The sequence below is a fragment of the Gossypium hirsutum genome, chromosome A10, assembly GCF_007990345.1.
Source record: "Gossypium hirsutum isolate 1008001.06 chromosome A10, Gossypium_hirsutum_v2.1, whole genome shotgun sequence".
Lineage (NCBI taxonomy): Eukaryota > Viridiplantae > Streptophyta > Magnoliopsida > Malvales > Malvaceae > Gossypium > Gossypium hirsutum.
The window spans coordinates 115,083,018-115,135,308 of NC_053433.1; the positions used below are offsets into that span (position 1 = coordinate 115,083,018).

At 32.8% G+C, this 52,291-nt stretch overlaps 8 protein-coding genes across 10 annotated transcripts; 3 read left to right on the forward strand and 5 right to left on the reverse strand.

The window, feature by feature from the left end:
* The first annotated feature begins 1,381 nt into the window (after positions 1-1,381).
* LOC107936662 (disease resistance protein RPP8) lies at positions 1,382-6,349 on the forward strand. 2 transcript variants are annotated; one of them, XM_016869409.2, is made up of 3 exons: positions 1,382-4,433; positions 5,050-5,175; positions 5,267-5,683. In XM_016869409.2, the coding sequence occupies exon 1, from the start codon at positions 1,643-1,645 to the stop codon at positions 4,400-4,402; it is 2,760 nt and encodes a 919-aa protein (XP_016724898.1). In that variant the 5' UTR covers positions 1,382-1,642; the 3' UTR covers positions 4,403-4,433; positions 5,050-5,175; positions 5,267-5,683. The 2 variants fall into 2 exon arrangements, with proteins under 2 accessions (XP_016724898.1, XP_040934132.1); XM_041078198.1 differs by lacking the exon at positions 5,267-5,683 and adding an exon at positions 6,011-6,349 and having other exon boundaries at positions 1,426-4,433.
* Positions 6,350-7,457: 1,108 nt separating this feature from the next.
* LOC107936663 (probable disease resistance RPP8-like protein 2) lies at positions 7,458-10,814 on the forward strand. Its single transcript, XM_016869410.2, has 2 exons — positions 7,458-10,413; positions 10,688-10,814. The coding sequence occupies exon 1, from the start codon at positions 7,627-7,629 to the stop codon at positions 10,375-10,377; it is 2,751 nt and encodes a 916-aa protein (XP_016724899.1). The 5' UTR covers positions 7,458-7,626; the 3' UTR covers positions 10,378-10,413; positions 10,688-10,814.
* A 745-nt stretch (positions 10,815-11,559) lies between these two features.
* LOC107936668 (protein NEDD1) lies at positions 11,560-17,042 on the reverse strand. The gene is made up of 10 exons (XM_016869417.2): positions 16,643-17,042; positions 16,199-16,311; positions 15,084-15,344; positions 14,892-14,996; positions 14,755-14,820; positions 14,373-14,594; positions 13,509-14,078; positions 12,404-13,000; positions 12,052-12,228; positions 11,560-11,965 (listed from the first exon to the last, which is right to left on the reverse strand). Exons 1-10 carry the CDS (start codon positions 16,797-16,799, stop codon positions 11,858-11,860), a joined length of 2,376 nt encoding a protein of 791 aa, XP_016724906.1. The 5' UTR covers positions 16,800-17,042; the 3' UTR covers positions 11,560-11,857.
* A 2,078-nt stretch (positions 17,043-19,120) lies between these two features.
* Positions 19,121-22,717, reverse strand: LOC107936665 (serine/threonine-protein phosphatase PP1 isozyme 4). Its single transcript, XM_016869412.2, has 4 exons — positions 22,243-22,717; positions 21,171-21,730; positions 20,860-21,090; positions 19,121-19,568 (listed from the first exon to the last, which is right to left on the reverse strand). The coding sequence occupies exons 1-3, from the start codon at positions 22,442-22,444 to the stop codon at positions 20,905-20,907; spliced, it is 948 nt and encodes a 315-aa protein (XP_016724901.1). The 5' UTR covers positions 22,445-22,717; the 3' UTR covers positions 19,121-19,568; positions 20,860-20,904.
* Positions 22,718-34,858: 12,141 nt separating this feature from the next.
* Positions 34,859-38,495, forward strand: LOC107936666 (protein DA1-related 2). 2 transcript variants are annotated; one of them, XM_016869414.2, is made up of 12 exons: positions 34,859-35,321; positions 35,424-35,590; positions 36,089-36,176; positions 36,294-36,420; positions 36,596-36,716; positions 36,812-36,895; positions 36,977-37,096; positions 37,206-37,418; positions 37,505-37,567; positions 37,650-37,765; positions 37,842-37,900; positions 37,988-38,495. In XM_016869414.2, the coding sequence occupies exons 1-12, from the start codon at positions 35,246-35,248 to the stop codon at positions 38,311-38,313; spliced, it is 1,560 nt and encodes a 519-aa protein (XP_016724903.1). In that variant the 5' UTR covers positions 34,859-35,245; the 3' UTR covers positions 38,314-38,495. The 2 variants fall into 2 exon arrangements, with proteins under 2 accessions (XP_016724903.1, XP_016724902.1); XM_016869413.2 differs by having other exon boundaries at positions 34,864-35,321; positions 35,421-35,590.
* Positions 38,496-39,106: 611 nt separating this feature from the next.
* LOC107936667 (mitochondrial substrate carrier family protein B) lies at positions 39,107-43,281 on the reverse strand. Its single transcript, XM_016869416.2, has 6 exons — positions 42,871-43,281; positions 42,058-42,234; positions 41,812-41,961; positions 41,400-41,572; positions 41,218-41,285; positions 39,107-39,706 (listed from the first exon to the last, which is right to left on the reverse strand). The coding sequence occupies exons 1-6, from the start codon at positions 43,096-43,098 to the stop codon at positions 39,465-39,467; spliced, it is 1,038 nt and encodes a 345-aa protein (XP_016724905.1). The 5' UTR covers positions 43,099-43,281; the 3' UTR covers positions 39,107-39,464.
* Positions 43,282-45,315: 2,034 nt separating this feature from the next.
* LOC107936661 (putative disease resistance protein At1g50180) lies at positions 45,316-48,731 on the reverse strand. Its single transcript, XM_041078200.1, has 3 exons — positions 48,585-48,731; positions 45,582-48,370; positions 45,316-45,471 (listed from the first exon to the last, which is right to left on the reverse strand). Exon 2 carries the CDS (start codon positions 48,333-48,335, stop codon positions 47,031-47,033), a length of 1,305 nt encoding a protein of 434 aa, XP_040934134.1. The 5' UTR covers positions 48,336-48,370; positions 48,585-48,731; the 3' UTR covers positions 45,316-45,471; positions 45,582-47,030.
* Positions 45,578-46,824, reverse strand: LOC121208124 (probable disease resistance RPP8-like protein 2). The gene is made up of 2 exons (XM_041078622.1): positions 46,539-46,824; positions 45,578-46,101 (listed from the first exon to the last, which is right to left on the reverse strand). Exons 1-2 carry the CDS (start codon positions 46,822-46,824, stop codon positions 45,578-45,580), a joined length of 810 nt encoding a protein of 269 aa, XP_040934556.1.
* Positions 48,732-52,291: the final 3,560 nt, after the last annotated feature.

Here is a 52,291-nt window from a genome sequence, read left to right on the forward strand (position 1 = left end):
AGTATTCTTAGCTTACAGGATGAAGCGGACTAAAATGACTTGTTTTGCCAATGAATTTCCTCAATTTGATTTTCTTCATATATGCAATCTAAAAGAGGTAGAGGAGTGAAAGATAGAAGAAGGTGCAATGCCACGTTTCTAAGTTTATATTTGAGTTTCATTTCGAGATGATTCAAGAAAGGTTGAGATACATCACTACTCTTTAAAAATTGAAATTAAAATTAATGAGAAAATCACTGGTAGAAAGAATTAAAGAGATAAATGAAAGAGAAGGAGAGGATTTCTATAAAATATGTCGCATTCCTTCATTAAAATATGGTAATTTGTTTATATCTAAATAAGTGTATTAGGTTTAAATAACACGGTAAAAATAATAATAAATAATTGAAGTAAATTACACCCAAATTCACTAAACTATGAGTAAGTTAACGTTTTGGTCAATTAACTTCAAAAAGTTACAAAATTGTCACTAAACTATTCGAAAGTTTTATTTAAGTCATCGGGCTATATGGTCTTCATTGTTTGCATCCCCTGCACTAATAAAAAAACTCTTCTGCCTCTGCTTTTCTATAGTTTGGGTTTTTTTTTTCATGAAATAAATTTAAACGTCATGTATCTACGAACCAAAATTCAAATAGCTTTCTTCTCTGCTCTTTGACACAGACCATTAGATTTTCTTGATCTAATATATGTTTTTCTATTCATCTATAAGTATTGATCCATCATACCATTCATCGAATTGTTGCTTGAACCTCAGACTTTAACAAAAAGAATTTAATAGTCCAATGGCTTAAACAAAAACTTTTGAATAGTTCCATGATTCAAATAAAGGCCATTGAATAGTTCAATGACTATTTTGTAATTTTTTAAAGTAAAATGACAAAAATATAAATTTATTAATAGTTTAGTAATCTTGAATGCAATTTATCCAAATAATTATTATTATTTTCTTTTGATCTTATCCTGTGAATTATGAGCAATGACTGTTGGGTGTTCAGGTAGTTGTCATTAGGAAGAAATGAAATTGAGGGTTGGCCTACTAATGTCACTCATCATAACTTTTCTTCACATGCCATTTTACTTTATTGATTTTGAATCCCAAAGTTTTCTTTATTTGATTTTGGAAAACCATAAAATAAAAGAATAGATGAATGCAGTTATTTAATGTCACTTTCCTACAAATTTATTGCATGCCGTCCAATTTGGAAAATCTCTTGTGCTTTTGGAATTTTGTCACCCATCACTTTTTGTGTCCACCAAACGTTTTTTAAAAATAAAAATTTATGACTTTATTATTTATTTTATAACAATAATTTGTTTTTATAAAAAAATTTAAAATTAATTATAAGTTGGATTTATTAAACTTTCTATTTTGAATTTCTTGTTATTATTCTGCATTTCATAAATAACCCCCCCAAAAAAAAAACTTTCCCCTTAGTTAAACTGCAGGTAGCTTCCTACAAATTTCCTATTTCCGTTCACTTTGAACATATGCTATTTTATTTTAAAAATTTAAGTCCCAACGAAAAATAATCAGCAACCTCACCCCCAAAAACAGCTCTTCAAAACTTCTGACAAAGAGAAATACTTCCTCCACTAATACATCAAATATTCTACAATTATTTGCCGACCAGCAGGAGAAATGGCAGGGGCTATTGTGTCCTTAGTTGTTGAAAGAATTTCTGATCTACTCATCCATGAAGCACTTTTCCTCAAAGATGTGAAAGATCAAGTTGAGAGCCTAAAGTATGAACTGAAGCGAATGCAGTGTTTCTTGGAAAACGTTGACCGGAAGCCAGAACAAGACGAGCGTCTCCATAATCTGGTATCGCAAATCCGTGATCTTTCTTGCGATGCTGAAGATGCCATCGACTCTTTTATTCTAGAAGCAGCACATCAACGAGATTCTCATGGGATTGTCAAGAGATTCACCTCCATTTTCACTAAACTTGATCATCTGCACAAAATCAGGGTGCAGGTCAAAGCAATCCAGACCAAGCTCCAAGACATTTCCAAGAATCTTCCAGCTTATGAGATACCCGGTGATGGAGAAGACTCTAGCTCAATTTTGAAGTTGCAGCAACGGTTAAGAAGGACATACTCGCATGTCGAGGAAGAGGACGTTGTTAGCTTGGAGGTTAGCACCAAGGAAGTCATGACCAAGTTGATGACTGAAGAAGACAGAGCCCACGCCGTCGTTTCCATAGTCGGCATGGGGGGCATTGGTAAGACTACTCTTGCCAGAAAAGTATATAATCATGTTGATGTGAGACGCCATTTTGATTTCTTGGCTTGGGTTTATATATCTCAACAATGTAAGCAGAGAGAAGTTTTGCTTAGTGTCTTAATGAAAGTTCTCTCCCCTTCTAAAGATGAAAAAGAGCTAATTGAGAAACTGGACGAGAGTAAGCTGATGAAAAGGCTTTTTGATGCTTTGAAAGAAAAGCGGTATTTGGTAGTCCTCGATGATATTTGGAGAAGCGAGGATTGGGATATTCTTAAACTTGCTTTTCCACGAGGAAGAATGGGAAGCAAAATACTATTCACAACACGCAATAGGAATGTGGCTTTTGATGCCGATCCTTGCAACACTCCCATTGAGCTCTCAGTTCTTACTGATGATGAAAGCTGGAATCTTTTGTGTAGGAAAGCATTCCCACGAAGCAAAATGGGTTCTCAATGCTGCTCAGAAGAATTTGAGGAGCTTGGAAAAGAGATGGTGAAAAATTGTGGAGGTCTGCCTTTAGCTATTGTTGTGTTGGGAGGCTTGCTAGCAAGAAAACAGTCATTGGCTCAATGGGAGATGTTTTACGAAAACATCCATGGACACTTAAAAGGGCTCCCACACCAAGATAAAAATGGTGCAGTGAACAGAATTTTGGTTTCAAGCTACAATGATTTGCCTTATCCTTTAAAACCATGCTTTCTGTATCTTGGTCATTATCCAAAAGATTGGGAGATATCAAAAAACGAACTCATAAGATTATGGATAGCTGAAGGTTTCATTTCACCATCACTGGAAAGCAAAGAAATCTCGATGGAGGATGTAGGCGAACACTTCCTAGAACAGCTTATAGATAGGAGCTTGGTTCAAGTTAGCAGGCAAGGCTATACAGGAACAAATGTTAAGACATGTCGAGTGAATGATCTCTTGAGGGACTTGTGCATTAAGAAAGCAAAAGAGGAGAAGTTATTGGAAATTATTCAACAATCATCGGCTCAATTTGATGTGACTTTGGTCGAACCTATGCTACGAATAATTTCTATTCATCCTAGCGAAGGGAAAGTTCATTTGAAGGGAGAGCATCCAAAATTACGTTCTTTATTGTTGCCTCAAAATGAGACATTGGTAGAATTTTGCATTTCAAATTGCAAAAGCTTCAAATTTTTAAGGGTGTTGACTCTTTTAAAAAGGAACGTCGAAAAGTGGCATGCGTCAAATGAAATCGGTGATCTCCTACATTTGAGATACTTGAAGTTAGAATGCTGGAACGAAATGATTTTGCCGCAATCTATTGGCAGATTGAAGAGTTTATACACTTTATACATCAAGTATCATACTGACATTGTAATTCCAGATGTTGTGTTCAAGTTGGAACGTTTAAGGCATATTGTAATAAGAAGGATTGCGTTGTTCGGAAGAGGATTTCGTTTGCGGCTAGGGTTCACTTCAAAAAATATTGAAACTTTGAAGTACATAATGGTGGATGAGAAGTCGATTGAAAATAATGTGGTGCTTAGGTGGACTAATATTCAGAGTTTAGGAATAGTATTTACAAGAGCAGAATATGTGAAGCCTATCCTAATCTTGCTAACCAAATTGCAACGCCTTGGGTCAGTGTCTTTGGAGGTTTTAGACGATTCAAACCTATCATATCTAGACTTAGAACCTCTTTCTTGGTGCCACCACCTCTCCAAACTGAGATTAGCTGGGGGGATAAAAGATGATCCACATTCGAGCTGTCATATTTTGAAATTTCTTCCACCAAATATCGTCAAATTAACTCTGTTTTGGTGTAGGATGAGCCAGGATCCAATGGGTGTATTGGAAAAGCTATGTCATTTGAGGATTCTCTATTTGGAAGGAGTATATAACGGGAGTAAAATGATGTGCTCTGCCAATGGGTTTCGTCAACTTGATTCTCTTCAAATGATTGGTCTAGAAGAGTTGGAGGAGTGGGAAATAGAAAAGGGTGCAATGCCATGCCTTCGAAGATTGGAGTTGGCCGATGTTGATAGTTTAGGGATGCTTCCAGAAGGATTGAGGTTTATTACTACTCTTCAAGAAATGATATTAACAAATATAAGTTCGTCATTGAAAGAAAGAATTAAAGTGATAGATGGAAGAGAAGGAGAGGATTTCTATAAAGTGTGTCACATTCTCTCTATCCACATTTTCTGATCTCAAGTAATTGGAGCCAACATCACGCGAGGTTTTTTTCTTTTTTTTCTGTAAAATAATATATTTTTTACTTTCCTTTCACTCATATAGTTGGAGATTGATATAAAATTAATAAAATAACCAAAATTCATAAATTCCATGTCATATTTTTAATTGATATACATAAAAGATGATGAGATGTGTATACCATTTTTTTTCTTGACGTAGGTAATCTAATTAGCATTGAAATGCACTTCGTCGGGATATTCAACTCCGTCAAGTGTGTTTTTTTAAGAATTGGATTGGTGAATGAAGTGATTGTTTATATGAATAATTTGATGAGAGTACAAATTTTAGTTATCCAATGTTTTCCTTTTTTCTAAATTCTATATATCTCTATGTTCTTTTTTCTTATATTTCGAAACTTTAGTTCTCTTGCTTATGATATTAGTTTTGAGATCAATTCAATATTTTCTTCAATTGTCTTTATTAAATAATATATAAAATAGATTCGTACATGCGTTGGCTTATATGGTCCAATGATTGAATTTCTTACCAAATCACCTGTTTGACACGAGTTAAAACCTTATAACGCCTATCTCCACTCAATATTGTATAAAAATTAGATTCATACATTAATTATTGTGGAACTTTTAATCGTTTAATAGATGATATTTCAAGGAGGGAACGCACGTACAAACCTATACATTACAAGTGGAGTACTTCATTTGGGACTAGTAGCCACCAATCTCGACTATGGATCATAGAACGAACATGGAGAACAAAAAAAAATGGTATGAGAATTACTCATTTTATATTTTTTAATTATTATTAACATAGATAAGGTTACATGTGGAGATATGTCTCGCATTTTGACCAAAACAGTATGTGATGTTGAAACAAGAAGAAGCTCTTTGTCCTGATGAGGAGCTGAAGTCATGACAAGAAGAAAGTCCTCATCCAAACGACGCAATCCTCCTTCGTCCCGACAACCAAACGCCACATCACAATGTGGCAACATGTCACTTAAGTTTTCCGGCTTTCTTTTCTCAGTTAAATTCTGTTTTAGTTTCCCACTTAAATTCTGATTAACCTAATGATATTCTAGTCATATATGCTATGAATTTCAGCCTATAAATAGTCTTAGTTACTCTAGGTTTTAGACAATAGAAATATTAAGATCGAGATAATTCTATTCTTTGAGTTTGAAAGGTTTTTATTTTGTGGTTTTGGGTTTTTTTTATTCTCCCTCTTTTGCACTCTCTTTTTATATAATGAAATCTCCTTTTATCCATGGGTTTTTATCCTCTTTTAAGGAGCTTTTCCACGTAAATTTGTGTGTTCAATCTTTTCAATTTCTACTTTATTTACTTGTTCATTGTATACACCGGGGTTAAATCCTAATAAACTGATATCAAAGCTAGTTCGATTTTCGCATTTAACTCATTCGAAGATTGCTGCATCAAGGTTTGATATTAATAAGTTTGATGACATCGCAAATTTTCAATATAAAAATAAAAATCTTAGCCTCACATTTATAAGCAATTTTACTCTAAAATGAGACAAAAATTACCGCAAGGTGATTAGAAGAGGCATTCACTAACCTCACACGATAATGTTGTTTAATAGGCGCTCAAAGTAACTGATGAAGCTGCTGATTTTCTTTCCGGAAAGACTCAACCTCTTCCGTTAGTTCAGCTTTGTTCTGTAATATGGAGCTCATCACACGAGACATCTCCATCTGTTCCAATGATTTTCGTGAATTAAAGAGCAATTGACATGTCGTTCTCGTGCCTCGTCAATGAACATGTTGCCGAATTTGCCGGTGGATCAAGGTGTACGAAATTACTTGCTTCAATGTATGACGCTGATTTCATTACGGTTTTCTATTACAGTTTTAGAACATTGTTTTTTTATGCTTAATAAAATGGACTTTCGCTGAGAAAATAAAAGAAAACATTTAAACAATGCTATGGAATTTTGATTAGTTTAATTACTACATCATTTTTGTCTTAAATGTTTAAATTTACCAAAAAATAAAAAATAATTATTTTAAATACTTTAATTAATAAAATATTAATTAAAATAATTTAATATTAGCATCTAAGGTGTTTTTTATTTTATTTTATACATGATGCTTTAACCTTTGAGCTAAGTGGGCTCAAATGATAAGAAATTTTGTATTCATTGGAATTCAACAAATTATTACCGTATTATGTATTAGGGATAAATATTAAAATTATACATAAATTTTGATTTAATATATAATTGTTAATGAATTTTAATTTGATGCAGTTACACACTCGAAACTCTAATTGTAGTTCAAATGTATACTTGAAACTTTAATTTTATTTTAATTATATACATTTAAAAAAATAAATTTATTAATTTATTTTTTATTAGATAAATATAATTATCTATGTATGCAATTTATAAATAAAAAATGATATTATATCAGTAATTATTTTAATACTTAACAAGAATTAGATCAAATCAAAATTTTACATATAATTACACATTAACACATAGTTCATGTATAGTTTTAATATTTATCAAATCTATTAACTATCTATTAGTTATTCATAATTTTAAAATTATTAATTATTCATAATTACTATGAATTATAGACTCGAATTTAGAAAAACTAAAATTATTTCTAATTTTAATGCTATACTTAATAAGGTTGAAACCATTAGATCTAGATTTGGAACCTTTTTTCAGCGTCACGGTTTTTTTAAACTAAAAGTTTTCGGGGAATATAAAAGAAGATTAACATTTGAGCCTAAGAAAGGAAATACAGATAAATTAAAGTATTCGAATGGTTAACGAAATACAAATTTTAAAAAATGGGAATTTTATTTTTAATTTAATTTATAGTTATTTCTAATAATTATAATATCATAGGTTTGTAAGATATTTGAAGGGGTATGAGGGTTGCTTCAGTTTCAGAAATAGTAAAGCTTTGGGAATTCATTTGGGGGTATTTCATTGCTAAGCAAGGAATCAAGGAGTAGGGAAAGCTAGAAAAAGAATCCCCATTTTCTTAAGCAAAGAATTTAATTAAAAGAGGAAAGAAGAATCTGCTTTTGCTTTCTTCTTGTTCAATTTTAATTATCATTTACTTTTGATAGAACAATAACAAAAAAAAGGAATCAGAAAATACACACAGGCTGATTATCAATCTGTTTTACATCCAAAAAAAAAAAAACAAGAAATTCAGACTTTTTTTTTAATCAGCTAGAGAAATGGCAGAGGCTATTGTGTCCTTAGCTGTTGAAAGAATTTCAGAATTACTCATCCGTGAAGCAGTTTTCCTCAAAGATGTCAAGGAAGAAGTTGAGAGCCTAAACACTGAACTAAAACGAATGCAGTGTTTCTTGGAGGACGTTGATGGGAAGGCGGAACAAGACACGCGTCTCCGTAATCGGGTATCCGAAATCAGAGATCTTGCTTACGATGCTGAAGATGTTATCGACTCCTTCATCCTTGAACGTGCACATCAAGGAGGCTTTCAAGGAATCGTCAAGAGATTCACCTCCATTTGCACCAAACCTTGGCATTTGCACAAAATCGGGGTGCAGGTCAAAGCAATCCAGACCAAGCTCCAAAACATTTCCAAGAATCTTCCAGCTTATGAGATATCCCGTGCTGGAGAAGGTTCTAGCTCAGTTTTCAACGTGCAGCGACAGTTAAGAAGGACATACTCACATGTCGAGGAAGAGGACGTTGTTAGCTTGGAGGTTAGCACGAAAGATGTCATTACCAAGTTGATGACTGAAGAAGATAGACCCCACGCCGTGGTTTCCATAGTCGGCATGGGGGGCCTCGGTAAGACTACTCTTGCCAGAAAAGTATATAATCATGTTGATGTGAGACGCCATTTTGATTTCTTGGCTTGGTTTTCTATCTCTCAACAATGTAAGCCGAGAGAAGTTTTGCTTAGTGTCTTGAAGAAAGTTCTCTCTCCTTCTAACGATGAAAGAGAGAAAATTGAGAAAATGGACGAGATTGAGCTGAGGAGAACGCTTTTTGATGCTTTGAAAGAAAAGCGATATTTGGTGGTCCTCGATGATATTTGGAGAAGCGAGGATTGGGATATTCTTAAACCTGCTTTTCCACGAGGAAGAAAGGGAAGCAAAATATTGTTCACAACACGAAACAGGAATGTGGCTTCACGTGCCGATCCTTGGAGCACTCCCATGGAGCTCCCACTTCTTACAGATGATGAACGTTGGAATCTTTTGTGTAAGAAAGCATTCCCACGGAGCAAAATGGGTTCTCAATGCTGCTCAGAAGAATTTGTGAATCTTGGAAAAGAGATGGTGAAAAAATGTGGAGGTCTGCCTTTAGCAATTGTTGTGTTGGGAGGCTTGCTAGCAACAGAACAGTCATTGGCTCAATGGGAGAGGGTTCACAAAAACATCCATGGACACTTAAATGAGCTCTCGCACCAAGATCGTAAATATGGTGCAGTGAACAGAATTTTGGTTTCAAGCTACAATGCCTTGCCTTATCCTTTAAAACCATGCTTTTTGTATCTTAGTCATTATCCAGAAGATTGGGAGATACCGAAAAAAGAACTCATTCGTTTATGGATCGCTGAAGGTTTCATTCCGGAAAACAAAGAATTCTTGATGGAGGATTTAGGCGAAAAATTCCTAGAAGAGCTTATAGATAGGAGCTTGGTTCAAGTTAGCAGGCGAGACTATACAGGAACAAATGTGGAGACATGTCGAATGCATGATCTCTTGAGAGACTTCTGCATGAAGAAAGCAAGAGAGGAGAAGTTCGTGGAAATTATTCAACAACCGCTGCATGAACTTGAAGTGACATTGGCAGAATCTATGCTACGAAGAATTTCTATTCATCCTAGTAAATCGAAAGTTTATTTGAAGGGAGAGCATCCAAAATTACGTTCTTTGTTGTTTTCTCAGAATGAGAAATTGATAGAATTATGCATTTCAAAATACAAAAGCTTCAAATTTTTAAGGGTGTTTACTCTTGCAAAAAGGGGCAACTACAATAAGTGGTGGCATGTGTCGACTGAAATTGGTAATCTCCAACATTTGAGATACTTGAAGTTATACTACAATAACAAAATGATTTTGCCGCGATCTATTGGCAGGTTAAAGAGTCTGTACACTTTATACATCAAGTTTTGTTATGACATTGTAATTCCAGATGGAGTATTTAAGTTGGAACGTTTAAGGCATATTGTAATAAAAGTGGATGAGATAAACCCCGAATGTGGATTTCGTTTGCGGCAAGGGTTCACTTCAAAAAATATTGAAACTTTGAAGTTCATAGTGGTGGATGACAAGCCGGTTGAAAATAATGCAGTGCTTAGGTGCACTAATATTCAGAGTTTAGAAATAGTATTTACCAGAGCAAAATATGTGAAGCCTACCCTAATCTTGCTAACCAAATTGCAACGCCTTGGGTCAGTGTCCTTAAGATTTTTTGATGTCTCACACCCAGACTTGGAACCCCTTTCTCAATATTATCACCTCTCCAAACTGAAATTATGGGGGCAGATAGAAGATGAGCCAAATCCGAGCGGTCATGTTTTGAAATTTCTTTCATCAAATATTGTCAAATTAACTTTAGTTGACTGTAAGCTGAGCCAAGATCCAATGGCCGTATTAGAAAAGCTATGTCATTTGAGGATTCTCCATTTGAAAGAAGCATATATTGGGAGTAAAATGGTGTGCTCTGCAAATGGATTTCCTAAACTTGATTATCTTAGAATGTTTCTTTTACCTGAGTTGAAGGAGTGGAAAATAGAAGAAAGTGCAATGCCATGCCTTCGAGAATTGGAGTTAGCCTATGTTTATAGTTTAAAGATGTTTCCAGAAGGATTGAGGTATATTACTACTTTCCAAGAATTGAATTTAACGAGAATGCCTTCGTCATTGAAAGAAAGAATTAAAGTGATAAATAGAAGAGATGGAGAGGATTTCTATAAAGTGCGCCACATTTCCTCCATCCACATTTAATTGATCCCAAAATAATCGGAGCCAACATCACTTGAGGTATTTATTTCTATAAAATAATAATTTTTGCATTCTTTTTCTTTTCTTTTCACTCATAGAGTTAGAGATTGATATAATATTGATAAAATAACATGATAGAAGAATATACCTTTAATTACCATAAAAATTGTAATTAAAATATTAAAAAAAAAAAGAATTTCTAATCATTTTTCTAGAAAAACTAAAATTTTAATATCATTTTATTATTTCATATTTTTAATTATTATACATAAGAGATGATGACATATACATACCATTTTTCTTCTTGATGTAGGTTATCTAACCAGCATTGGAATGCACTTTGCCAAGATATCCAATTTCATTAAGTGTGTTTATTTACTTTTTTTTAAGAATTGGATTGTTATATAGTATGAGCTTTGAATGAAGTGATCGTTTGCTATATATCTAATGCTCGCCTCAGGCCTCCCAATTTGCTTACTTTCCTAAAAAAATTATCTTCTTATTAATTGGTTCTTCATTTGCATCTATTTGATTGAAATTAATCTAATTTAAACCGGGAAAAAAAATTCTAAATAACTCATTCGATGTTAAATTGTTAAATTCATTATTTAAATAGTTAAACAACCCCTTTAAATTTACAACTCACTATTTCAATTAAAAATTAGATGATACAATGTTAATCAAAACATATATCATGTATACTTTTATACGACATAACAAAAATATGTACAATTTCTTCTAACAAAATGTATAAAACAGATTTATACAAAACTTGACTTATGTGGAATGATGATTTTTTTTTTTTAAGTACCCGTTTAACACAAGTTCAAACTATATGACGCCCATCCCCACCCTAATATTATATAAAAAGAGTCAACATTAATCATTTTGAAACTTTTAACCGTTTAATCAATGATTTTAATCATTCCATAAAGTTTTTTTAATCAAAATCATCATAAAGTATTAAATACTTTTTAATCACAAACCGATAATTAAATATCTTTGAGTCTAAATTATTTCAACTTTTACCTTGAACCAACACAGTACTGTAACATATCTAGTAATGAGCTAATTGTCAGGTTAATCAAACATTTTGTGAACTAAACTCCCTTTTAATCTAAATTCACAAAAGTTTGTGTGCTTAAGAAAGTTGAGTTTCACATAATTTATTCTTGCTATAAACAATAAGAACAAAGTAGCGACTCAACTTTCTATTGAAGACTTGTTTTAATAAGGTTACACAAATCAAAATGTAGTAAATTCAGGGAACTCTATGTACTAAGATAACCGTGTTAAATGCTTCATTTTCAATCAACCAAGAAGCATTTATATACATGTTTCTGAAACGTAAAAATCTTAGCCTCACATTTGTAAGCAGTTTTACTCTGATATGAGACAAGCCTACTGATGAAACAGAAGTTACAGCAAGGTGATCAGAAGAGGCATTCACTAACCTGACACGATAATGTTGTTTAATCAGCGCTCAAAGCAATTGACGAAGCTGCTGATTTTCTTTCCTGAGAGACTTAACCTCTTCCATCAGTTCAGCTTGGTTCTGTAATATGGAGCTCATCACACGAGACATCTCCATCTGTTCCAATAATTTCCGCAAATTAGAGCTGAGAATATGTACATGAATGCCAAAGCAACATAAAGGAAAGGATGATAGGAAAATACCTCCTGCATGTGGAATTGTCTTAAAATTTCAATATGCAAGTTCCTCATATCTCCATGAATGGATTTCTGAAATGAATCGAGGGTTTCTTCTAGAGTTCGTTGAAATAGCTGAAGAGTAAAGTTGCTTCCTTGTTGGGGATCTTGTTGAGATGCCCTGGGGGGTTGTAATGTTCCTCCCTATTATGGTCACAATCAATGCAGTGTCATGCCCAGAAAAAAAACTATGAAATATATAGAAATTCGTAAAAATCCTTCATCCAGGATGACTTCACTACTCAAATGCACAAAAAGACCAAAGTGATTAGAGAAATTAATGTAGTGAATAGTTATTTAACCAAACCAGATATCATACATTCATTGCTGGAAGAACTCCTGATGCCGCTGCAGTCAATGAATCAGACCTCGATAACAGGCTATTAAACAGCTCTTCTCTGGTTTCAGCTCCCGTTTTCTTTGTTTTTGGAGAAGCCACCAAATGGGATGTTCCATCACTAAAAGCAGATGTAGTACTAATTCTCTCAGCATATGTTGAAAACCTTCGAGGCGGTGCTAAAGATGCTAGTTTTGGTGAGTCAAGGCTGCCAGCTCTAGTAATGCCTTTTGAACCAAAAGATAAAGCAGACATGGAGCTCGAGGAGAAATGTTCAGGAAATCCCAATGAAGAAGTCTCATGATTTGAAGAGACATCTTTCGTGTGCAAATTTTCATAGCTCAGGTTAGAACTGGTCTGACTGAGCATTGAAGACTGATCTTGTCCAGCATAAATAGAGCTCGTTGTCAGACCACCAGAAGCTGGCATCCCAAAACGAGATGGCAGCTGGCGAAGGTGAGCAAATTTGTCAGATATCTTCTCACCACCCCAAGCTTCTGGAGGAGTGATGGAAGTCTCTTCACTCTTGGAAGACGGTGTAGGGGTAGATTCCAATGCTGTAAAAGACTTCGTCACATCCTGTAAAGATAAGTGGTGTACAAACATCATTATGGGGAAAAAGACCGAAAAGCCATATTGCTCTCAAAAAACCAAATTAAGTATCAGAAACAGTTCTATGACTAAAGAACATACGATATAATAGCCTGTGAATCAAGCTCAGCTAATTCATTTATTAAGAGAAATGAAAGTTGTTGGAAATGACATCCTACTGCAGATGATAATAAGTTGTCTGCAATTGTAAATCAGAGAAATCCTCAAAACATGCAAAGCCATACTAAAACACAGTTGATCTATTGGACTTGTTAATACAAACACTCATAATGCTCCAAACATACAACATAATGCAAAAAAAAAAACCACATTCCCATTCTATGCAAAAATGACAACTTAGGATCAACTCATATACTTGCATGAAACTAGCAGAACATTATCATGAAGATTTAAAGTAATATCTTGTACAAAAAAATCAAAATAAATATGTTATGCATTACTGTTATCAATAACAAAAAAGCAAAAAGCAAAAAACCTGTTGAGACATTGAACTGGACTTCCAATCAAGTATTGGGTGATCACTAGCTCCATCATCAGCAAAAGCAAACCTCCTGCTAGAAGGAAACAGCAGGGAGGATGGCTTCTTATCATTGGGTAGGTGCTCTTTCTTTGCACCATCATGACCATCCCAGAGCTTATCCAGCGAGGGTGTAATAGGATGAACATCCACAAGAGGGGAAAATACCTCCATATCATCCTTGAAATTGAATGTAGAACGAGGAGCATGTAATCTCGTTAGTGTTCCACCTGGCCATAGATGGCTTCTAATTGGTGTTTCGAGAGAAGAAGAGAGATTGAGTGTGCTTGATGTTGATCCACTACTACTAGTAAGAGAAGATACTTCTGCAGGACCTGAACGGCCAGTGATACGAGAACCAGAAACTGCAGTGGATGATGAAAGGCTTGTTGATGTCACAGATGGAAGTGGGTCTGGCATAAGAACAGAATCCTCCATTGCACCTCCCAAAAGAGCAGTCTCAGCAGTGCAAGTACTCTCATTAACAATGGCTGGTTTTGATCTTTGCCAACATAAACTTGAAAGAGCCTGATAGATGCTATAAACACTTAGGATTTAAAATGAATAAAGGAATAAGGCTTATTACTTTCCATTTACACAAAACACTTTGAAGTTGGAGCACAAACAAGCAAGCAGTGACATCCAATTAATATCATTAGTTCCACTACAGAACATGATCTTTTATACAAATACCATTCAAAATTCCATATCAAGTTAGAGTTCTTGGGGGAAAATAGAAAGCAAGTGCAAACTACAAGAACTTATCAGGGCCTGGGTCCCTTTTTATATTAAAAAGTGATAATAGAGCAAAAGATAACCAACCTCCGAACAACTATAAGCACGAAGAACAGTAAAAGGCTGTAGTTTTCCCCGAATATCATAGAACACCACTCTACCATTACCAGTACCAGCTGCCAGTGTCCAACCATCATCTTTAAATGCCAATGAAGAAAAAGGTGCCTCATATGAAATGAAAGCTGAGGGTCTTCTAGACCCTGAGTCATAAGTGTATAGCTTCTTATCCAACCCAACACTAGCAATAATCTGTTGAAAAGGAAAAAGAAAATTGAAATATCAGAATATTTATCAATTTTTGAAAGATGTCTTAACCATTAAAAAAAAATTCCTTCATCTCAGCCTTCCAGAAAAGCTCAGCCTATTCCTTTAATTAAGCCTTAATAAGGAAAAGAAGAAACAATGAGACCTTATCATTGGAGGGTGAGAAACTAATGCCAGCTGTCGGAGCAGAGTGCTGTTTCAACCAAGAGACCTGTAAAAGCCAGTGGATTACATATATGCTTAGAACATCAAGAATATTAAGACAGACAGAGAGAAGAGAACCTTTGGGCTACGACCAGTGGTATCCCATAAATGGACAGATCCATCATCACCTGCAGTCACCAAAATGTGTCGACTAATCCGCGAATAATCAAGTACCTTTAGTTCCTGGTCTTAAATCCATCAGAAGAAAATTAGCTTGCAAACATGACTAAGAACTTAACATAAGCACCCAAATGCAACAAACTCAACAACCTGTGCATCAGGATCTTTTAATTCAGCAGCCTTTGCTCCAGAAGCAAGGTTGTGAAGTATCAGATCCCCACTTAGGCTGATGGAGGCCAAGTGTTCATCTTTGCAGTTATACATAACACCTGTTATTGAGCTGGTATGACCCCTTAACCATTTGATGCAACGCTTCCGCTGCAAATCCCATATTCTCACAACTTGACCACTTCCTCCTGAACATATGTATCTGGATCCCTTGTTGCTAAAGCTAATAGCTAAAATGGACTCCTGTAAATAAAAGGGATATTCTGCTTGTTAAATTTGACAAAGAAGGCCATGGAAATAATTATATATAACTTCAGTAACCAAGTAAACTAATCAAGGCTTGACATTATGGATAAGCAATTTCAGGTGTCATCAACGAATAATCAATTTTGGGTGTTGAGTCAAAAACTAGAGGATTTTAGTTTCGCAAATGAGGCCACAAACTCGTTTTCTTTTTTTTCCCTTTTTTTTTTTTTTTGCATAAAGCATTATGACATCAAATTTGAGGAAAAGGACATCATTCAGATGCAATGCAAAGTGCTAAATGTTTGAAGCAAGCTTATCTGTCCATGCTACTTAAGCACATCCTCCTCTCTTGCTAAACACCTCCACTAATGTCAGCTAGAAACATATGGTAATTGTATAGACAGAAATTTCAAGTCACGATGATATTTTGTTCATTATAGTCCTACACTACAGACAATAATGCATAGCACAACTCGTCCACATTAATAAAGAAGAAAGTTCAGAAAGCATGAAACTTCTCTCTTTTGTTCATAAATAACTCAATTTACTCATGATTTAATAATCTAAAATGAGTTTTATTCAAAATATCTTTTAAGTCAGCTGGCAATCCACAACACACATCCTATTGGTAACTTCTATTTCGTGATGTATGCATTCACAACTAAAAACCTTACGCATGACAATATGGTTAGAAACATAAAGTACAACAATTTTGGAATTTAACATGCATGATCTACCTGGAAATGAACATTATATACAACTCCAAAAAAAATTTCGCTTCGATTCAAAACAATAAAACTAAAAGTATTTCAACAATATTCAACAGTTAACTAAGTCCAGAGAAGGATTACCTCAATGTTATCTCCACTATCAGTCCCATCAACCGGAATTGTCCCAATCCTCTGCCCATTTTTCCGCCACAAGGATATCTTCTTATCCTCTCCGGCACTCGCCACCACTAAATCTGCCATAACATTTTCTCAGCCAGAATCAGTTCAAACAACCATATACAAATAAATCCAAAAAAAAAAACTTAAATTCCCAGCGTAATTGCTAAATTCATCTTAAGTAATGTTCTAAATTTAAAAATTCCACTTATTTAAGTTAAAATACGGACTTAATCCGTTCAATTCAATATATTATTAATTTCAATTTACATTTTTTATCCAATAAAAAAGAAAAAAAACAAACAAACCACATTTGCAGCAGCCAAACAGATCGTAGCAGCAGAAATGTGAAAAAATAAATAAATAAAAAGCTCTAATTTTAAAATAACAAAAGAAAAACGAGCTTACTAGTGTGGTTCCATTTAACCGAGTTGACAATGCAACTCGGAGAAGGTGAGTAACTTAAAACGCAAGGATCGTTCGGTTCAAGCTTGATGTCGAATATCTTCACGGTGTCGCCGCCACTTGCTGCTAGTAACTCCGACGACGGATCCGGTAGATTCATTATAATCTCTTTCGTTTAGTAAAAGGAAAGATATATTTTTTCAAGTAAAAACTTAAAATTTAAACGAAAATAATAAGAAATGAAGAAGATAGAATGGGAATTAATTTGAAAAAATTTTAGATTTAAATTGGAATCTGGTGGTTAGAAAAAAAGAAAAAAGAGTGTAAGTAAACCCTACGTCAAAGAGCAAAAGAAAAGAAAGCGAGGGGGTCGAAACAAATTTAAATTTATTTCCTTTTTTTTTCAACTTTTTAAATTGAGTTTTGAAGAGTGTAGAAATGATGGGAAAGAGTGGGCGCCTTTTTTTTTTTTTCATTTTCTAATTTTTTGAAGAAAAATTATTTTTATTTAAAAATGGATTTTAGAAAATATTGGAGTGAAATTGATTATTGTAATGACGAGATTAAAGGGTATTTTACTAAAAAAAACTAATTTTTAATATTATTTATGAAAATTGGCCATTTAAAATATTATCTATCAGAAAGGGGTAAAAAACCCAAAACGTGCCTATGTGGAAGCGTTATAAGGGAAAATTTTAGAACAACGTTTTTTCGTGGGAACATTTTTGCAATGTCAACAAAAGTGCTACCACATCAGCATATTTTTGCTGACATGACAAAAGCACGCTGACGTGGGTGCGCTTTAGCCTGTGTTTTTTCTAGGTTTTTGAGTTATTTGTATGTTATTTGTCATATCAATAAAAGTGCTTCCACGTCAGCACGCTTTTATTGACATGGTAAAAGCGCTCCCACGAGAAAGTGTTTTTTTGAAATTTCTCTTTAAAACGCTTCCACATAAGCACATTTTGTATTTTTTAGACCATTTCAATAAATAATATTTTAAGTGGCCCATTTCCATAAATAATGTTAGAAATAGGTCTTTTTTTAGTAAAATACCCGAGATTAAAATTAGTAATAAAAAATAATTTTGAATTCAAATGTAACAATGACGAAATTAAAATAAAAAATTATTAAAGACTATTTAATTTTAATACTATAATATAAAATATACCTATATTATATTTACATTAAATAATAAGATATTAGAATCATGTTATATTAAATAATAGTTAAAATTATTATTACACTAGAGAAATAATAATAATGGAGTAAAATGAAAATTTCTTTTATCCATTGGAGGTTCAATCTGTGCAGTGGACCCTCTAGGATACAAAAATTACTCAAACAAAACCAATATTAATTCACTAATCAAAAATCAGTTCGTACCAATTGAATTTTATAAAAAATTTAAATCAATTGGATTATTTTTTTTATTTTTATAACCCTTTATCGAATCAATATCTCGATAATGTTGAAAACCTTGGTTCCTTGACCAACCTTTACTTCTTAATATTCAAGTCACATTAGACTCCAATTAAATTTCAACTTCTTAATATTCAAGTCACATTAGACTCCAATTAAATTTCAAATCAAGTTAGACCCTAAAATAAAATTAACTCTTAATGTTTTCTCCAAACTTAAATCCTTTGCTTAAACAACATCGACTTCCTAACCATTCGATCCAACAAAGGTTAGCATTGGATCACATCAAAGAATACAAATATATATATATATATTAAGACAAATCAATTAGCACCTCAATTACTAGACCTTTGGGTTTTATCAGGCAAAAACACCTCACAAGTTGAAAATGATGCCCACACTTGCTTATATATTACAGACTTTAACGCATTAAACCTTACAGTTACGTAAACAAAACGCACCTCACAAGTTGACCATAGTGTGAACACTAAAAATACTAAGTTGAATACTAATAAAAAATCAATATTAGATTCATGATTTTCTTTTGAAGATCATGACACAGAACCCAGTTCAACACATTAGGAAATCCCCTCCCACCATGCATTCCAAGGAAGCCCCCCCAATCAACACCAATCTACAAGATATTACCCGCTTTGACCCCTTAGACCTCATAGTTTGAACAGCAAGAGACACCTCACAAGTCGACGATATTGTAAACACTTCCGTACCTAGTCGATATGAGATTCATGGTTCGTTTCTAAGATCATGACAGAAAGCATGGCGGGAGGGAGAGGAGCGCTTCAACAAGGTGGGAAATCCCTCCCATCCCAACATGCATATTCCAAGGGAGCCCCAATTAGCAAAGAGCACTGAAAATGCTAGCCTATACTTCTCTGGCTATGAGGTTTCTATATAAAACTCGCAATAAGATGCTCGAAAAAAAGCTCTGGGCATTTTCTTTACCCCTTCTTACCATGTAATAACAGGGTCACCATGTAGATTCATGATGCTACCACTTAAGCATTAGTCATTCTCATACACCAAAGAGACAGATAAATCTTCAAAAACAAAATTAATCATTACAAGTGAGCAATAGGCTCTTAATTGCAGCTAATCATCTCATAACATTTGATTGCACCTAAACATACCCAATACAAACATCTCAATTAGCAAAAAGTCTGAGAAATACGAAAAAATCCTTTGAAGACGAAAGCGGCCATATTTTATTGTTCCAACAACTCAAAGCACAACTATGAGCTGTCAGACCAGATATATCTATACATGAACCGCAGATTAACTGCTATAAAGAAAAAAGATAGAACATGGAGGTGGAAAATAAAGAAGAATTAAGAGAAATACAGTGGCGGCTTATGCTACACGAAAGCAGACTTGTAAACCTTTTTACCCTACAAACGGTATCCATCGAGCCATCACTTGCATCTCCCCTAGCAAAAGTTTGGGTGCCAACAGTCCTCAGTTTCAACCATTTTTGGAGGGTGATGGATAACTACATCAGAGAAAAAAGAGACAATAAATAACACAAAGTAGCACTGATTGTTGTTATGACATTTAATATCAGTAAAAGTACCATGAAGGCCGAGTTCGATTGCATTTTGCCCTCAACTCAAAAAATGGGCAAATTAGTCCCTGTACGTTAGGTCAAATAGCAAAATGATCCTTTTATTAAAAATTTCATCCATTTTTACTATTAAAATTGGTCCCCATACGTCAACATGAGGTGTTATGGCATGCCATGTGTAACTGTCTAGTCAGCAACACCGGTTTTTTTACAGTAGTTATGGATCAAATTTTTAACAGAAAGAATTATTATTTTTTATCTAACATACAGGAACTAATTTGCCCATTTTTTGAATAAAGGGGGAAAGATGCAATTTGACTCCTAGTACAAAGGCCTTCATGGTACTTTTACATTAATAACCAAATGAATAGCAAATATAGGTAAATAAAAAAAATAAGAAACATAATTAACAATTACAATAAGCATCATATGACTTTAAGGAGAAAAAAGATTCATTGTTTTGAAGTGTTGCATTATGACAATAAAAAAACTAAAATCTCATTACCAATCACCAATATTCAGAACCGACAAAAGAGTACATTGAAGGAGAAGAAGGTGGACAATCCAGCAAGTAGATACTAAGGAGAGGGGGGTTGATCACTAAATTATACAACAGAAAGAAAATCATTTCCATTCTTCCCCATTAGAAGCCTTTTTTGACTTTTGAATATTCTCTACTTAGAGGTGATCCAGATAATCATACAGCCTGAATCTTCAAAGAGAGAAAGAGAGGTCAAAGAAGGTATTTTCTTTAGTTTCTGAAGTTGGACCATCAAATGAAATTATGAACATTTCACGATTGGTTTGAATAAAAAGTGCTTTATAATAACAATGATTCTGATAATGACTCAATATTATTGCCACCTAAAAGCTTTTGTTAACATCATAAACATAAGAGATACCTGAAAATGCTGAAAACTTCTAAAGTAAACACAGAGGAAAGTAACAACCATTAATGAATAAGGATATCTCGAACTCTCTTCTCTCATAGCACATCTTTGTGATGTATATCAGTGTTCAGACAATAATACATACATTAAAATCAATATGTCAGCTGAAGTCACTAGCTTGATTTATTCCTACACTCACAACCACATAATAGCAACACTTGATTGATATGTTGTAAACGACAAACAATGGCAGTCAGAAGCCAAAAAAATATCATCAATAAAAAGGAAAAAGAATTTAAAGAAAACAAAAACAACTCTATTTAGCTGACCTTCGTAAAGACTTGCAAGCCATTAAATGTTGATAGCAGCAACCATTACATTTTAGTGGACATGAACTTTGCTTTTTTCTCTGCTGGCTTGAGAATCTGGAAAGAACACATCAGGTTTTCATCGACACTCATCATCGCACCAGCATTATCAAATTCACCACAATAGTTAGGTGCTGAAAATATTGTAACAAGTTGCCTATCAGCAAAGAATTCGTAACCATCCTCCACAACCTACACAAAAATAACCAGTTTACCATCAAAATTAAACAACACTAAATAGACGGGTGGAAAAAGTGTAGACAAGTAACAACCTGATGCGCACGGCAAACAAGATCTAAATCATGCTTTGCTAAGAATTCAGACACCTTATCCGCACCAAAGGTGTACGAAACTCCTCTGTCATTCATTCCCCATCCTTTAACATCTCTATCAGGATCAGACCAGAGCAAATCACACAGCAAACCGGTGTCAGGAATTGCAGTTGGACGAGATAAGCTTCTAATTTGATCCAGGTTTGTCAAGTCAGGTGAAAGACCACCATGCATACACAATATTTTGTCATCTATAAGAGCCGCCACAGGAAGACAGTTAAAGCAATCAGTAAAGCTTTTCCACAGCCTCACATTAAACCGTCGTTTGCATTCATCATAAAATCCATATATCCGATTAATAGATGCACATTCATGGTTTCCTCGCAATAGAAAAAAGTTCTCTGGGTACTTAATCTTATAAGCAAGTAAAAGACATATAGTTTCCAAACTCTGCTTGCCACGATCAACATAGTCGCCTAAAAATAGGTAATTAGCATGAGGAGGAAAACCCCCATACTCGAACAGCCTTAGTAAGTCACTATATTGCCCATGTATGTCACCTAAAAACAAAAACAAAAAAATTACAATTAAGATACAGGAAAATGATGGTAGTACTATTAAGTCCCATTTGAATGATATCTCCATTTCTATTCATTCGAATTTACAATTCTATTCATTCGAATTTACAATCGTATTCAAACATGTCATATATATGATTTTATTTGCTTCATATATCAATCAAACAGTTAAAACAAAACAACAGGAACCCAATTTCCACCTCCAAAAAAAGGATAAATTAAGCTTTAAAAAGGTGAAAATCACCTCTATCTGGTTCAAAAATCTTAAATATTGAAACCCCATTTTTTTAAAAAGAATCTTATTCCCTAAAACATTATATATTTAACACTAACAAAACTACAATCTTTACCGAATCTATCACGACCTATTTAATACATGTTAAATCCTCAGCTTTCCTTCAAAACCCACAAAATATTTTCTAATAACAAACCCCAACGAAACATAAAGCTAAAAACGAAAAAAAATTTAAAAAAAAAAAGCCCAAAAACTTTACCGCAAATTTTGATGGGTGCTTCGAGTTCAAGCAAATTAGGTTGTTGAACGAAGATATCTTTCGAAGCAACACAAAGCTGTTTGATCTCAGATTCAGATAATTGCACTTGTTTCCCTGGCCTGGCTGATCGGACTTCCGTCAGCCGTCTGATTATATCGTCTAGTACCGCTGGGTCCATCCCTTGCGCCGTCGCCGCCGCCATTAAATCGTCCTCCTTCAACGGCCTTTGATTAAACGAAACCCTAAAAAAACCGAAACGGAACAAGATAAACGACCCCTTTTTGTTAGGGAGAGAAAGAGCTTGGGGAAAATGGTAATAATCTTTTTTCAGAGAAATTAAATATAAATTTATTTTTTTGAGAAACGAAAAAAAAAGAGTGGGAAAGATAATGGAAAATAAAATAATAATTAGAATTTTTTTTTGGGGGGGGGGGTGTTTCAAGAGAGAAATATCTTACTGGTTTCCTTCTTTTTCAAATGAATAATGGAAGACCGATGACTAAAATGACGTCGTTTTCAACGAGATACTGTTTATTAGACCGTTTGGGCCGGTTCATTTCTCGTGATGTGGGCTTGGGTTCACGTTTGATTGTTGTTTTTTGTGTTTTTTATTGAGATAAAGAATTTAAAATAATAATAATAATGAGATAAATTTTAAGTGTAATGATAAAGATTTTTTGGATAGGATTTATGTTTAGATTTTGATATTATCTCGAATTGATAAATTTATATTTTTTAACATCTGTTCTCTTACATTAATAATAATATTTATCTCAATCGAGTTAAGATTTAATCAACGATAATTTCATATTTTTAATAGTGAATTAAGATTCAATGAAATTAATTCATGGCATGTCCGTAGGAATGTGCGAATTATGTGACTAATTTGGTAGATGATTTTTCAGTTCTATGAAAGATTACTAGAGCGGCACTATTAAAATATTCTTTTTTAAGGTTGTAAATCTTAAAAGAGTATAAAACAGGCATTACCTCGCTAGAATTGTGTGGGAAAATAAGAGAAGCCGCCAAAGCCTTCAAACATCAAGTTTTGACAGAAAGTCAACAAGAAAGCTCAATTTTTTCTTTTTCTTTTTGCTTGTTTCCCTTTTTTCATGATTAATTCTTGTTTTTTCTTTTGAAAAGTTTTTCTATTTTTCCATTACTTGAAATTTTCTATTTTCATTCTTTTTTATTGTTGATACAAATTTGATTATTTATTCTTTATTATAATAATCTGACTAATTATTAATTAAGAAAAACCTAAAAAAAATAGAAATTTATTTTTCGTTTTAAGCATAAAATGAATAACTTCGAATCTAAATTAGATGGGTTAAATCTTTATTCCTAATTAAGATATGAATATACATAATTATTTTGGATAATCAAAATTGGGTTGTTCTTAATCGATTTAGTCTAAATTATCAACATAGGAATATAGCATAATAATTAGATTAAATTAGTTATTTAAATTTAAAAAAAAAAAGAATTAAGAGAATTTTAATATCCAAGTCAGTAATCAACTTTATTAAGATAAATTAGACGGAGATAGAACAATTAACTAATATAGTGAATAAAATTGTAGTCCTAAAATTTTATTATTGATTGATTATTCATTCGAGTTTTGCTCTATTAATTTTATTTACTAGTTTTAGCTTTCAGATCCTATTATTGGTTTATTTGAAAAAGTTGTAGAGTAATAGTTGGTGATAAGCATTATGATCAATAATAACTCTATGCGAGAACGACCTTTTTATATTACCTGTTACGATAAATATACTTGCATATGTGATATTCAATTAACATAGGGAAATTAATATGTAGTTTATTATATTACATTTTCTCTATAGCATGTTGCCTGAAACATTATTTTTATAATACTTTAGTATTATTCACTCGTATAATCAAAATAGAATGGAAATTCAATCAACCATGTGGGAGAGTTAACCAAATCTTCTTCAACCAATGATAAATTTAAATGTTAACCTTGTTTTGATAAATTAAAATTAATGTTGTTTTGACCAGTGGCAGAGTTAGAATTTTTTTTGACAGAATTAAATTGTATATTTTTACAATAATAAAACTGTAATTTCATCATTTTAATAGTTTATATCTTTATAATTTTTTAAGGATTAAATCAAAATTTTATCTTTTTTGAAAGGTAAAGTGCAATTTTATTATTACTAATTTAAAATTTTATAAATTACCTAAATTGAAAATTTACCATTTTAAAGAAGTTATGGCACCCGCCACTGGTTTTGACAAAAACTCCCCTTCTTCACTTCAAATTATCCAACTAATAATATTATCACTTCCAACATATTAATATTACAAAATAAAATAGAGGAATTAATTAAATCCATAATTAAACATAACATGTATACATGAATTTATCAAAAAAAAATCATATATGAAGTTACCCACGAATCATAGCGTATATAAAATATAGTTAAAATTCTAATATCAGTCTTGTGTTATACTTAATTTATGCATTTAATTATTGTAGTTTAATATTGTTATTTTTAGTCTTTATACCTCTCGAATTTTGAAGTTTCAGTCTAACCGAAAGGTAACTATTAAATTCATTAATTTGAGCAATGTTATTTCCAAAATCTTATGCAGAAAACAATTAACATATTTATAATTCTATGTCAATTTATTATTTCCATATATTATTCACAAATGTTTGGTAATGCATTTAACGATTGTCATTTTTATGTCAAGATTAAAATTTTAAAATTTGAAAAGTATAGACACTAAGAATGATAAAATAGGAAAACTTGGACTAAATCTATAGTTTAGGTATAATACAGGACCAAAGCAGAATTTAACCTGACGAATTTAATTGTTATCATTTGGATCAAAACTGAAATTTCAATTTTTAAAAAGTTTAGTGACTAAAAATAAATGGACTAAAATTAAGCAAATTATTATATAGAGATTAATATCAGAATTTGACCTTAAATATATATCTCGAATGCGAATAAGACAAATGAAAATAAAAAATTAGACTCCTTGTGATTTGTTCTTTTGGAGGAGTAATCTAAAGTATTCTTAGAATGTGTTTTTAACTTTTCCATCTATTTTGAGTTGATCTGACAAATAAGATAAGTTCAAAGTCTAAACGAGATAGAAAAATTAAATGGAAAACTAAAATGATTTTTTTGTAAAGTAGAAGGACCAAACAAGTGATTATGTCAAAAAATTGTCTTAAGAAAAGGGGGTTTGGGGGGTAATGTTTGTCTTCATTGAGACATGTTTGAAACATCATCCACAAGTGTGCAAGAAAGACAAAACTCAAAGAGACAATATGTGGGTTCGCTTATGAACTCCATTATCAGAATGCACACACTTATCTTAAACTTTCAATTTCCAGCCAAATTTCATAGGCAGCAACAGCAACAACAACATGTTCTATATGTTCTGTCTAGCTAATTTTCTTCACTTTTGTTAAAAAACCGACACGAATCACCTTGTCAGCTACATCCCCCTATATATAAAATAAAAAAGAAAATGTTCAAAGGATACAAATATATATAGCAAGGATCATGCAGGAATGGGTGGATAACAAGGCTGTGGAATAAAGCATATGAACCAGGGAGGAATGGAAAAGGTGACAACTAACGACCTAAAAAGTAGAAGAAACCTATAACATAGATATACCTGTTAATTGAATGGTTGGTTTGGTTTTAGATCGGATCAATATGAATTGTATTCGTTCGGGTATTAAAATTTGTGGTAAAAAAATTTTTCGGTCTTTTTAAATTTTGAAATTGAGTAAACTAGTAACTTTCAAAAAATTTAGAGTAGTTTAACTTGTTAATTTATAATTACGGGGTAATTAATCATAATGTTAAGTACATTTTTTTATTGGCATAATAGCAAATTTAGTGCTCGAAATTTATACATTTTGTCAATTTGGTCTTGATTGAACAAATTTAGCATGTAATATGTATACATTCTATCAATTTGGTTCTAATTTAACAATTTTTCTACAACATTTACACATTTTGTTAACATTTACTAGAATACTAGGGTGAAGCTAGGAATTTTTTCGGGAGGGGGCGAGATTATGTTATATAATTTTTTATAGGAGCTAAAATACAATTTTACCGTTATAATAGTTTATATTTTTATAGTTTTTAGGACTATATCAAAATTTTATTATTTTTTGGGCCAAATTATAATTTTACTATATATTAACTTATTTATAAACTTATAGATTTTAGGGGGTCCAAAACATAATTTTCTAATTTCAAGGGATAGGGCCCTTGCCTAGCCCTCCTTTCACCCTTAACAGAATATATAAAAGTCAAAGACTAACTTTATTATTACACCAATCAAAATTACGTACAATTGTCAAATAACATTGACATCGTGAATAATTCTCCTTAGTTGCTTATTTTCGAAATTAACACGAATTAAATTACTTTGATTTTTTCGAGAGGAACCAATTTGCTCACTATCAAAATTGAAAGGAACCAAAAGTATCTCTTTACCAAAAATTTTAATACTCGAACTAATTCAATTCCTATCAATTTTATCAAATCATTTCGAGTCATAGTTTAAATTTTAGTTAAGGATTTGGATCAAGTTTCAATTTGGACCGTTAAGTAAATCAAAGGATGCAAAACGTACTATTCTCTGACTCAGACTGAATATGTTCTCCATAACTTTAAACAACGTCAATTAAGGGCAAGAACAAAACATGATCAATGAAATGGAAATCCAGAAAGCTTCTTAATTTGAAATGAGGTGTGCAAATACTATATTTTAATAGCTATTTCAATTTTTGGTAAACATGAACTATTTTCCATTAACATTCAATTCAACACATTTTTTGTATTATTTTCATGTCTCACAAGAATCAAATTCATTCTCACTTTCGTTTTGGGTTATTGTTCATCAGAATATATCATTGTTCATAGCTAATTAACCAAATAAGTTAAATTCTCTAATCTTTTGAAGAATATTGGTTTTTCTATAGTGGCAAAGATGGAAAATTAGGTATAAGGATTCTAAATCAATTTTAAAAGCTTAATTAATTAAGGTTTAATTGTGCTCTTACTCCTTGTATTTTTCAAAATCCTTCGGCTTTAAGTCTAATTGGAAATAGTGTTAACTAATTATGTGTTTGTTGATATAAGGAGAGGGTTGTGGTAGTTTGTGACGGTTTACCTAATGGGCGAAGAGTCGTAGGAAGGTTGAGATTATTGGAATGTGGATACAAGGATAGGATTGGAGATGAGAAGAAAGAGTTGAAAGTGTTAGAGGAAAGAGTGTCTTGACCCCTTTTTCGATTACTAATAAGCTTGTAAGGGTTTTTTTTTTTATAGTTCCCAAGGTGCCATATGTCACCTATATATTTGTTTAGTATTCTCTCAAATTCAGTCAACCTATAGATGCGTTGTCATTGTATGTATGAATTGTCAAACTTGGGACATGAATATGCGTGACGTGAGAAGGACAGATATCTTGTTCGTGTCAAGCATGTGGGCCCATCAATTTAGGCTCATGAATGTCCTAATTCACAAGGTGTTTCTCCTTAATCAAAGGCGTTGACTTATAAAGTCATAGGCTCGTGACTTTGTGAGGTATAAGTGCAGTAGTATTGTCAAGCAAACTTTAATTTTATAAACCAATATTAAAATTCTACATATTCAAATTTAACGAAAACTCATTAACAAAATCGTCAATTAGACTTTGTTTTCAAATCAAACAAATAACAAAACTAAGTTCTTAACAAAATAGAAGTAAAAGGACTAAATTGCAAAACCCCACAAATACAAAGACCGAGAGCATATTTAGAACCCCTAATTAAAACAAAAAGTCATGTCTTGACAAAGGTTAAATATTAATTACGAACACGTTTGAATTTCCTAGAAATGCCAAAGCAAAACCCTCACTCCCCTCTTTCTAAGAACTATAGGAACTGTTTTTTTCTTCCCCCAAAAGCAATGGTTCATAAAATTTTGGAACAAGCAATGGGAATATATATATATTTATCTTTTATGTTTCTAATCATAGGCAGCCCCCTATATAATCCAAATCTTGCTTTTTGGTACATTTGATTTAAGCATTTAAACCCAATAATTTTCAATGTTCAGCAAAAATTGTTGTAATTAGAAAGATTAAAGATGCTTAAAGGCTCAAATATGGAAAAAAAGAACCCATCAAAGTCAAAAAAAATGACCGAAAGGCCAATTTAAATATCAGTTTTTCTTTTTAATGTCAATGGTGCATAAGAATTGGATACACTGCCACTATCTTATGAATATTTGTATCCAAAATCTTTATGATTTTTTTTAATTTAGATACATTTATATATAATGTATGTTTATGGCTGACAGTTATGTTGGAGTTAATAAATGGTCAAAAAAAATGTTTTTTTAGAGATATTGGCTGAGAAAGGTGTTTGGGTTGATGTGTGTCTACTTTGAAACATCTTTCCCAAAAGTGTGTTTGACTATTCAATAATCTAATGGAAACACTACTTAGTTGACATATATCATGCTTTCTGTTATTTATGGATATCTTATTCCAAGCTCTTTATTTTTTTATATGTTTGATAAATTTTGAGAGATTTTGGGAGGTTTAATTAAAATTTTTAGAAATTTAAGGAGTTTAATGAGAATTTTAGAGAATTTAATTAACATTTTCAATAACTTTAGGGGACAAAAAATAGGGAGAGCAAGCCCTTCTAGCTCCCTCTTGATATAAGGAGCAGACGAAGATAGATGGTTCATCCTATTTTGATAGGTGGAAGAGCTGGTTAGTAGGGTGAGTGGAGCAAGAGGAGAAGGTCAAACTAGGATTGAGGCAATAAGGTGGTGATGTAAATTGCTTGCTTTCGACTTCCTCAAGCCTTATATACATGTTGTCCCTTGCGGTTTGGTGTCGTAGGCTTAGGTAGAGTGGTGCTATGATATGTCTTGGATCACTTCAGATGAGACGTGATAGTCAATATATGATGTAACAATTAATGAATGGATAATCCGTTTCCTAAGCAAGTTACTAGGTGGAAAGTTCTTACAAAGGGTTTCTCTAAAGATATCGTCCGTAGACTTGACTGTCCAGGCCATCATATAGGGGTACGACACTTCATTATTATCCGTCTGGGTAACAAAGTAAAATCTTTTAAATATATAAAAGAATTTAGATAAAAAATTAAATATACTTGAATTTATTTAACATAGATTATGCCAACTATCTTGGTTTTCTATAAAATTAGAAATGTCCACGAAAATTATTTTTATCCGACACATATTTAAACATAAACATCGAGACATAATTATTGATTTATATTTTATATTCTACACTCATATTCGAGATTCAAGAATTGAAACTTGCAAGTTGGAAAAATAATAAAGTGATCTAAGATTTTCCCATTCAAAAAGGAAAAAGAAAATTATACCCATCATCTGTCGAATAGTGAAGAAAAAAAAAAGGTGGCCGAAATATCAGTTAAGATACCCAAATAGCTGGTTATATCTCTCTCAAAGGGAACCTTTCCGTTTTTTTCTTCATTCCTTTTCCTAGTTGCTACCTATTTTATTTGTTTAAACTATGTTATTCGGATTTATGTGTAATTCTATTAAACTCGTAATACAGTTACGGATTTCATGGCCAAGCATGTTATTATAGGATTCACCAGTATTTAGGTGTTTTTCAAACCCCATATGCTGTGTGGAAGCTAGTTCAAAAGGATTTTATGAGTTTTTGATTTCCTATTTGTTATTGTAATCGCTTAATGTTGTTTTATTTTCAAAAAAAATTATTTTATATATTTTTTGGTATAATTGATATTCGAATTCAAATTATTTCTGAGAAAGGTGAGTATTCGACCAATAAGCCACAACTCGGGATTACACCCTATGAGATTACGCCTTATGAGTTAGATCATGTATTGGGCTTATGAGTTAGGTCTAACTTGAATTATTATTTTATTAAAGTCATTTTATGGTATTGTCCCTGTACTATGCATATGTTGTGGATCTAATTAATGCATTCTAACTTGATTAATTTTAGTCTTCGTATGTTTAGAATTTGTCAATTTTAGTCCTCGTACTTTTCAAATTTTAGTCCTGACCCAAACTTACTTTTCGAAAATTTAAGATTTTAGTCTTGATACAAAGAATAACCATTAAATCCATTAATTATTTTTTTTTTGGAATAATTTGTGGAAATGGAATACACTAGTTACTAATTGACTTAAATTTTCTACTTTAATCTACATAATTTGGTCTTGTCAAATTGATAATATTATTAACCATTGCAAGCTTACAAATTTGAAAGAGGGGATGTAATACCCAAAACTCGAACCTTCAATTTTGATGTGCTAATATAAAGCTTTAGTCACTCGCTACTAAAGACCGTTGGCATTGCTACTATCAAAGTGATGACATGAATTTTTACTATACGAAGTCATCAATAGAAAAATTCACAATATCATTGTAACAACAACAATTTAAAGTGTTATTAGTTTGGGTATGCTAATAACGTTATAAAGGTAGAGTTTATCTCTAGTACAGTGTATTTAGCTTTATTTTTATCTTACGCTACAGTATCGCTATAGTATCTAATTTTACTGGCACCGTTATTTTTACACTAACCGCAAGTAAATGTACCGTCAATTCAAAAATCTTAAGACAAATTAAAGTAAATGAACTAAATTTTATACCTTGAAAAAGTAGACAATCAGTCATTTATGTAACTATATTCCTTTTCTAGTTACTTTTATATGGAACAAAAAGAAAAGAAACACATGCAACGTTGTAAAACAACTTTGCTCATCATGCTGATGCAAAACATGTCTTCCAACAGGAAAGAATCTTTTTTTTTTTCTTTTTAAAGTTTTTTCATATCCTCCAATGGCGACATCATCAGCCTTTTCAAACATAATTTAACAAAAGAAATCTATCTGTTTTATTTATTTATATAATTTTTTTTTAAAGTCTTGTGTTGGATTTTTATTTTATTTTATTGAACACATGGCAAACTCTGTCAAGGAATATGATTCGATTTCAGTTTTCAAAACAATCTAAAAAGATTTTTTTTTACGTTAGATTTATTAGCAATGGCTTATGAAAAAGATCCCCACAAGTTTATTTAGGATGAAAGAAAGGAACTTTGATTTTTTTTTATTTTTTTTATTTTCATAGAATATTATAGAAAAAAAAATGTTTGATCAAGCAATAAATCTGCTTTAAAAAAAAAGCAGTGGCTAATTGATAAAGTTATGGAACAAGCTAAAGAATATATTCATGCCTATGTCTTAATCATATGCGAGTTACCTTTAATTAACCCTAAATTAAGTTCAATGTTATTGTTGTTTATAAACAATTAGAAAAGCATGTCATCACTCTTTCGTGTCAGAATCAACCGATATGATCATATTGATTGAAAGTTATAAAGATAATACATAAAATCAGGAATGGACATAAGTGTTTGGTTATGCAATTTAAAAACTACTTATGTTTGTGGAGCTTTACCCAGAGAGTAATCTACTATAAACTAAGTTGCAACATCACTCGTATACTATTTCATTAAGAAATTCCCTAGAAAGCTTAGCTGCAAACTGAACAATACAAGCTTAACTGCAAACTTAGCTTGCTTACAACAATTTTGAGTTATAACAATCTCCTCGTTAGAACAAATAAGTGATCTCTCAATCTCATATGGAAAGTATTAACAAGTCTTCTCTTAAATAATCACATAATGGCTTGCAATAGAGCGTTCAACCTTAGGGGGAAGCACCTGCATGAGTGGGAGTAGACGAAGCGGAAGCGAGAATGTCGGCTTGAGTAACGCAAATAATGGTGAGAATTTAGTGCCTCGAAAGCTCAAGGGTTCCTTCGCAAGGTTTGTCTACGAAAGGGTGAGTCATGGCCAAAGATCAGGCCAAAAGGTGTAGTCGATGGACAACAGGAGAATATTCTTGTACTACCCCTTGTTGGTTCCGAGGGATGGAGGAGACCAGGTTAACCGAAAGATGGTTATCAATTCAAGGACGTAAGATGTATGAAAATCTCTAATTCCTCAAAAGTAGCTTTTGGTTATGTCTTCAATAAGGAATAAGATGGCAAAAATCTTCTTGATATAAAGTCCCTAATAAAACTAACCTCTTCATTTATGGAAACTTCGGTTACATTGAAAGTTTTTATATATTTATTGCTTGACTTAATTTTTGCACGATACGTCTTCAAGATTGCTAGTAATCCCCAAAGATTTCAATAAATAGTTCCAACAGTTTTGGTTAAAATATGCCGAGCAAATACGTCAAGTTACAATTGAGTGGTAGATATTCATTGAGTTGACAAATTAACCAATTTATCCGATTTGGTTTTTAGTGTCTTGAAACTGATAAGGATAAATTGAATCAAATTAACACTATTTGGTCTACTTTAGGGCCAAAATTTTCATGTCCAAAACATGGTGGACACTGTACTATCTTGGTGGCCACCAAAGATGAAATGGTTGGAATCAAAAAGTGAAATTATTAAAAATAAATTGAAATTAAAATCGAGAAACAACGTTGGTGTTTCATTTAGCTGTCATTGTTCCTAACATTCTCGTAAGAACTCAGAAAAGTATCCATCATTTGACTTTTCAAGAATCAAAAGAGGAACCTCCCAAAACAGCATACTTTCTCTTTTCTCAAATTTATATTCCATAACTTTAAATAGGAACAAAGTAACATTTAATTTTTTTCAATTTGATCCTTCAATTTAGATTTCTTTCAAAAGCCATGACGTGACATTCTAAAATTGTATTATGTCATCACTTGGAATTTTTTCATATAAAATCTAAAAAATACAAAAAATCGTTAAAAGTTATAAGTTAAAAAAAATTCAAGAAATGGTATAATTTTAGAGTGTCACATCATCATATTTTGACAAAATCTAAATTTAAATACCAAATTGAGAAAATCTACCAAATTTTCGAACTAATATGGACCCAAAAAAAAGTTTAAGATCAAAATGGAAAAGTTATCAAATTCCGGGATTAAATGTTATTTTATTTCTTTTAGATACAATACGAAAATGATTATTATTATAGGAAAGAACTTAACATATGATAAATTATCTATAATATGAATTAGTAATTTATTAAAGTTTCTTTTTAAGCCTAAGCCATAAAAAAAAATCAATTGAACTGGTTGAATCGGAAAGAGTATTTTTTTTCTCGATGACTATGTAAAAACTAGATTTTGAACGAATTAATTAAAAATTTGTTTGATCGATTGAGCAAGTAAGTTTTTTAATATTTTATTTGTGATTTTTTTTTGTTTAGGCAAATTTGAAGCTCTTTAATCTCTTAATTTTATATTACGGTATGTTTGCCCCAAACAACCAACATGACTAGCATGACTTGAACCAAAGTCATACTTGGGGCAGTAAACACCCTTGATCATTAGACAAAAGTAAATATAATATTTTATATGATTTTAAATGGTTTTGGATGAAAAATAAATATAGTAATTTGAATATCTCATTTTTTTACCGCATAAAAATAACATGAATATAAAAAAGGGATAAATATCAAAATTATATATAAACTTTGGTCTAACGTGTGCAAATTTATACATAAGTTTTAAATTTGTGTAATTTTATAAATGAAATTTTGATTTGATTTAATTATCATATATTATTAATACAATTATTGATATAGCATCGTTTTTATGTTTACAGGTTGCATATTATATTTATCCAATATAAAAATAAATTGTGTATTTATTTCTTTAAATATATATGATAGAATCAAAATTAAAGTTTCATATGTACGTTTAAACCACGACAAAAGTTTCATGTGTATAATTATATCAAATCAAAGTTCAAGTATCAGATTGCACATTGAATCAAAGTTCATATATAACTTTGAGACTTATTCAACAAAAAAATTGGGTAAATTGCACTTTAAGATCACTAAACTATTAATAAGTTTACATTTTAGTCACTCAACTTCAAAAAGTTACAAAATAGTCATTGAAATATTCTAAGGTTATCATTTAATTCATTGAAATATTTGAAAATTTTTATGTAAGTCACTAGATTATTAAGTTTTTTTATTTAAATGTTCGGCTAGCAAGATTTAAGCAACAACTTGATGATCAGTATTGTGGATCAATACCCATCAATGAGTAAAAGAGCATATTTTAGATTCAAGTCGATCGGACTGTTAATGTTGAAGATTACAGGAGAAAGCTATTTATATTTTGGTTTGCAAATTCGTGGCATTAAAAGTTGTTTTATGAAAAAGAATTGAACTATAGAAGAGAAGGGGGGGAATGAGAGCTTTCGAAATATAGAAGACCATACGATAGCTATTTTAATAGCCTAGTAACTTGAATTAAAACATTTGAATAGTTAATTGACTATTTTGTAACATTTTGAAGTTGAGTGACCAAAACATAAACTTACTAATAGTTTTGTGACCTTGAATGAATTTACCCGAATATTTTACACATACATATGACGAGTGCAAAAAAGAAGTTACAATGGCAATTATGTAAATGAAAAGAATTCGAGGGTCGTTTTCCTTCAGATCGACCTTTTACCCGGCAAAAAAATTCCTTTCAAATAAATCCATCCATCTCACCATTAAAAAAAAAAACCGCTAAAGCATAGCACCTAATCTGTAAAAACACATACAAAATTCCCTTCTCCCAGCTCTGATTACAAAAGAGAGAACCTTTATTCATGGAAGACCTGCAATTTTCTAAACCGTTCACAAAGTTCCATTTTTTTTCTTCCATTATTAAATTTATATATCTTCTTTACTCAAATATTCCTTCCACTTTCTCAAGCCAAGAATCTCTTCTCTCCCTTCTCTCCCCCCTTTGCTTACTTTCTCCCCTTCAGATTCTTTCTTTTTTTTCCCTTCTTTTAACAATGGTTTCTCTCCTCTCCCTTCCTTGTTTTCTCTCTCACCCTTCTACTTTCCTCTCTCCCCCTCTCGTTTTCATTCACAAATTTTGGTCTTTTTTTTTCAATAAAATATATACCCCATGGCTCCTCCACCGCCGCCGCCGCCTCCTCCTCCTCCCTCGGGTGTTAACCACCTCTCTCATCCTTGTATCTATGGTGGGTTTTTTTTTTTTTTTGAGTTTTGATTTGAATTATTTGATATGACCCTTTTTTTTTGGTTTATGTTATTGAAGTTTTTTTTTTTTATGGAAAAAGCAGGGGACTTTAACAATGCATATCCGGAGAGAAAATCAAGGATTATGAAGTGGTTGAGTAAGCTTTTTAAGTCAAGTTCAAGTGGTCGTCGTGGCGGCGGTAGTGGTGGTTATAATCCTCATTATCAAGGTGAAGAAAACATGGTTGTTCGTGCTCCGGTTAGGATGCCGGTAACTTTACTATTCTATATTGTTCTCTAAGTAATTTGATTTACTTTGAAGCATATGAACATATTATTGGATTAACTTTTACATGAAAAAAGATGCCTATTGGGTTTGAATTTTGTTGAGGGGAGGTGAGACTCGCTTTGGGAGCAGTCTTAAAGTGTGTCCCTATGATGGAGATATTGTGCCCGGGATATCTATTCTTGGTTTTATCTTTCAACTCCACGGAGAGCTCTCAACGGGTTCATGGAATGGGAGCACCTCGCCTGCCAAGGGCAAATGTGAGCCTGTCGATGGCTCTTCGTGGAGTCGGGAGATAGACTAAACACAGACACTCCAAGCACAATTCTTCTCCCGAAGGACAACACTTTGAAGTCTTTTCCCAAAGAAGTCCAACCTCCCCTCAACAAATTTGTAGACTTGTGTTAGAACATTGTGTTCCTTTGTTGGGGTTAGATGATTTAGGAATGTTTTTGAGATCAAGTTTTGGTTTTATGTCAATAGGATGAACGTCCTAGGACAAAGAAGGAACAAGAAGAATTAGATCATGCAATTGCGCTTTCTTTATCTGAGGGAATGGGAAAACCAAATGGTAAGTTTTTTGATAAATAAAAAAATCATCCTACATGACCCTCATCAATCTTTAATTCTTTCTCCTTGTAACCTCTTGATCTTTTTCACATACTTATTTGGTGTTATGGTGTTTTAGGTTACAATGAATGGCGACGAGACAATAATTATGGTGGAGCTTTACCTAGGGGAGCTGATAATGGTGGCTTGAATTCATCTGCATATCCTCCTTATGGCAATATGCAGTACCATCCTGTTGGATATAGGTCAAAAAGCTTTAACTCATAGTTGTAAAGCAATGTGAGATTATATAAAAACTGAGTTCCAAGATGTCTTCTCTTGTGCCGTCCCACAGCCAAATCCCGGTTACTTAATGGGGAAGGTATCTTGGAACCAAAACTTGTATCTGATTAATTTATAATTGATGCCTATGACTTGCAGAGTATGTGCTGGCTGTCATCGTGACATCGGATATGGCAATTACTTGGGATGCATGGGAGCATATTTTCATCCCAATTGCTTCCGTTGCCATTCCTGTGGGTATCCGATTACTGAGCATGAGGTAGTTTGATTCATTTTTCGTGTGTTCAGCTTTTCAAATATCGTATTGCTCTTCATATAGCTCTAAACTTGTGTGTTTTCTTGTGGTGATTCAAGTTTTCTTTATCAGGGAGGGATCCATATCACAAAACTTGCTTCAAAGAACTGACACATCCTAAATGTGATGTTTGTCTCCAATTTGTAAGAATCTTTCTTGGTCATATCATTTGAATTATTAGTTCTATGAGTCACATTCTTATTTCCGATTATGTCGAGTTTCAGATTCCGACTAACGGAGCCGGTTTAATAGAGTATAGATGCCATCCATTTTGGTCCCAAAAGTATTGTCCATCACATGAACATGATAACACAGCTCGTTGCTGTAGTTGCGAACGTTTGGAGGTATGGATTCTCAGAACTGTTTGATTAAATATGTGTTAAAGCTTCAAATTTATTGTTCTGTTTTTTTCCTTGGAACCCTCTTTTTCTTCACAATTTTTGTCTCATGAAGTCTTGGAACGTAAGATATTATTCGCTTGAAGATGGTCGGAGTTTATGCTTGGAATGCATGGAATCTGCAATCATGGACACTGGTGATTGCCAACCTCTATACCATGCCATTAGAGACTATTATGAAGGAATGTACATGAAACTAGACCAGCAAATTCCGATGCTTCTTGTTGAACGACAAGCACTTAATGAAGCTATTGTTGGGGAAAAGAATGTAACATTATGAACCCTTGTTCAATTTTTTACACTTTCGTATGTTTCATGGAATGGCTTTGATGTTTCAGTTTTGGTTCTTTCCAGGGATATCATCATATGCCTGAGACAAGGGGGTTATGTCTGTCTGAAGAACAGACAGTTACCAGTGTACGTCAACTGAACTAATTCCATGATTTTGCTTTGTTGATTGACATAAGTCTGACATTGGTCTTCGTTTCATTTGTTGCAGATACTAAAGAGACCGCGAATAGGAGGCCGACAACTTATTGGCATGAGAACTCAACCTCAAAAGCTGACCAGGAAATGTGAAGTCACCGCCATTTTAGTTCTGTATGGTCTTCCAAGGTAATTCTTGCTTATGTTCTTTATGATTCAATTTATCTCTTGTTGTTCAGACAGTAATATTTGCCGGAATATGCAGACTGCTAACTGGGGCTATTCTCGCACACGAGTTAATGCACGGCTGGTTACGACTCAAAGGTAGAATAAAACCGTAATCAATCCTCTTTCCTGCATGAAGTTTTTCAATATTCTTCCATTTTTATGTTGTGTTCTCCTATACTGCAGGTTATCGAAACCTGAACCCTGAGGTTGAGGAAGGAATCTGTCAAGTGTTATCATACATGTGGCTCGAGTCTGAAGTACTACCAGGACCAAGCAGTAGAGCATCTACATCAGCTGCTTCATCATCCTCTTCATCGTCTAAGAAAGGAGGGAGATCTAATGTTGAAAACAAGCTTGGTGAATTCTTCATTCACCAGATTGCTCATGATGCTTCCCCCGCCTACGGTGGAGGGTTTCGAGCTGCCAATGCAGCCGTCAATAAATATGGTTTACGTCAAACCTTAGACCATATTCGCCTGACCGGGGAATTTCCTGTTGTAAAAACCTGAGTGTTGAGTCAGCTTGTCAAACATCTTGGAGGTCATGACAGAAGATTGAAACAGCTTCTCCCCAAAATTTTCATGGGGTTTACATGATCAACATTATGTTAAAGATTATGTTTTCTGGTTCAAAAGTAACTTGGTTTTAACATTTATTATTGTCTAATAAAATGAGTTCCTCTTTCTTTTTACTTTTGGCTCCTTGCTGTAACTTCCAATGGCATAAAAATGCTCAAGAACTTTCCTGGAAAATCATATTTCATATTTATAGAGATCAAAGCTGCTTTTAAGTTTGCATACTGATTTTTTTTTCATCATAAGTTTTTGAACCTTGATTTATAATACTGGTTATATCAGCAAATTGCATATCAATCAAGTGCCAATTAGATTCCATTTCATCTTTTTATTAAAAATAGACAAATTAAGATCAAAGTACTAAAAATAGACAAATTAAGTTCAAAGTACAAATTATCCTTTTTGTTAAAATATTCATCTGTTTATATTGTTCCGTTTATATTGTTAAAAACTAACTTGAAAGATAGAATAGTTAAACAGTAACACGTGACGTGCTGAATTTATTTAATACTAATATACAAGAATTAATTTGCCCAACTTTAAAAAGGAGAACAAAATGCATTATAACTCCTAATACAAAGGCCTTGTATTGGACTTTTACCACCGAGATCATAATTCTTCAAAAGACGAAAATGATCTGAAAAGCACTACAATTTATGCAGGAGTAAAGTTGCAGAATTTTCAGCCCCTGCAACTTTTAAGATTATTGATAAAATTACAGCAGATATAATCCAAAGACTCATTGTAAGAGGTAAAATATTACTAAAAATTTAAGTTATGAATGTAATGATACATGCCAATGATTTCTGCAATTAAGTAAAAACTTGAACCTGGGAAAAGGGTGTTCGTAGATGACCACCATCGATATTGAATCTTTAACGATGCAGACATCATAGGGTACACTTGAAATGTATGTCACCATCCATCTATATACATGGAAAAATGTATTTATCACAGTAGCATAACAAAATCTGCCACTGCAAAATGAGCTATGAAAGTTAAATTGTGTTGTGCTATCACATAAACCAATTCAACCAATCTGTAGTTTCAGTTGCGGTTCGAACGGTTGGATTTAAGAAAACGAACTATAATTTTGTGGTAACATCTGCTAAAAGGGTCTTCAATGTTTCATAGGTCATGAAACATATACCGACACCGGGTACCACTTTGTAATATTCAGGCAATATCCCTCTATATAAGCCACGAAAGCCTTCGGTCTGGAATATGTGTTTAAATGTGCCAAAAAGCCCTGTTTTGTAAACACGGGCTCGTCCACCAGCTCCCTCTAACTGTTTCCGTCGCCTAATGAGATCCAATGGAAATATTGCTGCATTTATAGAGAACACAAATGAAAGAGTCATGAATTGCTTTATCCAACACGTTAAAAGGCAATTCATCGATGACAATATCACCAAGAGGCTCTACTCAGAAACACAAACCAACCAAACAACGTAATCGCACAGAAATTTTCTCGATAAATATGCTAGTTTCAACTGCTAAAGTGAAAAAATCCAAGCTATCAACAAACAGCATGCTATCACATATTTATAATTTAACATTGAAAACAAGCTTTCAAACGACGACTTCCCTGCCAACTAAGGAATCCTTAACTTGAATGCCAGAAACCAATAATTGAACATTTGATCATAAAAAGGAGAAAGCAATTAAATTGTGTTATGGTCAACATGATTCAGTAAGAAAGTCAACAAGAACTACCATTGGCAATGTAAGTAATATTAAACGCGGGTTTAGACTGACCCGAATGGGTATTACACTCAACCCCTTATAGATCTTTTGCAGCAAGTAAAAAAGATCTATGCAAAAGCTAGAAACCTGGTTACAACCTGAGTACCCCAAGGAAAACCTAAGAGATGAGAGATAAACACAACACCACAAAATGTGACCGAAACCATGTCAAGGCCGCACAATCTCACCCACAATTGTCTTTTTCATAAGGAATAATGATTAGCTTCCATTAATAGAAGCTAGTAGTTTGACCCTGCTCACACGTTTGAATCACTATTTTGTTAGTAAAATATCTGGCCTATGTAAATTATTGAGTTTACTCCACATTTGGTACAAATTAATGGAGAGTTCCTGGAAAAAAGCACCAGCAACGTCACAAGGACTTCGATCCACTAAGCCTAACCGAGAAGCATACCTCAAGGAGGATACCTCTCTCATACTGATATCTTGAGGAAGCAGTATTAGTTCACCTGAGAGTAGAGCATTACGGGACAAACTGCAATCCTTGGGGAGAAAAGTTGTTGGAAAAAACCCGTAGTAGAGCAAAGTTATAACCAAGTTTGACATAAGAATAAATAACGGTAGAGAAGAGAAAAATGGTAAATTTCTTGTTGACTTCCTTACTAAACCTCTCATGCCATTACAAAAAACAACTCCGGTTTGGGTCACGGCTCTAGGATGCAATCTGGTTTAGATTCTTAATGCAGAGCCTGCACCGTAACCTGCTTCTCTGCACCAAAAGCATAGTAAACAGCTAAAAGTATTAACCTCTATAGTTAAATAATGACATTGTTAGATCAAATTAACTTTTAAGCATTTCAACCAAAAATGTTTCTGCCAAAACAGCATTACGAACGACAAGTTACGCAACATGATCTAGCAATATACAACTGAAAATAGAGAAAACATTTACCTAAAAGATAGTTATTCAGGAAAAATAGAACAATGCAGTGAAGTGGATCCACACAAGTGTAAACTATCTCGAAGGCAACATCAAATTAAGTGCTCGTTTGGTAAATAACCAAAAAAAAAAGAAAATAATGAAACTAAATCACAGATTTCAGAAATTTGCAATGTAAAAAGATTACTCACCTGTTGATGATGCAACCCCAGAAAGACTGCCACAAGTTAGACTGACCACGACAGTGGAATCATGGGGCCTAATGTGAAGTTGATTAAGAAAAAAAGAGAGAAACGAATTGAGCTTAAAAGAGTAATGATTTATGAAATAATAATTAGAAGACACCATTTATTGTTCTAAGATGATTAATTACCTGCGTGACTGCCAAAAAGACCTCAAGCTCTCATATACTGAAAAGCTAATTGCTATGCTGGGTCCAACACCTAAGAGAGTCGTTCCAAGTCCTTTGTATAGGCCTAAAACCCCCTCATCTTTGCAAATAGTTCGTAAAGCATGCCAAATGCCTCTGTAGTATGTATCATTTGTCTGTATATATAGAAGAAAAATAGAGATGTTTAAATATCACTCCTAGTTGTAAATAATGTAAATCAAGAAACCCTTTAAGACCAAATGGAAGCATGTGCATGCATCTCCGTCATGTGAACTAGCCATTGGTGATACAAGTTCAGTCGATATCAGGAAAACGAGAACAAATGAAAATGAAAAAAATTATTAACCTACATAAAGCAATGAAAATTATTTTGTTAAGGGAATATGAATATAACCTGGGCTGCGAGACGTGTTCTAACAAGATCCAGTGGATATGTAGCAGATGCAGCAGTAATTCCTGCCAAGCCACCGCCCACAAAATGTATGCAAATGTCGGCACTCATACTCTTACCATGATTTTCCAATCCTGGAAGCATATATAGTAACTGAAACAAAGAATAATTATCAAAATGTTAGAAGAGAAATGCTGAAAAGAAACAGAGAACGTCAAAGAGTATGGTGTCTAGAATCTTAGTACCAACCTTCTTATACTGCTCATAAGCATAGAAATTTAAAGAAGAATACGGCAGACGATGTGCGATAGTCACAAGATTCCCTTTCCAGAAGGCTCTGAAACCTTCTTCACCAACAATTCGTGATGCTTCACGCCATATACTAGCTTTTCTTAATGTGGCAGCATCAGAATGCATACCTTGCACCTACAAGATATGATGACAAAAAACAAGGTTATCACAGGGTTGCCAATTCATGGAAAGGCAAAAACACATACAATAAACTAGTTATGATAGCAAGCAAATGCCATGAAGATTGGATGACAGAATCTAAAACGAGGACTCAACAAATAATGGATGGAGAATAGAAACATTTTATCAGTATCCACGCATGAAAGGCTCATTGCATAGACATTATACATAGCTTAACCCAACTAATTTGAAATGCATAAGCTACCCTATCATATTATTGTTTCATACACAAAAGGTGAAGACAATATCCGTTTCCAGAATTCATAGACATTCATGTCACCCTCAAGGATAATTTAACTCCATATTTGTATAAACAATTTGTGCAATGACTTACAAATACATAACCAAAGTATACTAAAAGGTAATCAGAGTTTTTGCTGCCCTATACACTTTCATCAATTGACAAAACATACATCAATATTTCCCAAAGTTATCATCTTTAATGCAAAATTCATCAAAATACTACCAAACCGTCATTTTTTAAAATAAATTAAATCAAACCAAAATACAATTAACCCCAAAACCATCTCAAACACACCCCAAGCTATCTTTAAAAAAAGGTGAACAAAAATAGCTAAAAAGAACCAAAACCTGAAAGAGAATGGTGAGACGAGCAAGAGGAGCAGTACAAGTTTTGCTTAAAGCACCAGCAACCCCACCAGCAAGCAACTGAGAGACAGTACCGATCTGGGTTTTTTGTGCTTGTAATAACTCTTGCTGTTGCTGCTTAAATTTCAAGCTTGTTGTTTCAACCCCACCATTTGTTCCTCCTCCTCCTGGGCTTGAATTTACCACACCAACTCTTGCTTCCGTCTGCATATCTAAATGTAACCCAAAAATAGTTGCAAAATTTACCAAAGATTGCAAATTTATTAGGTAAAAAGAAACAGAGCTTTGGTTTTATAGGAACAAAAATCAAAGCTTGAATTTAAAGATTTTTGCTTTATTTGTTGTTCTTTTTCTTTATGCTTCTTACAAAAGTTTCAGTCTTCGCATATTCTTTTTTTTTTTTTTACGACAGGTTGAGTTAGACGATGCCGTTTTAATGTTAATCAGTTACTATCTAAATCTACCGAACCGACTTCCCTCTTTGTGTACAGCCGTTGATCTATCTGACTTTTCTATCAAGTCAATCTTTTCCTAAAACACTTTTTTTTAATTATTATTTCCTTTTATATTTGTTTGATAGATTTTTTTATTTTACTATTATAATTATAAATACAATCATAAATTAATACATATATAAAAAATCAACTACTATAAATACTATTTAATTGATAATTAAAATATGTGTTATAAGAAAATCAATCAGGATCAAAGTGATAATTGAAATATATTTGGATCTTAATCGAAAGGGTTAAAAGTTATTTAGGGCTTAAATTTGGTAATTATTCTCATATCGGGGTCTTAAATATTTTCTTTGGTCTGAGTTAGGCCTTGAACTTTGATAATTCTTTCAACTCTGAGGTTTAAATTAGACAACTGTTTTTACATTGGCGTTTGAACTTTTTTTCCAAGTTAGTCCCTGAACTTAGTAGTTATTCTTATAATAAGGTTTGAACTTGGTAATTGTTCCCACATTGTGACTTGAGCTTTAATTTTTTTAATGATTAACTCGGACAAAAAAAAGATTAGACCTCAATCTAGGAAATTTACCAAGTTTAACGCCTAATTTGGACAAAAAAAAGTTTAGGTCTCAATGTGAGAATAGTTGTCCAGTTCAAAGCTTAACTTGGACAAAAAAAAATTAGACCCCAATGTGAGAAAAGTTACTAAATTCAAACCTCAAAATGATTTAACCCTAATCAAAATAAATCAAGATAGGGTATATGTAGGACATATTTAAGGCAAATCGATACATGTTACAAATTGGAATAGTGAATGCTAATAACAAGATTTGAACCTTAGTTTTTAAGATACCGACAAAAGGTTTAGTCACCACTCTTTATGCCATTGATATATGACTTGATAAAATGAGGTATCATCTATATTCATATTAATACTAACTGTTTAATTCAGTTTGATGTCACATGTGATGTTTACTTTATTTTTAAATATATATTATATAAAATAAATAACTATCTTTCTTCTCTTCAAAAACTAGCTCTATTTAAAAACTATAATTCTTCTAAAAGTATTTCTTAAAAAACTAATTATATATTTTAAAAATTATTCACTATCTTATAAAAATTAATAAAATAATAAAAATAAATCTAACACATGTCTAATTTTGATGTCAAAAATCCTTTCAAATAATAAAAATAAAAATTACTAATATTTATCAAAATAAATACCACTCAGAGGGTGGTATCATGGTAACGGTTGTAGGTGGTTTTTACTTCTATAGGATATACTGGAACGAATATTCTTTCAGTTTGGAATTTTCTTTTTCTACCACGTGTTGGATATTAAGGTCGGTTAATATTGTTCTCCAATCAGATGCTTCCACGTGTGTCCCTCGCCGGAAACACCGTTGTTTTTTGTTTCTCACGCGATAGCACCGCCACTATTGTATACTTTTCTTCACCTATAGGAAGATCAGCTGCGGAAGTGATTATCTTTATTCTCTTGCAATCGCCAGTTGATTCATAGGAAATTTAATTTAATTTTTTGTTAATGAAAATAAGAAAAGGATTTTGTACCCCTTCAATTTAAGTTTGAGTTATTTTATTATAAATTGTAAAGCTTATTATTTTTTTATTATTATGAAATATAATATAATTTTAATTTTTTATATTAATTAGAATAGAGAAAAATCAAAAAATTGAAAATCTATCCGAATCGATACTATTTGAATGGTTTTAGTTCACAAGTTTAAAAAAATTGGCATTAATGAAACTAAACTTGATTCCATTTTTATTTAATCTTAATTTTTATATTTCAAATAAAAAAAATATTATGTAAAAAAGTATTTCTAAAATAAACTATATAAGAGATATTGAAATTTTTTATCTACTTGAAATATTAATTTTTTTAAAATATTTATGGAAAACTTTAAAACTTTATAATAAAGTCTAAATCAAAAGATCAGCCACGCACCATGATTACATGCAAAGGAAACTATTTATAAAGACACTCAAATCAACTACCATAATCAATTTGATGGAGCTGTGGTGGTTCTTCAAACAAAGCAGCTGCCTATCTCTGCTATGTGCATCCCAAATCGCTTAGTGCCTTACGAAGAGTGAGTTCCTTCATCAAGAAGAAAATGGAGTATACATATCATCATCATCATCATCATCATTTTTCTATACTAGTAATAATCAAATATATGAAAATGGAAATTATGAAATAATAATTACCGTATTTGGATGGAGGGAATGTGGCGCACTTTATAGAAATCTTCTCCTTTTGTTTCATTTTTCACTTGAATCTTCTCTTCTAGTGACCTCCTCATGTCTGTTAGTTTTAATTCTTGGAGAGTGATAATATACCTTAGCCTTTCTGGAATCATTTTCAAGTTATAAATGTCATTGAGATGCAAACTTCGGAGACGTGACATTGCGCATTTTTCTATCTCCCACTCCTTTAACTCTCGTAGAGAAATCATTTCAAGAGAATCAAGTTGAGGAAACCCATGAATCGAGCAAATCATTTTAGTCCCCACATAAGCATTGTCCCTTAATCTAAGAATTCTCAAACAAGGCAGATTTTTCAGTACTCCCATTGGATCATGAATCATCTTGGAGGAACACAATGCTAACTTGACAATGTTTGGCGGAAGAAATTTCGAAACATGATGGCTTGGACATAGATCTTCTTTTATCTCTCCTCTTAATTCTAGTTTAGAAAGGTGATGACATTGAGGAAGGAGTTCCAAATCTGAAAAAGATATTGAGATTGGACCCAAATAAAACTCCACAAAGACCTAAGACGATGCAAATTAATCAGCAACATTAAGATAGGCTTCACATCTTTCAGTCTATTAAATACTATTCCTAAACGTTGAATATTAGTCAACCTAAGCACCATATTGTTTTCAATTAACTTCTTGTCCACCACTATATACTTCAACGTTTCAACGTTGCTTGAACAAAACCTCGACCGCCATTGCAATGCTTCTTTCATCCACGACTTAGAGCCTCGAGCATATAGTAAAATATGTCTTAAACGTTCTAACTTGAATAGAACATTAGGAATTACTAATTTTGACCCCCATTGGAGATATAGAGTGTGTAAACTCTTCAACTGGCCAGTAGTGTGGGGTAAGATGATTTGATTACCTTGTATCTTCAACTACCTCAAATGATGGAGATTACCAATTTCAGATGAAACATGCCATTTGTCGACATCCCTTCTCACAAGATTCAACACCCTTAAAAACTTGAAGTTTTTGCATTCTGAAATGTGGAGTTTTATCAATTCCGCATTCTGAAATAGCAACAAAGAACGTAGCTTTAGATGTTCTCCTTTCAAAGAAACATGCCTTTTGCTAGGAGGAATAGCAATTCTTCGTAGCATAAATTCCACCAATGTCACATTAAGTTCAGTCAATGGTGGTGAACAATTTCCAAGAATTTCTCCTCTCTTGCTTTCTCTATACATAAGTCCCTCAAGAGGTCATGCATCCGACATGTTTTCACATTTATTCCTGTATAGTCCCGCTTAACAACTTGAACCAAACTTCTATTTATGAGCTCTTCTAAGAATTGTTCGCCTATATCCTCCATTAATATTTCGCTGCTTTCTAATGATGGTGGAATGAAACCTTCTGCAATCCATAATTGAATAAGTTCCTTCTTTGATATCTCCTAATCTTCTGGATAATGACTGAGATATAGAAAGCATGGCTTTAAATGATAAGGCAAATCGTAGTAGCTTAAAGCCAAAATTCCATGCACTGCATGATATTGATGATCATGTTGGAACCCTCTTAAGTGTCCATTGAAGATATTTCTGTGAACCATCTCCCACTGGACCAATGAGTGTTTTGTTGCTAGCAAGCCCCCCAACACAACAATTGCTAGAGGCAAGCCCCCACATTTCTTCACCATCTGTCTCCCGAATTTCTCAAATTCTTCCAAGCAGGCATGAGAACCTATCTTGTTTCGAGGGAATGCTTTGCTTCTAAAAAGCTTCCAACTTTCATCATCTGTAAGAAATGGGAGCTCTATCGGAGAGTTGCAAGGATCAGCAACTAAAGCTACATTCTTATTGCGTGTTGTGAACAAAAATTTGCTTCCTTTTTTTCCTCGTGGAAAAGCGGGTTTAAGAATATCCCAATCTTCACTTCTCCAGATATCATCGAAGACTATCAAATACTGCTTTTCTTTCAAAACATTTGAAAGTCTTTTAACCAATTGATTCTCATTTAGATTATCAATTGATGCTCTTTCATGTTGAACTTTCATCAGGACATCAAGCAAAACTTCTCTTGGCTTACATTGTTGAGCTATAGAAACCCAAGCTAAGCAATCGAAATGTCGTCTCACATCAATGTGTTTATATACTGTTCTGGCTAGAGTAGTCTTTCCGATCCCCCCCATGCCAACTATTGAGACGACGGCGTGGGGTCTGTCATCTTCAGTCATCAATTGGGCTAGGACATCCTTGATGCTAACCCCCAAGCTAATGACATTCTCTTCCTCAACATGCGAGAATGTCCTCCTTAACTGTTGTTGCACCCTAGAAATAGAGCTAGACCCCTCTCCTTCACCGGATATCTCATAGGCCGGAAGGCTCTTGGAAATGTTTTTAAGCTTAATCTGGATTGCTTTGACCTGCACCCCTGTTTTGTGTAAATGAAAAGGCTTGGTGAAAATGGAGGTGAATCTCTTGACGATTCCTTGGAATCCTCCTTGATGTGCACATTCAAGAATGAAGGACTCGATAACATCTTCAGCATCGTAAGCAAGATCTCTGATCTCCGACACCCGATTGCGGAAACGCTCGTCTTCGTCTGGGTTACGATCAGCGTCCTTCAAGAAGCATTCCATACGCTTCAGTTCAGCCTTAAGGCTCTCAACTTGATCTTTCACATCTTTGAGAAAAACTGCTTCATGGATGAGCAAATCTGAAATCCTTTCCACAGCTAAGAACACAATAGCACCTGCCATATCTCAAACTGATTGATCAACTCTGGAAAACAATCCTGGAAATTGAAAGAGTTTCAGCAACAGTGGATTTTGTGAATTCTCATAAAAGACTAAATAAGCACTTTGAATTCATACAGTAAATTAATATCAACCAACACATCACCCACCATTAGTAGATTATCAAGGAAAAAAACTAAGATCAATCAGACAAAACATTGGATAACTAAACTTCATTAATGAAAATCTATAGAATCTGATCAAATTACTAACCAATCACTTCATCAATGAAAACTGGTTCAACAGCTACAGGACACAACAATAGCATCCGCCATTTCTTCTGTTGGTCGAAAATTCTGAATTGATAACTATTTTGAATACTCACAAGTATATGTAGAAAATTGCACAAATTTATGTAGAAAATTTTGACTTGATAATTATCTCAAAGTCCCACAACTATTTGAAGACCCAAAAGCCATCGCTCATGGTTTACAGCATCCAAAAAAGAAAACGCCAATATTGATTATATTTGGTTAAAATATGTTATAAATCCTTGCATTTTTTGAAAACTTAGAATTTAGTCTTTATATTTTTAACTGTAAAAATTTGGTCACTTTATTTTTTAGATTTTAAAATTCAAGTCTAAATATTAACATTATTATTTTTTCTGTTAAATTGAAGTTCATTATGATATTTTTTTAGTTGCATGACTACCACATAAGTATTTTTTTTATTTTAAAATATCACATCAATAAATTTAATAAAAAAGTATAATAATGTTAACCATTAAACTTGAACTTTGAAATTTGAAAAGCATATGAACTAAATTCTTAAAAATAAAAACATAGAGTCTCGAAATATGATTAGGCTTGCCAAAGCTTGAAAAATGAGATTGGACAAAAAGTGTAAGCTCATCTTATCATTCGAGGTATTGTTGTTCAAACGGTTAACCAAACCAAACTAGTATTAACCGAATTAATTGAACTGTTTAATCCTTTAACTGTTAACCGAACTAAATTTTTTTCAAAAAAATTAACCGAACCAAAATATTTTGGTTAATTCGATCGGTTAATCGAAATTTGTAAGTTTTAATTTTATTTTTATTTTAAAACAAGTATAAAACATATATAAATTTTTTTGATAATGTTCATTTGACCAAATGAACCGAATTAATTGAATTAGTAATAGCCTAATACATATACTATATAATATTATTTATTAAATTTGGTTAATTACCCAATTTCAAACCGAATTAACTATTAACCAAAATTCCAAAAAACTTTAACTGACCTCTGACCAATCTAGATCTGTTTCACCGATTAATCGAATTAGATCAATTTAGTTAATTAATTGCTGCAATTTGTACTTTCACTTCAATCGGAAAAATGTCGAGTTAAGCTAGGCTTGAATTACTTTATTTTATATTGGGTTGGACTTGAACAAAATATTAAGCCTATTATTCGAATTAGGCTGAGACAATGTTTGAAAACTCCTTATCTAGGTTCGACCCTGGTTTGATTTGACCATACGTCTTTTAGAAAAATTAAAATACTTGAAACAATTTATATAATAATAATTAGATATATTTTATAAATAAAATAATTATTTATTTAAAGGAAGAAGTATTGCAGAAGGCAGTCCAACAATCAAGCAAATTGGGAGAATTTGAGCAATAACACAAATTCTTCAGAATTTGCATAAAAGATTAAAGAAGCACTTTGAATTGAAAGAGTTGATTAAATGATCTCAGTTAAGACATCATCATCCACCACCATAATTACATGCAAATTAAGGAACCATTTCTTCATCAATGGAAAACACAGAATCTAGAAAAGATGGTGGATAAATAATCTTCATCAATGGAAATCAATGATCTTCAACCTCACATTATATAGTATTTCATTTCTTAAAAGAGCACACACACTAGCTCGCTTGAAGGAGCTGAATATCAATCATCCCCTTTGTTGTTCTTGCTTGGTTGATCAAACAAAGCAGCAGCCAATCTCGACCAAGTGCATTTCAGTGTCTATCTTTAGATTACATTCATCAAGAAGAAAATGGTATATACATATGATCATCATTTTTTCTATATTAGTTAGTATTAATTGAATATATGAAATGGAAATCATGAAATAATAATTACCTCTGTCACATCGATGGAGGGAATGTTGCATACTTTATACCAATCCTCTCCTTTCTATTAATAACCTCTTCATTCCTTTTAATTTTAAGTCCTAGAGTGTAATAATATTCCTCAACTCGAGTTGCAATATCTACAGATTTAAAATGCCATACAAAAGTAAACTCCGAACAAGTGGGATTGCACCTTTTTCTATCTCCCACTCAACTCAAGTAGAAAGCACATTTCAAGAAAATCAAGTTAAGAGAACCCACTGATAGATCAAATCATTTTACTCCTCATATATGCTTTAAAATATAAGTTGAGAATCCTCAAACAAGGCAACTTTACAAAGTCAATTTGACAATGCTTGATGGAAGGAATTTCAAAATATGATGGCTTAAACTCGAATTTTCTTTTATCTTCACTTTTAACTCTAGTTTAGAGAGTCAATGACACCTCAAAAGGGGTTTCAAGTTTGGATATGATATTGGGACTATATCCACAAGCTCCATGTACAATGACCCAAGGGGATGCAATTCGATCAACGACATTAGGATAGGCTTTACACCTTTTAATCTCTTAAATGCTATTCCTAAACACTGACTATTAGCCAATCTAAGCAACTCATTATTTTCAATAAACATCTTGTCCACCATTATATACTTCAAAGTTTCAATATTTTTTGAACAAAACCTCGGCTGCCAATGGAATGCCCTATTCATCCTCGACTTAAAACGCCAAGTAGATAATATAATATGCCTTAAACGTTGTAATTTGAATAAAACATTAGGAATTGCTAACCTTCAATCTCTTTAGCTTCAAATACCTCAAATGATGGAGATGCCAACGCCCTTAAAAATTTGATGATTTGCATTTTGACAAGTGGAGTGTTATCAATTCCTCGTTCTGGAATAGCAACAAAGAACGCAACTTCGGATGTTCTCCCTTCAAACAAACATCCCTTTTGCAAGGATGAATAACAATTCTTCTTAACATAGATTCCTCCAATGACACATTACATTCAGTTAATGGTGCCTGAAGAATTTCCAAGAATTTCTCCTCTCTTGCGTTTTGTATGCACAAGTCCCTGAAGAGATCATGTATCCTGCATGTTTTCACATTTCTTCCTGTATAATCTCGCCTGGCAACCTGAACCAAACTTCTACCTATAAGCTCTTCTAGGTAGAATTCGCCCACATTCTCCATCAACATTTCTTTGCTTTCCAATGATGCTAAAATGAAACCTTCAGCAATCCATAGTCGAATGAGTACCTTCTTTGATATCTCCCAATCTTCTGGATAATGACCGAGATATAAAAAGCATGGTTTTAAATGATAAGGTAAATCCTTGTAGATTAAAGCCAAAATTCGATTCACTCTACCATATTGATCGTCTTCTTGTTGAAACCCTTTTTAAGTGTCTACATCAGAGATGCTTTTGTGAACCATCTCCCACTTAGCCAATGAGTCTTTTGTTGCTAGCAAGCCTCTCAACACAACAATTGCTAGAGGTAGACCTCCACAGTTTTTCACCATTTCTCTTCCGAGATTCTCAAAATTTAGGGCTCATATATTAGACTGAATTGAGTTTAAGTAACAATGAATTACACCATACTAAATCCATATATAAATTTAATCCAAAACAGACTCAACTCGATCACAAACACTCGTAACATCTAAATTCATGAAAAAAAAAATTATTAGTTGATGAGAAAGATAGAGGGACATGATTTTATTCATACAATTTCATAAATTAACAAAACCAATCAAATTAATATAAAAATGTATATTATAATAAAAATAAAAGGAATATATAAATATCTTACGGTAGGTTTGTATGGGTGATGCATTTACCTGC

Coding starts and splice junctions, on each gene's coding strand:
- LOC107936661 (XM_041078200.1), bottom strand. CDS start 48,335: ATGGCAGGTGCTATTGTGTTCTTAGCTGTGGAAAGGATTTCAGATTTG.
- LOC107936667 (XM_016869416.2), bottom strand. CDS start 43,098: ATGCAGACGGAAGCAAGAGTTGGTGTGGTAAATTCAAGCCCAGGAGGA. Junction 41,573..41,811: donor GAACACGTCTCGCAGCCCAG/GTTATATTCATA, acceptor CTATATATACAG/ACAAATGATACATACTACAG. Junction 41,286..41,399: donor TCTTTTTGGCAGTCACGCAG/GTAATTAATCAT, acceptor ACTTCACATTAG/GCCCCATGATTCCACTGTCG.
- LOC107936662 (XM_016869409.2), top strand. CDS start 1,643: ATGGCAGGGGCTATTGTGTCCTTAGTTGTTGAAAGAATTTCTGATCTA.
- LOC107936663 (XM_016869410.2), top strand. CDS start 7,627: ATGGCAGAGGCTATTGTGTCCTTAGCTGTTGAAAGAATTTCAGAATTA.
- LOC107936665 (XM_016869412.2), bottom strand. CDS start 22,444: ATGGCGGCGGCGACGGCGCAAGGGATGGACCCAGCGGTACTAGACGAT. Junction 21,731..22,242: donor AGCACCCATCAAAATTTGCG/GTAAAGTTTTTG, acceptor TTTTGTTTTTAG/GTGACATACATGGGCAATAT. Junction 21,091..21,170: donor TTGTTTGCCGTGCGCATCAG/GTTGTTACTTGT, acceptor ATTTTTGTGTAG/GTTGTGGAGGATGGTTACGA.
- LOC107936668 (XM_016869417.2), bottom strand. CDS start 16,799: ATGAATCTACCGGATCCGTCGTCGGAGTTACTAGCAGCAAGTGGCGGC. Junction 14,821..14,891: donor CCACTGGTCGTAGCCCAAAG/GTTCTCTTCTCT, acceptor TGGCTTTTACAG/GTCTCTTGGTTGAAACAGCA. Junction 11,966..12,051: donor GACAATTCCACATGCAGGAG/GTATTTTCCTAT, acceptor TTATTGGAACAG/ATGGAGATGTCTCGTGTGAT.
- LOC121208124 (XM_041078622.1), bottom strand. CDS start 46,824: ATGTATAGAGAAAGCAAGAGAGGAGAAATTCTTGGAAATTGTTCACCA. Junction 46,102..46,538: donor GCATGTTTCATCTGAAATTG/GTAATCTCCATC, acceptor TATCTTTTTCAG/ATTTGGAACTCCTTCCTCAA.
- LOC107936666 (XM_016869413.2), top strand. CDS start 35,246: ATGGCTCCTCCACCGCCGCCGCCGCCTCCTCCTCCTCCCTCGGGTGTT. Junction 36,896..36,976: donor GTGATGTTTGTCTCCAATTT/GTAAGAATCTTT, acceptor GTCGAGTTTCAG/ATTCCGACTAACGGAGCCGG. Junction 37,419..37,504: donor CTATTGTTGGGGAAAAGAAT/GTAACATTATGA, acceptor GGTTCTTTCCAG/GGATATCATCATATGCCTGA.